This window comes from Aulonocara sp. 'chitande type north' Nkhata Bay, linkage group LG2 (genome assembly GCF_057382095.1).
Source record: "Aulonocara sp. 'chitande type north' Nkhata Bay isolate Kocher_YH1m ecotype deep benthic linkage group LG2, A_spYH_male_GT1.1, whole genome shotgun sequence".
In the NCBI taxonomy this organism is placed as follows: domain Eukaryota; kingdom Metazoa; phylum Chordata; class Actinopteri; order Cichliformes; family Cichlidae; genus Aulonocara; species Aulonocara sp. 'chitande type north' Nkhata Bay.
The window spans coordinates 12427401-12499489 of NC_141345.1; the positions used below are offsets into that span (position 1 = coordinate 12427401).

Sequence of the window (72089 nt, forward strand, 5' to 3'; positions counted from 1 at the left end):
ACCCCTGGCATCGTTGCCCACCTCTCAATTTTAAATACACATAGACATTGAGGGCTAGCAGGAGGGACCATGCGCTTACCTGCTGCTCTCTGGCAGGTAGCTCCAAGCCCTCCTGGGTTTTAAATGCACCTTAAAATACACATGCATCAACACTACAATGAGCGGGTGGAGGGAGGTTTGGAGTCTTCTCTCACCCCCATTCTCTGCGACCTGCTGGCGCAGGGGGGCTAGGAGGAGGAGTTGGCCGTCCGACTGCGGTCTGGAATGTGGAGCCTTCCTGCTGCTGCGGAGTCGGGGCGGTCTGCCTCCCCCCACCGCAGGGAAAAGGGAAACACCACCTGGGTCTGGGTGCAGTTCCCCCCTCCAGGGGCGGGGGCACCTAGACCCGGTTTGTAGAGTACGCTTGGGGAGTGTGATCGTGTGTACAACGTCTCTTTATGTCTGTCTCCACGTTGGTTGAGTGTGGAGTAAGTGCATATGAGAGCATGAGGGTGGGAATGGATGTTTGTATCTGTGTGTGCCTGTATGTCTGTGTCTATATGTCAGGTTGGGTGTCAGGCGCCACCTCTCTGGGGACATCTCAGGCCCTCCAAGGTTTGGAGGCCTATCTCCCCCTACCACCACTTCCCCTGCCAGTGGCGGACCCCCTCAGACATCGGTGCGTTGGTGGTTCTTTGTGTCCGGGGATGGGCGTCCAGGTACACACCGGCTCACTCCTTGGCGGCTGCTTATCGGGGCCTGGAGCCTGGGGCTCGCTCGGGCCACTTCGGAGGTGGGGTGCCCCCGGCCTCTCGGCCTGGGGCTCGGTCACTCAGGCGCAGCTGGCTGCCGGCGGAGCTCACAGGCGCGTCACTGCAACTCCCCCTGGCTTCTGCTCCGCGGCTGCTGAGTGAGCCCTCATCTGGGACTCTCCTCAGCTCTTTCCGGGACAGTGGCGCAGCTGCCCCTCTGTTGGTCTTCCTTGGTCTCTTGTGTTCTGGGGGCCTCTGGATGTCTGGAGTTTTGATCTCCTCCACACCTGCTTCATGCCCTGGAGGACGGGGCTGTGGCCCCCCCCACACCCTCTAGCAGATTATTACATGAAGGAACCTTTTAAAAAACAAAAAACAAGCGCGTCCATGCTCACAGGTGTACACACGGGTGATCACACCCACAAACTACACCCTTTTTGGCTCCTACCTCAAAGCAAACTGTGTTCTGTTGATCTTATGTGCTGCACAATAATGTTTAACATTTAGTATTTACTGTCATATTCCCATATATCATTGTGATGTTGTTTATTCTATTACTCTTGTTCTCTACTGCTTGCTTTCTTTTTTCTTTCTCAGCAGGTGACTCAGGTGATTGATATATGCATTTTTTTTTCTCTGCCCGTTCTGTTGGTTTTTGTCTTTTGCCCTTCTCCTCCGTCCCTCTTCTCAGCTGTTTCTCTTTCCCTCTTTCTTTCTCCCCTTCTTTCCCCCAGTCAAGTCTGTCCCGTATTCAGTAAGTGAAAATAAAATAAACAATAGAAGGTGAATCAAATGGACCATTACGGCAAGGCTGGGATGGTCAGTTTGGTAAAGTAAATCTGTTGGGCATCTTTCTTTGCCTTTAGACAACAATTCTGAGGGCAAAAGAGCCAAACGGGACAGGCCAAAAAAAAAAAAAAAAGAGAGTGATGAGTATGAGGACGTTCTCTGTGCTACAGAGGCAGACACACATGCTTCAACTACAAAGAACATGACAAAGTGAGAGGCACTCAACTCTTTGCAGGCATGCTGATGGGCAAAGAGATTGTAAATTTTCAGATTGACTGTGGTGCCAGTTGTAATGTAATGCCAATCCACATGCTAAGCCCGAACACACAGTTGGAGGACACACAGACAGTGTTGATGATGTACAACAAAAGTAAGATAAAGCCGTTGGGAAAATGCAAAGTTAAGCTACGTAACCCAAGAAATCAGAAACTGTATCGGTTGGAGTTTCAAGTGGTTGACAAAGACTGTAAAGTACCACTGCTGGGCAAGAGAGCCAGCGAAGCCATGAAACTCATAAAAGTACACTATGAAAACATCTTGAAACTGGACAGCATCGTTACTTCAGAGCACCCAACAGCCAATGAGTGGAACATGGATCAGATTAAAACAGAGTATGCCGATGTCTTCACGGGAGATGGCTGTTTGGAGGGAGAGTTAAGGCTCGAGGTGGATGAAACTGTGAAACCAGTGCAGTTACCAAAACGGCGTGTCCCTATTGCAATGATAAAGCCGTTAAAAAAGGAGCTTCAAGATCTTCAGCGCAGAGGGATCATTACACCAGTAGAATGCAGCACAGACTGGATCAGTGGGATGGTTGTGGTCCAAAAGCAGAGTGGGGATTTAAGAGTGTGCATAGATCCAAAACCCTTAAACAAAGCCCTACAACGGAGCCACTTCCCATTGCCCACCATTGAGGACATTTTGCCAGATCTGTCAAAGGCTAAAGTGTTCTCTGTCTGCGATGTGAAGAGTGGATTCTGGCACGTGAAACTGGAGGAGGAGTCGAGCTACCTAACAACATTTTCGACTCCATTTGGACGCTACAGATGGCTGAGGATGCCAATGGGGATAAGCCCAGCTCCGGAAGTGTTCCAGAGGAAGCTCACACAAGCTTTGGATGGACTGGCAGGGATCTACATCATTGCAGATGATGTGCTGATCACGGGTCAGGGGGACACAGATGCTGAAGCAGTACGTGACCATGACGAGAAGTTGAGACAGTTTTTGACCCGTTGCAGGCAGAAAAACATTAAGTTGAACGCAGACAAGTTCAAACTTAAACAGAAGGAGACTACGTACATTGGACATCAGCTGACATGCAACGGTCTGAAAATAGACCCAGAGAAGGTTAGGGCTATAGAAAAAATGCCCAGACCTACAGACGTGAAGGCAGTACAGAGACTGTTAGGTATGGTGAACTACTTAGCAAAGTTTTGCCCACATCTGTCTGACCATTGCGACTTACTGAGACAACTGACACACAAAGACAGTGAGTGGAACTGGACAACTCGACATGAAGACGCATTCCAGAGACTGAAAGAGACTATAGCAGAGGCTCCAGTCCTGAAATACTACTGCCCAGAGGAGGAGCTGACAGTACAATGTGACGCTTCTGACAAAGGGTTAGGTGCAGCACTCATGCAGACGGGTAAGCCTGTGGCTTTTGCGAGTAGAGCACTTACACGTACAGAGCAGGGTTATGCCCAGATCGAAAAGGAGCTTTTGGCTGTAGTTTTCAGCATGGAGAAGTTTCATCAGTACAGATATGGTCGTAAAGTGGTGGTACACAGTGATCACAAACCCTTAGAGACCATAGTAAGAAAACCACTGCTGAGCGCACCCAAACGGTTGCAAAGGATGCTTATGCGCATTCAGAAATATGACATAGATGTGGTGTATGTGCCAGGCAAAGACATGTTATTAGCAGACACATTGAGCAGGGCATATCTTCCAGAGTGCTCACCACAGGGCTCCATTGAGGAGGAAATAGAGAGCATTAACATGGTCACTCATGCACCCATCTCACCTGACAGACTAAACAGCATAAGGACTGCTACACAAGACGACAAAGCACTACAGATCCTCATAGATACAATTCACAGAGGTTGGCCGACAGACAAAAGAGACACTGACGGTGACATCAGACCATACTTCTCATTCCAGGATGAACTGAGTAGTCAGGATGGACTTGTGTTTAGAGGTGAACGTGTTGTTGTCCCGACTACCATGAGACAGGAGATCATAACTAGACTACACTCGACACACCTAGGTGTAGAAGGTTGTCTAAGGAGAGCCAGAGAGTGTGTGTATTGGCCAGGCATGAACGAACAAATTAAGACTTATGTGACTAAGTGTGGCATCTGCAGGTCAGTTGACTACAGACAGCAGAAAGAGACCTTGGTCCCACATGAGATCCCGACTAGACCATGGGCTAAGGTGGGCTCAGACCTGTTTATGTTTGACAACAAGGACTACCTTATCACCGTGGACTACTATTCAAACTTCTGGGAAATTGACTATCTCCCGGACACTAAGTCCACCACAGTGATTAGAAAGCTGAAGGCTCACTTTGCCAGACAGGGCATCCCGGACATTGTTGTTTCAGATAATGGACCACAGTATACGTCCGGTGAGTTTCTGAGATTTAGTCGACTGTGGGGTTTCCAGCATAAAACATCTTCGCCAGGTTACCCTCAGAGTAACGGGAAGGCTGAATCAGCAGTGAAGACAGCAAAGAGGCTGCTGCTGAAGGCAAAAATGGCGGGGCAAGACCCGTATCTTGCGATTCTGGACCATCGCAACACACCATCACAAGGCCTGGAGACCAGCCCAGCTCAGAGGCTGCTCAGCAGGAGGACACAGACGCTTTTGCCAACCAGGACAAGCCTGCTAAGGCCAAAAGTCATTCCAGCCCGGCGGGAGTTGGAGATGAAACAGAAGCGCCAAAAACTGTGCTATGACCGATCAGCACGAGACATGGACTCTTTGAAGCTAGGGGACAGTGTCAGAGTTCAGCCTTTTGACCGCCATTCCACTTGGAGCAGGGGAGTGGTGATTGGGACTGTTGACCCGAGGTCCTATGAGGTTCAGTTGGACTCTGGAAGTGTCCTGAGGAGGAATCGGAGGCACCTGAGACATGCAGGCGTGATGGATCAGGAAAATGGCATAACAGTCCACCGGGGCACTGACCAGCTCAGTCACAGCTCCTGCAGACACTCAAGACTGACGAGGTATCAGGGGGTGTCAGGACAAGGTCAGGCCGCAAAGTGGTTCCACCACTTAGGTACAAAGACTATGTTACATAATGAGGATTTATTGTTTATTGTTTGAGGGGAAGAGTTGTGTATTCTGTGGATATTGATGTTCACTACAGCTTACAGAAATGTACATGTTTGAATAAGTGGAATGCTTTTGTATTCTTTGAGTGTTTCATATTGTTTGCTCCCTCAGTGAGAAGAAGGACAAAAAAAAAAAAAAAAAAAGAGAGAAAGGATGTAATAATGTGAATTATTGTTTACAAGATGGTTTGTTCCACAATAGAGTGTGTTGCTGCACGGACGTTTTAGAGTGTCACACGAGTAAGGATTGTTAGGCTGTATGTTGCTGTTGTACATGGCAGAGGACCAATCTGAGTCGCATGACTTGTTAATAAAACTTACTACCCCGTTGGGTAGGAAATAGATATTCTGGAGTCTGTCGTGAATGAGACCAGAATATAACAGGAGCGGGCACGCTCTGTTTTGCGTAACTATTTGTAAATCCCGGTAGCACTGCAACCACGTAAGCTAGCGCAATAATTTTTTTTGCATATGAAACCGGAGGAGTTGTACTTACATCTTATGCCATCAGCTTGTCCTAAGTCACAGTTTCCTTCCACATATGCAAAAACTTCATAAAAAGCACTTGCAGCAACAAAAACATAATATTCCAGAAACACGCTTTGCCGATCCGATCAGCTGTTTGTAACACTTCCTACGTCCATAAGCGGGAACTATCGCATGTCCGCCATGACCTGCCCGAAACCGGAAGTGACATCATTTTGCGGAAATGTAGTTTTTTACCATCAGGGCCTTCTGAGCCTATACTGGTGTTTTTAAAAGTTATGTTTGACTTTATGACTTTCTGTGTCGTTTCTGGGATGCTTAGGACTCATATTGCACTGCTGGAAATAGTTTATTTTGATGCATATGCTGTTTTTTGCAAATTTGCATTATAATATTTATTTTCGTTTTTCCTGCAGTATATAAAAATTGGTGTATTTCAAAAATAAAACTATGAAGACACTTAAAATAAATTTCCTGTGGTGGGAAACTAGTTTGTGCAACTTTTTTGTATTTACAGTTTTGAGGGATAAGCCTCTTAAATTTCTCTAACTAGAAATATATGTTAAAAAAACAAAAATGATTTAAAAAATTTTTGTAGTTTATTGCACTTTATTGCAATTTATGTAATTACTATGCACTTAATGCAGACATATTATTAAAATTTGGGCTATAATGGTTGTATTGATGTATATCAACTTGAAATGCTCCCAAAAATGGCACTACAGCATGTAAAAATATAATATAAGCTCTGGCAGACTTGGTTCTATGGTAGGTCTTAAAGGGTTAATGTTTCAAAAGCCTCTTCAAAAATGCACTGTATTTTCATTTTCTATCTGTTACACACGAAGACTGAGACCAGCCAGATTCAGAAGACTGTGAGCTGCCTAAAGCCGCAACCAAACAGCTTTCCAAACAATGATCTGGACCTGAAACATCCAGAGCCTGAAAGGGTAAATATAATCCAGTGTACCACTTAATGAACTAATAATTTAATCTATCATCATTCTTTATGGATGCTGTGTGTGTGTGTTTGGCAGTCACCTGGGTGAGATGTGATTTACATGGACCGTGGCTTGTAGGTCCTTTTCATTGTTTCAAAGTGCAAGTCTGGATAACATCTGAGTGTGTGTGTGTGTGTGTTAACCACCCAAATGTGACTTAGGAGGACCACACTGTTATTGGGAGACTCCGTCAAAGTTTGCTTCATGGTGACATCACTCTGGTTTTAGGAGGGGTCTTCTTGTATTTTTTGACAGTTTGACCTACAGCATGCAGAACTGACTGCATGTGCTTTGTTTCTATGTTGAAATGGTTTGAAACTCAGGCTTGAACATTAAGATAGATAGTACTATACAACTTCTTAACTTGTTTTAGGCACTTTTTACTGCTGTAGTGCATGGGTTCTCTCTGGCTGTGTACTCTGGCTTCTTCCCACAGTCCAAAGATGTAGCTTATGGGGTTAGGTTAACTGGTGATTCAAAACTGCCCTTTGGTGTGAATGCAAATGCTTGTCCTTCCATGTTAGACTGGTGATCTGTCCAGGTTGTACTGCCCTATGGTAGCTGGTATAGGCCCCAAACCTGCTACCCCACAATCCTGATAAGGATAAGTGGAAGAGGATGGATGATTGCAAAGGAATCAGTTGTTAATTATTGTAGGCAGTATTTTTTTCAGAAGAAAACATTTCTTGAGTGAAAAGCCCCCCCCCCCCCACACACACATGCAAAATAAAAACAGAAGCTCAGGCCTTCCCAGTACAGTTGCAAGAAGAGCACTTGGTCTAATCTTTGTGCCATCTTTTCTTTGTTGCAGGATCTTGATGAAGAAATGCCTCAGCAAGGCTCAGAAGCCATGCATTCTTCTTCAGTGCAAGATTTTGAAGAGGTAACATTGACCTAGGACAGATTTTAATGAATGTTTCTCATGCACGATGTGTACCTTACGCTATTTGTTATTATCGCTATTTAATGTTTCAAAAGCGTCTTCAAAAATGCACTGTATTTTCATTTTCTATCTGTTACACATGAAGACTGAGACCAGCCAGATTCAGAAGACTGTGAGCTGCCTAAAGCCGCAACCAAACAGCTTTCCAAACAATGATCTGGACCTGAAACATCCAGAGCCTGAAAGGGTAAATATAATCCAGTGTACCACTTAATGAACTAATAATTTAATCTATCATCATTCTTTATGGATGCTGTGTGTGTGTGTTTGGCAGTCACCTGGGTGAGATGTGATTTACATGGACCGTGGCTTGTAGGTCCTTTTCATTGTTTCAAAGTGCAAGTCTGGATAACATCTGAGTGTGTGTGTGAGTGCGTCTATGTGGTATGGATTGACATTTGACCTGCGCTGTACCTGGGCTCCGGGGACATTTCGACTTTTTGCTGTGTATTCATGTGTCCCCCTAAAACATGACTTGTAAATGCATTTTTAAGTGTCTAAATAATAATTTTTTCTACTTCTTATGAGGTCATTATTTATCTTTTGACCTGTATTTGCTTAAACTGTAGTGTAAATTCATTTATTAAACTATAATTAAAAGATTTTCTGATTTTCTTAAAAGTCCACCTATACCCCTCACCTGATTTTTGTGTATTCCAGTGTATTGCACAGCGACGTTTCGAGTTAGAGTGGATGTGTGTAGGTACTGCAATTTAATACACATTTTCAATACACACGGCCGGAAGTCATTGTGATTGGTAGGCTATATATATAGGCGGTACCTACAGGAAACGGCGCCACAACTTTCGCGCGCGTGCCCTTTAACAAGTGTATGTCGACGGCAATACGAAGACGGATTAAAAACACAAAGGTAAGCCTTTTTTAATGTAAAATGCACCATGACTTTAATACTATATGAAATTATAGGTGCACAGGCCTATATTAAACTGGTTTAATTTATGCTTTATGGACTGTTAGTGAGTCTTTGAAGAAGTAAAACGGCCCCAGCGTTTGTCATTGAGTAAATAAAATAGGGCTGACGACTAACCGCGTCAACGCGATAAAGCGGGCTAACCCGTGTTAGGATTTACTCGGTGTTAAAGCATTATTGTGGCTTAAACGTGTTAATGCCGACATCGCGACTAACGCGATTAACAATTAAACCAGCGCAGTCTGAGTCAAAATCCCTGATGTCGCTGTTAGCTAATTTCGGGCAGTTTGTCCAATGTCTGTCATTCTGCTGACAGCCCTAAAATAAAAGCAAGGGTATAAGTGTATTTAGTCGTGTATTTATTTATATGCCTGAAGAAAAAACTTCTTACAGTTTTGATGCCTAAGCTTTCTCAGTACTTGTATCACTCTCTGCAGTCGCCATTACAGAAATGTCACATGTCGCCATTTTGAGTACTAGGCCTTTAACATTTTAAAAGAAGGCATAAATTAGCACTATGAATAAGTCAGCTGTGTTTATGCTGTAAACTACACTACTGCTAGTTCTGCTACTACTGATGATGATGACAATGATGACGATAATCGTAATACTTTATATGCTTTGGTAATACAGCCAATCGTACAGGAGAACATGCGAAGGAGACGCATTCCTCCACGGGAGGATGCAGTCTGTCATGTTTCTGCTGGAAGGGACAAACTGGGACTTGATATCCACTACATAAATGCCTTCAAAGGTAAGTTGGTCTTTAGTTTGGATTAGATTTGGAGTTTGTCACTTTGTCTTTTGTCACTCACTTGGTATGCCTCTGCAATTCAGGTCGGGGCATTTTCACGACTGTTCCATTCCAAAAAGGAGACTTTCTTTTGGAATACAGAGGTAAACTCATAACAAAAGAAGAATGTGAGCGGAGACACAGAGTTTATCATGACAGCCTGAAGGTGTTCATGTTTGAATTCAAGTTTGATGGAAAACTCTGGTGGTGCGTATTATATCAGTGTAGTTTGATTAAGATTAAATGACACATTGCTTTTGATTTATGAAAAAAAAAAGCTTCCTAACTAACTAGTTAAGCTAATACTTTTTTGCCTAACCCCACAGTGTGGATGCATCTCAAGAAGATGGGTCATTAGGCAGACTTGTCAACGACAACCACATCAGTCCAAGTGCTAAGATGAAAATATTAAATATCAATGGAAAGCCCCATCTATGCTTATTTGCAAGCAGAGACATAAGTCCAGGCGAAGAAATAGACTATAATTATGGTGACTCGGATTGGCTCTGGAGATGCAAGGTATTTCTACAATTGTACTTTTTGGAACTGATAAATTGCATACCCTAAGCCATTTTTACATTTGTACCTACTCAAATTGGCTTAACGTGACTTAGGGCATCTAGTTTTTCACTGAAATTGAGTATCACCTACTGTGCCTGGGGTAACTATAGCAATGCAGCCGAGCATCCAGTGATATAAATGCCACAGCAAGCATGGACGTCAAGGTGACAAAATGCCTGCTGCTCAGTCTATACTTTAGTGTTCAATTCAGGGATCACGCTGTTAATTTTGGTCGCTATTTCAAACATTTCAGAGTTTCAAAAATGATGGCTTGGATTTTCACGAAGGAGGCGCACTCATAACTTATCGAGTGACACCATTGACCAGCCACCTGGTGGCATTCAGTCTATGTCAAATTTTCTGATCACTTTGGATCACTTGGAACCTTGGTGCAGTAGTTACTGAAAAACTACATGGTACTATAACCTACTGGAAAAACAGGGGTAGGTACTAATGGAAAACAGGCAATTGTGATGGCTGCCACATCAAAGCCCTCTAAAAGCACTAAAAAAATATCAGCAGGTATGCAGAAATAAAAAATGGCTTTCGGTTTCTAAATTTTAACAGTGATTGATGTTTAATGTGATTCTACACAGCAAAATCTCCAGTGTTAAATTAACACTGGAGAGTGTCTATAAGGGTCCACACCTCTGAGTGTTAAATACAACACTGTTGAGTGTTAAATTAACACTTTTGACAGTGTTATATGTTTAAAAGTAACCTAGTCAGTTTTGAAGATTAACAATGGCTAACACTGAGCAGTGCTGATTTTCTAACACTGGAAAATAACTCAAAATGTTAGAAATATTCCAGTGTTAGAAAATCAGCACTGCTCAGTGTTAGTCTTTGTTAATCTTCAAAACTGACTAGGTTACTTTTAAACATATAACACTGTCAAAAGTGTTAATTCAACACTCAACAGTGTTGTGTGGACCCATATAGACACTCTCTAGTGTTAATTTAACACTGGAGATTTTGCTGTGTAGCCTCTTTAGTTAGATTCATTTTAAATTTTGTCCCTTGAAGATAAATGGGCCCTAGTGACAGTTCGTTGCTGCTACAGGTGATTGTTTTACTCCTTTAGCAATGGCTTAAAAAATAAAGAAATCACACTGACTATTTGTCTCTTAATCATAGGGCCTTAAATTCTCTATACATGACAGTGAATATTTTAAAGACAATAGCTTGAAACTTATCTTTCTCATACAGTTTATTTAATGTTTCAAAAGCCTCTTCAAAAATGCACTGTATATTCATTTTCTATCTGTTACACACGAAGACGGAGACCAGCCAGATTCAGAAGACTGTGAGCTGCCTAAAGCCGCAACCAAACAGCTTTCCAAACAATGATCTGGACCTGAAACATCCAGAGCCTGAAAGGGTAAATATAATCCAGTGTACCACTTAATGAACTAATAATTTAATCTATCATCATTCTTTATGGATGCTGTGTGTGTGTGTGTTTGGCAGTCACCTGGGTGTGATGTGATTTACATGGACCGTGGCTTGTAGGTCCTTTTCATTGTTTCAAAGTGCAAGTCTGGATAACATCTGAGTGTGTGTGTGTGTGTGTGTGTTAACCACCCAAATGTGACTTAGGAGGACCACACTGTTATTGGGGGACTCTGTCAAAGTTTGCTTCATGGTGACATCACTCTGGTTTTAGGAGGGGTCTTCTCGTATGTCTTGACAGTTTGACCTACAGCATGCAGAGCTGACTGCATGTGCTTTGTTTCTATGTTGAAATTTTTTGAAACTCAGGCTTGAACATTAAGATAGATAGTACTATACAACTTCTTAACTTGTTTTAGGCACTTTTTACTGCTGTAATGCATGGGCTCTCTCTGGCTGTGTACTCTGGCTTCTTCCCACAGTCCAAAGATGTAGCTTATGGGGTTAGGTTAACTGGTGATTCAAAACTGCCCTTTGGTGTGAATGCAAATGCTTGTCCTTCCATGTTAGACTGGCGATCTGTCCAGGTTGTACTGCCCTATGGTAGCTGGTATAGGCCCCAAAACTGCTACCCCACAATCCTGATAAGGATAAGTGGAAGAGGATGGATGATTGCAAAGGAATCAGTTGTTAACTATTGTAGCCAGTATTTTTTTCAGAAGAAAACATTTCTTGAGTGGAAAGCCCCCCCCCCCCCCCCCCCCCCCCACACACACACACACACACACACACATGCAAATTAAAGACAGAAGCACAGGCCTGCCCAGTACAGTTGCAAGAAGAGCACTTGGTCTAATCTTTGTGCCATCTTTTCTTTGTTGCAGGATCTTGATGAAGAAATGCCTCAGCAAGGCTCAGAAGCCATGCATTCTTCTTCAGTGCAAGATTTTGAAGAGGTAACATTGACCTAGGACAGATTTTAATGAATGTTTCTCATGCACGATGTGTACCTTACGCTATTTGCCGATAGTGAAATGGTCTATTCATCCTCTTGAGTGATGCATTTTTAGTAACTGTCAGATTACTGTTCTTTTGTCTTCATTCTCTATCTGTTACACACGAAGACTGAGACCAGCCAGATTCAGAAGACTGTGAGCTGCCTAAAGCCGCAACCAAACAGCTTTCCAAACAATGATCTGGACCTGAAACATCCAGAGCCTGAAAGGGTAAATATAATCCAGTGTACCACTTAATGAACTAATAATTTAATCTATCATCATTCTTTATGGATGCTGTGTGTGTGTGTGTTTGGCAGTCACCTGGGTGTGATGTGATTTACATGGACCGTGGCTTGTAGGTCCTTTTCATTGTTTCAAAGTGCAAGTCTGGATAACATCTGTGTGTGTGTGTGTGTGTGTGTGTTAACCACCCAAATGTGACTTAGGAGGACCACACTGTTATTGGGGGACTCCGTCAAAGTTTGCTTCATGGTGACATCACTCTGGTTTTAGGAGGGGTCTTCTCGTATGTCTTGACAGTTTGACCTACAGCATGCAGAGCTGACTGCATGTGCTTTGTTTCTATGTTGAAATTTTTTGAAACTCAGGCTTGAACATTAAGATAGATAGTACTATACAACTTCTTAACTTGTTTTAGGCACTTTTTACTGCTGTAATGCATGGGCTCTCTCTGGCTGTGTACTCTGGCTTCTTCCCACAGTCCAAAGATGTAGCTTATGGGGTTAGGTTAACTGGTGATTCAAAACTGCCCTTTGGTGTGAATGCAAATGCTTGTCCTTCCATGTTAGACTGGCGATCTGTCCAGGTTGTACTGCCCTATGGTAGCTGGTATAGGCCCCAAAACTGCTACCCCACAATCCTGATAAGGATAAGTGGAAGAGGATGGATGATTGCAAAGGAATCAGTTGTTAATTATTGTAGCCAGTATTTTTTTCAGAAGAAAACATTTGAGTGGAAAGCCCCCCCCCCCCCCCCCCCCCCCCCCCACACACACACACACACACACATGCAAATTAAAGACAGAAGCACAGGACTGCCCAGTACAGTTGCAAGAAGAGCACTTGGTCTAATCTTTGTGCCATCTTTTCTTTGTTGCAGGATCTTGATGAAGAAATGCCTCAGCAAGGCTCAGAAGCCATGCATTCTTCTTCAGTGCAAGATTTTGAAGAGGTAACATTGACCTAGGACAGATTTTAATGAATGTTTCTCATGCACGATGTGTACCTTACGCTATTTGCCGATAGTGAAATGGTCTATTCATCCTCTTGAGTGATGCATTTTTAGTAACTGTCAGATTACTGTTCTTTTGTCTTCATTCTCTATCTGTTACACACGAAGACTGAGACCAGCCAGATTCAGAAGACTGTGAGCTGCCTAAAGCCGCAACCAAACAGCTTTCCAAACAATGATCTGGACCTGAAACATCCAGAGCCTGAAAGGGTAAATATAATCCAGTGTACCACTTAATGAACTAATAATTTAATCTATCATCATTCTTTATGGATGCTGTGTGTGTGTGTGTTTGGCAGTCACCTGGGTGTGATGTGATTTACATGGACCGTGGCTTGTAGGTCCTTTTCATTGTTTCAAAGTGCAAGTCTGGATAACATCTGAGTGTGTGTGTGTGTGTGTGTGTTAACCACCCAAATGTGACTTAGGAGGACCACACTGTTATTGGGGGACTCCGTCAAAGTTTGCTTCATGGTGACATCACTCTGGTTTTAGGAGGGGTCTTCTCGTATGTCTTGACAGTTTGACCTACAGCATGCAGAGCTGACTGCATGTGCTTTGTTTCTATGTTGAAATTTTTTGAAACTCAGGCTTGAACATTAAGATAGATAGTACTATACAACTTCTTAACTTGTTTTAGGCACTTTTTACTGCTGTAATGCATGGGCTCTCTCTGGCTGTGTACTCTGGCTTCTTCCCACAGTCCAAAGATGTAGCTTATGGGGTTAGGTTAACTGGTGATTCAAAACTGCCCTTTGGTGTGAATGCAAATGCTTGTCCTTCCATGTTAGACTGGCGATCTGTCCAGGTTGTACTGCCCTATGGTAGCTGGTATAGGCCCCAAAACTGCTACCCCACAATCCTGATAAGGATAAGTGGAAGAGGATGGATGATTGCAAAGGAATCAGTTGTTAATTATTGTAGCCAGTATTTTTTTCAGAAGAAAACATTTGAGTGGAAAGCCCCCCCCCCCCCCCCCCCCACACACACACACACACACACATGCAAATTAAAGACAGAAGCACAGGACTGCCCAGTACAGTTGCAAGAAGAGCACTTGGTCTAATCTTTGTGCCATCTTTTCTTTGTTGCAGGATCTTGATGAAGAAATGCCTCAGCAAGGCTCAGAAGCCATGCATTCTTCTTCAGTGCAAGATTTTGAAGAGGTAACATTGACCTAGGACAGATTTTAATGAATGTTTCTCATGCACGATGTGTACCTTACGCTATTTGCCGATAGTGAAATGGTCTATTCATCCTCTTGAGTGATGCATTTTTAGTAACTGTCAGATTACTGTTCTTTTGTCTTCATTCTCTATCTGTTACACACGAAGACTGAGACCAGCCAGATTCAGAAGACTGTGAGCTGCCTAAAGCCGCAACCAAACAGCTTTCCAAACAATGATCTGGACCTGAAACATCCAGAGCCTGAAAGGGTAAATATAATCCAGTGTACCACTTAATGAACTAATAATTTAATCTATCATCATTCTTTATGGATGCTGTGTGTGTGTGTGTTTGGCAGTCACCTGGGTGTGATGTGATTTACATGGACCGTGGCTTGTAGGTCCTTTTCATTGTTTCAAAGTGCAAGTCTGGATAACATCTGAGTGTGTGTGTGTGTGTGTTAACCACCCAAATGTGACTTAGGAGGACCACACTGTTATTGGGGGACTCCGTCAAAGTTTGCTTCATGGTGACATCACTCTGGTTTTAGGAGGGGTCTTCTCGTATGTCTTGACAGTTTGACCTACAGCATGCAGAGCTGACTGCATGTGCTTTGTTTCTATGTTGAAATTTTTTGAAACTCAGGCTTGAACATTAAGATAGTACTATACAACTTCTTAACTTGTTTTAGGCACTTTTTACTGCTGTAATGCATGGGCTCTCTCTGGCTGTGTACTCTGGCTTCTTCCCACAGTCCAAAGATGTAGCTTATGGGGTTAGGTTAACTGGTGATTCAAAACTGCCCTTTGGTGTGAATGCAAATGCTTGTCCTTCCATGTTAGACTGGCGATCTGTCCAGGTTGTACTGCCCTATGGTAGCTGGTATAGGCCCCAAAACTGCTACCCCACAATCCTGATAAGGATAAGTGGAAGAGGATGGATGATTGCAAAGGAATCAGTTGTTAATTATTGTAGCCAGTATTTTTTTCAGAAGAAAACATTTCTTGAGTGGAAAGCCCCCCCCCCCCCACACACACACACACACACATGCAAATTAAAGACAGAAGCACAGGACTGCCCAGTACAGTTGCAAGAAGAGCACTTGGTCTAATCTTTGTGCCATCTTTTCTTTGTTGCAGGATCTTGATGAAGAAATGCCTCAGCAAGGCTCAGAAGCCATGCATTCTTCTTCAGTGCAAGATTTTGAAGAGGTAACATTGACCTAGGACAGATTTTAATGAATGTTTCTCATGCACGATGTGTACCTTACGCTATTTGCCGATAGTGAAATGGTCTATTCATCCTCTTGAGTGATGCATTTTTAGTAACTGTCAGATTACTGTTCTTTTGTCTTCATTCTCTATCTGTTACACACGAAGACTGAGACCAGCCAGATTCAGAAGACTGTGAGCTGCCTAAAGCCACAACCAAACAGCTTTCCAAACAATGATCTGGACCTGAAACATCCAGAGCCTGAAAGGGTAAATATAATCCAGTGTACCACTTAATGAACTAATAATTTAATCTATCATCATTCTTTATGGATGCTGTGTGTGTGTGTGTTTGGCAGTCACCTGGGTGTGATGTGATTTACATGGACCGTGGCTTGTAGGTCCTTTTCATTGTTTCAAAGTGCAAGTCTGGATAACATCTGAGTGTGTGTGTGTGTGTGTTAACCACCCAAATGTGACTTAGGAGGACCACACTGTTATTGGGGGACTCCGTCAAAGTTTGCTTCATGGTGACATCACTCTGGTTTTAGGAGGGGTCTTCTCGTATGTCTTGACAGTTTGACCTACAGCATGCAGAGCTGACTGCATGTGCTTTGTTTCTATGTTGAAATTTTTTGAAACTCAGGCTTGAACATTAAGATAGATAGTACTATACAACTTCTTAACTTGTTTTAGGCACTTTTTACTGCTGTAATGCATGGGCTCTCTCTGGCTGTGTACTCTGGCTTCTTCCCACAGTCCAAAGATGTAGCTTATGGGGTTAGGTTAACTGGTGATTCAAAACTGCCCTTTGGTGTGAATGCAAATGCTTGTCCTTCCATGTTAGACTGGCGATCTGTCCAGGTTGTACTGCCCTATGGTAGCTGGTATAGGCCCCAAAACTGCTACCCCACAATCCTGATAAGGATAAGTGGAAGAGGATGGATGATTGCAAAGGAATCAGTTGTTAATTATTGTAGCCAGTATTTTTTTCAGAAGAAAACATTTCTTGAGTGGAAAGCCCCCCCCCCCACACACACACACACACACACACACACACACATGCAAATTAAAGACAGAAGCACAGGCCTGCCCAGTACAGTTGCAAGAAGAGCACTTGGTCTAATCTTTGTGCCATCTTTTCTTTGTTGCAGGATCTTGATGAAGAAATGCCTCAGCAAGGCTCAGAAGCCATGCATTCTTCTTCAGTGCAAGATTTTGAAGAGGTAACATTGACCTAGGACAGATTTTAATGAATGTTTCTCATGCACGATGTGTACCTTACGCTATTTGCCGATAGTGAAATGGTCTATTCATCCTCTTGAGTGATGCATTTTTAGTAACTGTCAGATTACTGTTCTTTTGTCTTCATTCTCTATCTGTTACACACGAAGACTGAGACCAGCCAGATTCAGAAGACTGTGAGCTGCCTAAAGCCGCAACCAAACAGCTTTCCAAACAATGATCTGGACCTGAAACATCCAGAGCCTGAAAGGGTAAATATAATCCAGTGTACCACTTAATGAACTAATAATTTAATCTATCATCATTCTTTATGGATGCTGTGTGTGTGTGTGTGTTTGGCAGTCACCTGGGTGTGATGTGATTTACATGGACCGTGGCTTGTAGGTCCTTTTCATTGTTTCAAAGTGCAAGTCTGGATAACATCTGAGTGTGTGTGTGTGTGTGTGTGTTAACCACCCAAATGTGACTTAGGAGGACCACACTGTTATTGGGGGACTCCGTCAAAGTTTGCTTCATGGTGACATCACTCTGGTTTTAGGAGGGGTCTTCTCATATGTCTTGACAGTTTGACCTACAGCATGCAGAGCTGACTGCATGTGCTTTGTTTCTATGTTGAAATTTTTTGAAACTCAGGCTTGAACATTAAGATAGATAGTACTATACAACTTCTTAACTTGTTTTAGGCACTTTTTACTGCTGTAATGCATGGGCTCTCTCTGGCTGTGTACTCTGGCTTCTTCCCACAGTCCAAAGATGTAGCTTATGGGGTTAGGTTAACTGGTGATTCAAAACTGCCCTTTGGTGTGAATGCAAATGCTTGTCCTTCCATGTTAGACTGGCGATCTGTCCAGGTTGTACTGCCCTATGGTAGCTGGTATAGGCCCCAAAACTGCTACCCCACAATCCTGATAAGGATAAGTGGAAGAGGATGGATGATTGCAAAGGAATCAGTTGTTAACTATTGTAGCCAGTATTTTTTTCAGAAGAAAACATTTCTTGAGTGGAAAGCCCCCCCCCCCCCCCCCCCCCCCCCACACACACACACACACACACACATGCAAATTAAAGACAGAAGCACAGGCCTGCCCAGTACAGTTGCAAGAAGAGCACTTGGTCTAATCTTTGTGCCATCTTTTCTTTGTTGCAGGATCTTGATGAAGAAATGCCTCAGCAAGGCTCAGAAGCCATGCATTCTTCTTCAGTGCAAGATTTTGAAGAGGTAACATTGACCTAGGACAGATTTTAATGAATGTTTCTCATGCACGATGTGTACCTTACGCTATTTGCCGATAGTGAAATGGTCTATTCATCCTCTTGAGTGATGCATTTTTAGTAACTGTCAGATTACTGTTCTTTTGTCTTCATTCTCTATCTGTTACACACGAAGACTGAGACCAGCCAGATTCAGAAGACTGTGAGCTGCCTAAAGCCGCAACCAAACAGCTTTCCAAACAATGATCTGGACCTGAAACATCCAGAGCCTGAAAGGGTAAATATAATCCAGTGTACCACTTAATGAACTAATAATTTAATCTATCATCATTCTTTATGGATGCTGTGTGTGTGTGTGTTTGGCAGTCACCTGGGTGTGATGTGATTTACATGGACTGTGGCTTGTAGGTCCTTTTCATTGTTTCAAAGTGCAAGTCTGGATAACATCTGAGTGTGTGTGTGTGTGTGTGTTAACCACCCAAATGTGACTTAGGAGGACCACACTGTTATTGGGGGACTCCGTCAAAGTTTGCTTCATGGTGACATCACTCTGGTTTTAGGAGGGGTCTTCTCGTATGTCTTGACAGTTTGACCTACAGCATGCAGAGCTGACTGCATGTGCTTTGTTTCTATGTTGAAATTTTTTGAAACTCAGGCTTGAACATTAAGATAGATAGTACTATACAACTTCTTAACTTGTTTTAGGCACTTTTTACTGCTGTAATGCATGGGCTCTCTCTGGCTGTGTACTCTGGCTTCTTCCCACAGTCCAAAGATGTAGCTTATGGGGTTAGGTTAACTGGTGATTCAAAACTGCCCTTTGGTGTGAATGCAAATGCTTGTCCTTCCATGTTAGACTGGCGATCTGTCCAGGTTGTACTGCCCTATGGTAGCTGGTATAGGCCCCAAAACTGCTACCCCACAATCCTGATAAGGATAAGTGGAAGAGGATGGATGATTGCAAAGGAATCAGTTGTTAACTATTGTAGCCAGTATTTTTTTCAGAAGAAAACATTTCTTGAGTGGAAAGCCCCCCCCCCCCCCCCCCCCCCCACACACACACACACACACACATGCAAATTAAAGACAGAAGCACAGGCCTGCCCAGTACAGTTGCAAGAAGAGCACTTGGTCTAATCTTTGTGCCATCTTTTCTTTGTTGCAGGATCTTGATGAAGAAATGCCTCAGCAAGGCTCAGAAGCCATGCATTCTTCTTCAGTGCAAGATTTTGAAGAGGTAACATTGACCTAGGACAGATTTTAATGAATGTTTCTCATGCACGATGTGTACCTTACGCTATTTGCCGATAGTGAAATGGTCTATTCATCCTCTTGAGTGATGCATTTTTAGTAACTGTCAGATTACTGTTCTTTTGTCTTCATTCTCTATCTGTTACACACGAAGACTGAGACCAGCCAGATTCAGAAGACTGTGAGCTGCCTAAAGCCGCAACCAAACAGCTTTCCAAACAATGATCTGGACCTGAAACATCCAGAGCCTGAAAGGGTAAATATAATCCAGTGTACCACTTAATGAACTAATAATTTAATCTATCATCATTCTTTATGGATGCTGTGTGTGTGTGTGTGTTTGGCAGTCACCTGGGTGTGATGTGATTTACATGGACCGTGGCTTGTAGGTCCTTTTCATTGTTTCAAAGTGCAAGTCTGGATAACATCTGAGTGTGTGTGTGTGTGTGTGTTAACCACCCAAATGTGACTTAGGAGGACCACACTGTTATTGGGGGACTCCGTCAAAGTTTGCTTCATGGTGACATCACTCTGGTTTTAGGAGGGGTCTTCTCGTATGTCTTGACAGTTTGACCTACAGCATGCAGAGCTGACTGCATGTGCTTTGTTTCTATGTTGAAATTTTTTGAAACTCAGGCTTGAACATTAAGATAGTACTATACAACTTCTTAACTTGTTTTAGGCACTTTTTACTGCTGTAATGCATGGGCTCTCTCTGGCTGTGTACTCTGGCTTCTTCCCACAGTCCAAAGATGTAGCTTATGGGGTTAGGTTAACTGGTGATTCAAAACTGCCCTTTGGTGTGAATGCAAATGCTTGTCCTTCCATGTTAGACTGGCGATCTGTCCAGGTTGTACTGCCCTATGGTAGCTGGTATAGGCCCCAAAACTGCTACCCCACAATCCTGATAAGGATAAGTGGAAGAGGATGGATGATTGCAAAGGAATCAGTTGTTAATTATTGTAGCCAGTATTTTTTTCAGAAGAAAACATTTCTTGAGTGGAAAGCCCCCCCCCCCCCCACACACACACACACACATGCAAATTAAAGACAGAAGCACAGGACTGCCCAGTACAGTTGCAAGAAGAGCACTTGGTCTAATCTTTGTGCCATCTTTTCTTTGTTGCAGGATCTTGATGAAGAAATGCCTCAGCAAGGCTCAGAAGCCATGCATTCTTCTTCAGTGCAAGATTTTGAAGAGGTAACATTGACCTAGGACAGATTTTAATGAATGTTTCTCATGCACGATGTGTACCTTACGCTATTTGCCGATAGTGAAATGGTCTATTCATCCTCTTGAGTGATGCATTTTTAGTAACTGTCAGATTACTGTTCTTTTGTCTTCATTCTCTATCTGTTACACACGAAGACTGAGACCAGCCAGATTCAGAAGACTGTGAGCTGCCTAAAGCCACAACCAAACAGCTTTCCAAACAATGATCTGGACCTGAAACATCCAGAGCCTGAAAGGGTAAATATAATCCAGTGTACCACTTAATGAACTAATAATTTAATCTATCATCATTCTTTATGGATGCTGTGTGTGTGTGTGTTTGGCAGTCACCTGGGTGTGATGTGATTTACATGGACCGTGGCTTGTAGGTCCTTTTCATTGTTTCAAAGTGCAAGTCTGGATAACATCTGAGTGTGTGTGTGTGTGTGTGTTAACCACCCAAATGTGACTTAGGAGGACCACACTGTTATTGGGGGACTCCGTCAAAGTTTGCTTCATGGTGACATCACTCTGGTTTTAGGAGGGGTCTTCTCGTATGTCTTGACAGTTTGACCTACAGCATGCAGAGCTGACTGCATGTGCTTTGTTTCTATGTTGAAATTTTTTGAAACTCAGGCTTGAACATTAAGATAGATAGTACTATACAACTTCTTAACTTGTTTTAGGCACTTTTTACTGCTGTAATGCATGGGCTCTCTCTGGCTGTGTACTCTGGCTTCTTCCCACAGTCCAAAGATGTAGCTTATGGGGTTAGGTTAACTGGTGATTCAAAACTGCCCTTTGGTGTGAATGCAAATGCTTGTCCTTCCATGTTAGACTGGCGATCTGTCCAGGTTGTACTGCCCTATGGTAGCTGGTATAGGCCCCAAAACTGCTACCCCACAATCCTGATAAGGATAAGTGGAAGAGGATGGATGATTGCAAAGGAATCAGTTGTTAATTATTGTAGCCAGTATTTTTTTCAGAAGAAAACATTTCTTGAGTGGAAAGCCCCCCCCCACACACACACACACATGCAAATTAAAGACAGAAGCACAGGCCTGCCCAGTACAGTTGCAAGAAGAGCACTTGGTCTAATCTTTGTGCCATCTTTTCTTTGTTGCAGGATCTTGATGAAGAAATGCCTCAGCAAGGCTCAGAAGCCATGCATTCTTCTTCAGTGCAAGATTTTGAAGAGGTAACATTGACCTAGGACAGATTTTAATGAATGTTTCTCATGCACGATGTGTACCTTACGCTATTTGCCGATAGTGAAATGGTCTATTCATCCTCTTGAGTGATGCATTTTTAGTAACTGTCAGATTACTGTTCTTTTGTCTTCATTCTCTATCTGTTACACACGAAGACTGAGACCAGCCAGATTCAGAAGACTGTGAGCTGCCTAAAGCCGCAACCAAACAGCTTTCCAAACAATGATCTGGACCTGAAACATCCAGAGCCTGAAAGGGTAAATATAATCCAGTGTACCACTTAATGAACTAATAATTTAATCTATCATCATTCTTTATGGATGCTGTGTGTGTGTGTGTTTGGCAGTCACCTGGGTGTGATGTGATTTACATGGACTGTGGCTTGTAGGTCCTTTTCATTGTTTCAAAGTGCAAGTCTGGATAACATCTGAGTGTGTGTGTGTGTGTGTGTTAACCACCCAAATGTGACTTAGGAGGACCACACTGTTATTGGGGGACTCCGTCAAAGTTTGCTTCATGGTGACATCACTCTGGTTTTAGGAGGGGTCTTCTCGTATGTCTTGACAGTTTGACCTACAGCATGCAGAGCTGACTGCATGTGCTTTGTTTCTATGTTGAAATTTTTTGAAACTCAGGCTTGAACATTAAGATAGATAGTACTATACAACTTCTTAACTTGTTTTAGGCACTTTTTACTGCTGTAATGCATGGGCTCTCTCTGGCTGTGTACTCTGGCTTCTTCCCACAGTCCAAAGATGTAGCTTATGGGGTTAGGTTAACTGGTGATTCAAAACTGCCCTTTGGTGTGAATGCAAATGCTTGTCCTTCCATGTTAGACTGGCGATCTGTCCAGGTTGTACTGCCCTATGGTAGCTGGTATAGGCCCCAAAACTGCTACCCCACAATCCTGATAAGGATAAGTGGAAGAGGATGGATGATTGCAAAGGAATCAGTTGTTAACTATTGTAGCCAGTATTTTTTTCAGAAGAAAACATTTCTTGAGTGGAAAGCCCCCCCCCCCCCCCCCCCCCCCCACACACACACACACACATGCAAATTAAAGACAGAAGCACAGGCCTGCCCAGTACAGTTGCAAGAAGAGCACTTGGTCTAATCTTTGTGCCATCTTTTCTTTGTTGCAGGATCTTGATGAAGAAATGCCTCAGCAAGGCTCAGAAGCCATGCATTCTTCTTCAGTGCAAGATTTTGAAGAGGTAACATTGACCTAGGACAGATTTTAATGAATGTTTCTCATGCACGATGTGTACCTTACGCTATTTGCCGATAGTGAAATGGTCTATTCATCCTCTTGAGTGATGCATTTTTAGTAACTGTCAGATTACTGTTCTTTTGTCTTCATTCTCTATCTGTTACACACGAAGACTGAGACCAGCCAGATTCAGAAGACTGTGAGCTGCCTAAAGCCGCAACCAAACAGCTTTCCAAACAATGATCTGGACCTGAAACATCCAGAGCCTGAAAGGGTAAATATAATCCAGTGTACCACTTAATGAACTAATAATTTAATCTATCATCATTCTTTATGGATGCTGTGTGTGTGTGTGTGTTTGGCAGTCACCTGGGTGTGATGTGATTTACATGGACCGTGGCTTGTAGGTCCTTTTCATTGTTTCAAAGTGCAAGTCTGGATAACATCTGAGTGTGTGTGTGTGTGTGTGTGTTAACCACCCAAATGTGACTTAGGAGGACCACACTGTTATTGGGGGACTCCGTCAAAGTTTGCTTCATGGTGACATCACTCTGGTTTTAGGAGGGGTCTTCTCGTATGTCTTGACAGTTTGACCTACAGCATGCAGAGCTGACTGCATGTGCTTTGTTTCTATGTTGAAATTTTTTGAAACTCAGGCTTGAACATTAAGATAGATAGTACTATACAACTTCTTAACTTGTTTTAGGCACTTTTTACTGCTGTAATGCATGGGCTCTCTCTGGCTGTGTACTCTGGCTTCTTCCCACAGTCCAAAGATGTAGCTTATGGGGTTAGGTTAACTGGTGATTCAAAACTGCCCTTTGGTGTGAATGCAAATGCTTGTCCTTCCATGTTAGACTGGCGATCTGTCCAGGTTGTACTGCCCTATGGTAGCTGGTATAGGCCCCAAAACTGCTACCCCACAATCCTGATAAGGATAAGTGGAAGAGGATGGATGATTGCAAAGGAATCAGTTGTTAATTATTGTAGCCAGTATTTTTTTCAGAAGAAAACATTTCTTGAGTGGAAAGCCCCCCCCCCCCCCCCCCCCCACACACACACACACACACACACACACACATGCAAATTAAAGACAGAAGCACAGGACTGCCCAGTACAGTTGCAAGAAGAGCACTTGGTCTAATCTTTGTGCCATCTTTTCTTTGTTGCAGGATCTTGATGAAGAAATGCCTCAGCAAGGCTCAGAAGCCATGCATTCTTCTTCAGTGCAAGATTTTGAAGAGGTAACATTGACCTAGGACAGATTTTAATGAATGTTTCTCATGCACGATGTGTACCTTACGCTATTTGCCGATAGTGAAATGGTTTATTCATCCTCTTGAGTGATGCATTTTTAGTAACTGTCAGATTACTGTTCTTTTGTCTTCATTCTCTATCTGTTACACACGAAGACTGAGACCAGCCAGATTCAGAAGACTGTGAGCTGCCTAAAGCCGCAACCAAACAGCTTTCCAAACAATGATCTGGACCTGAAACATCCAGATCCTGAAAGGGTAAATATAATCCAGTGTACCACTTAATGAACTAATAATTTAATCTATCATCATTCTTTATGGATGCTGTGTGTGTGTTTGTGTTTGGCAGTCACCTGGGTGTGATGTGATTTACATGGACTGTGGCTTGTAGGTCCTTTTCATTGTTTCAAAGTGCAAGTCTGGATAACATCTGAGTGTGTGTGTGTGTGTGTGTGTTAACCACCCAAATGTGACTTAGGAGGACCACACTGTTATTGGGGGACTCCGTCAAAGTTTGCTTCATGGTGACATCACTCTGGTTTTAGGAGGGGTCTTCTCGTATGTCTTGACAGTTTGACCTACAGCATGCAGAGCTGACTGCATGTGCTTTGTTTCTATGTTGAAATTTTTTGAAACTCAGGCTTGAACATTAAGATAGATAGTACTATACAACTTCTTAACTTGTTTTAGGCACTTTTTACTGCTGTAATGCATGGGCTCTCTCTGGCTGTGTACTCTGGCTTCTTCCCACAGTCCAAAGATGTAGCTTATGGGGTTAGGTTAACTGGTGATTCAAAACTGCCCTTTGGTGTGAATGCAAATGCTTGTCCTTCCATGTTAGACTGGCGATCTGTCCAGGTTGTACTGCCCTATGGTAGCTGGTATAGGCCCCAAAACTGCTACCCCACAATCCTGATAAGGATAAGTGGAAGAGGATGGATGATTGCAAAGGAATCAGTTGTTAATTATTGTAGCCAGTATTTTTTTCAGAAGAAAACATTTCTTGAGTGGAAAGCCCCCCCCCCCCCCCCCCACACACACACACACACACACACATGCAAATTAAAGACAGAAGCACAGGACTGCCCAGTACAGTTGCAAGAAGAGCACTTGGTCTAATCTTTGTGCCATCTTTTCTTTGTTGCAGGATCTTGATGAAGAAATGCCTCAGCAAGGCTCAGAAGCCATGCATTCTTCTTCAGTGCAAGATTTTGAAGAGGTAACATTGACCTAGGACAGATTTTAATGAATGTTTCTCATGCACGATGTGTACCTTACGCTATTTGCCGATAGTGAAATGGTCTATTCATCCTCTTGAGTGATGCATTTTTAGTAACTGTCAGATTACTGTTCTTTTGTCTTCATTCTCTATCTGTTACACACGAAGACTGAGACCAGCCAGATTCAGAAGACTGTGAGCTGCCTAAAGCCGCAACCAAACAGCTTTCCAAACAATGATCTGGACCTGAAACATCCAGAGCCTGAAAGGGTAAATATAATCCAGTGTACCACTTAATGAACTAATAATTTAATCTATCATCATTCTTTATGGATGCTGTGTGTGTGTGTGTTTGGCAGTCACCTGGGTGTGATGTGATTTACATGGACCGTGGCTTGTAGGTCCTTTTCATTGTTTCAAAGTGCAAGTCTGGATAACATCTGAGTGTGTGTGTGTGTGTGTGTGTGTGTGTGTTAACCACCCAAATGTGACTTAGGAGGACCACACTGTTATTGGGGGACTCCGTCAAAGTTTGCTTCATGGTGACATCACTCTGGTTTTAGGAGGGGTCTTCTCGTATGTCTTGACAGTTTGACCTACAGCATGCAGAGCTGACTGCATGTGCTTTGTTTCTATGTTGAAATTTTTTGAAACTCAGGCTTGAACATTAAGATAGATAGTACTATACAACTTCTTAACTTGTTTTAGGCACTTTTTACTGCTGTAATGCATGGGCTCTCTCTGGCTGTGTACTCTGGCTTCTTCCCACAGTCCAAAGATGTAGCTTATGGGGTTAGGTTAACTGGTGATTCAAAACTGCCCTTTGGTGTGAATGCAAATGCTTGTCCTTCCATGTTAGACTGGCGATCTGTCCAGGTTGTACTGCCCTATGGTAGCTGGTATAGGCCCCAAAACTGCTACCCCACAATCCTGATAAGGATAAGTGGAAGAGGATGGATGATTGCAAAGGAATCAGTTGTTAATTATTGTAGCCAGTATTTTTTTCAGAAGAAAACATTTCTTGAGTGGAAAGCCCCCCCCCCCCCCACACACACACACACACATGCAAATTAAAGACAGAAGCACAGGACTGCCCAGTACAGTTGCAAGAAGAGCACTTGGTCTAATCTTTGTGCCATCTTTTCTTTGTTGCAGGATCTTGATGAAGAAATGCCTCAGCAAGGCTCAGAAGCCATGCATTCTTCTTCAGTGCAAGATTTTGAAGAGGTAACATTGACCTAGGACAGATTTTAATGAATGTTTCTCATGCACGATGTGTACCTTACGCTATTTGCCGATAGTGAAATGGTCTATTCATCCTCTTGAGTGATGCATTTTTAGTAACTGTCAGATTACTGTTCTTTTGTCTTCATTCTCTATCTGTTACACACGAAGACTGAGACCAGCCAGATTCAGAAGACTGTGAGCTGCCTAAAGCCGCAACCAAACAGCTTTCCAAACAATGATCTGGACCTGAAACATCCAGAGCCTGAAAGGGTAAATATAATCCAGTGTACCACTTAATGAACTAATAATTTAATCTATCATCATTCTTTATGGATGCTGTGTGTGTGTTTGTGTTTGGCAGTCACCTGGGTGTGATGTGATTTACATGGACTGTGGCTTGTAGGTCCTTTTCATTGTTTCAAAGTGCAAGTCTGGATAACATCTGAGTGTGTGTGTGTGTGTTAACCACCCAAATGTGACTTAGGAGGACCACACTGTTATTGGGGGACTCCGTCAAAGTTTGCTTCATGGTGACATCACTCTGGTTTTAGGAGGGGTCTTCTCGTATGTCTTGACAGTTTGACCTACAGCATGCAGAACTGACTGCATGTGCTTTGTTTCTATGTTGAAATTTTTTGAAACTCAGGCTTGAACATTAAGATAGATAGTACTATACAACTTCTTAACTTCTTTTAGGCACTTTTTACTGCTTTAGTGCATGGGCTCTCTCTGGCTGTGTACTCTGGCTTCTTCCCACAGTCCAAAGATGTAGCTTATGGGGTTAGGTTAACTGGTGATTCAAAACTGCCCTTTGGTGTGAATGCAAATGCTTGTCCTTCCATGTTAGACTGGTGATCTGTCCAGGTTGTACTGCCCTATGGTAGCTGGTATAGGCCCCAAAACTGCTACCCCACAATCCTGATAAGGATAAGTGGAAGAGGGTGGATGATTGCAAAGGAATCAGTTGTTAACTATTGTAGCCAGTATTTTTTTCAGAAGAAAACATTTCTTGAGTGAAAAGCCCCCCCCCCCCCCCCCCCCCCCCACACACACACACACACACACACACATGCAAATTAAAGACAGAAGCACAGGCCTGCCCAGTACAGTTGCAAGAAGAGCACTTGGTCTAATCTTTGTGCCATCTTTTCTTTGTTGCAGGATCTTGATGAAGAAATGCCTCAGCAAGGCTCAGAAGCCATGCATTCTTCTTCAGTGCAAGATTTTGAAGAGGTAACATTGACCTAGGACAGATTTTAATGAATGTTTCTCATGCACGATGTGTACCTTACGCTATTTGCCGATAGTGAAATGGTCTATTCATCCTCTTGAGTGATGCATTTTTAGTAACTGTCAGATTACTGTTCTTTTGTCTTCATTCTCTATCTGTTACACACGAAGACTGAGACCAGCCAGATTCAGAAGACTGTGAGCTGCCTAAAGCCGCAACCAAACAGCTTTCCAAACAATGATCTGGACCTGAAACATCCAGAGCCTGAAAGGGTAAATATAATCCAGTGTACCACTTAATGAACTAATAATTTAATCTATCATCATTCTTTATGGATGCTGTGTGTGTGTGTGTGTTTGGCAGTCACCTGGGTGTGATGTGATTTACATGGACGAAGTTTATTAGTTGATATCTGCAACTGAATTGAAAACACACCTTTCCAACTGTCCAAAACAAATAAATGTTGCAATATTTTGCTAACAGTGTCACAATCATCGTCTGGTGTGCACAACAATATCATCTTTGGACAAGTGCATTCAGTGTGTGGGACCGGTTTCCTCCCTCAAGTGGCTTGGCTTTAAGTGCAAAGGTGAGACATTTAGTGAATAGGTACAGTGTATAGTAAAAAGCATTAATAGAGTTCAACAAGTTAAGACGTGCTGAAATGAACACTGCTCCCTTTTTAATTAATGGGTGGTCACGTCTAATTAAAGAAATGCAGTATTACCTCATTGGTGCAGGACCTTGTAAAAATGGTATACTTGGGATTGTCCTCAATTCCCCATTCCATAACATAAACTGCTCAAAATAATAAAGGGAACACTTAAACAATGCGATGTTACTCCAAGTCAGTCACACTTCTGTGAAATCAAACTGTTCACTTAGGAAGTAACACTGACAACCAGTTTCACATGCTGTTTTGCAAATAGAGTAGACAACAAGTGGAAATTATAGTCAATTCACCATAATAAAGGACTGGTTCTGCAGGTGGTGACCACAGACCACTTCTCAGCACCTATGCTTTCTGGCTGATGTTATGGTCACTTTTGAATGCTGGCGGTGATTTCATTTTAGTGGTAGCATGAGACAGTCTACAACCCACACAAGGGGCTCAGGTAGTGCAGCTCATCTAGCGTAGCACATCAATGTGAGCTGTGGCAAGAAGGTTTGCTGTGTCTGTTAGTGTAGTGTCCAGAGCATGGAGGTGCTACCTGGATGTGGAGTAGGCCATAGGAGGGCAACAACCCAGCAGCAGGACCGCTACCTCCACCTTTGTGCAAGGAGGAACAAGAGGAGCCCTGCAAAATGACCTCAAACAGGCCACAAATGTGCATCTGTCTGCTCAAATGGTCAGAAACTGACTTCATGAGGGTGGCTTGAGGGTCCAGCATCCACAGGTGGGGATTGAGCTTGCAGTCCAACACCATGCAGGATGTTTGGCATTTGCCAGAAAACACAAAGTTTGGCAACTTCAGCACGGGCACCCTATGCTCCTCACAGCTGAAAGGAGGTTCAAACTGAGCACGTGACAGTCTGGAGATGCCGTGGGGAATGTTCTGCTGCCTGCAACATCCTCCAGCATGATCATATTGGCAGTGGGTCAGTAATGGTGAGGGGTGGCATTTCTGTGCCTGCCAGAGAGCCTGACTGTCATTGGGTAACAAGATGAGGTCCTCGGACCCTTTGTGAGACCACATGCTGGTGCATTTGGCCCTGGGGTCCACCTAATGCGAGACGACACTGGGCCTCATGTGGCTGGAGTATGTCAGCAGTTCCTCCATGACAAAGGCATTGATGCTATGGACTGGCCCGCCTGTTCCCCAGACCTGAATCCAATTGAGCACATCTGGGACATCATGTCTCACTCCATCCACCACAAACTGTCCAGGGGTTGGCAGATGCTTTAGTCCAGGTCTTGGAGGAGATCCTTCAGGAGACCATCCGCCACCTCATCCCGAGCATGCCCAGGCATTGTAGGGAAGTCGTACAGGCATCTGGAGGCCACACACATTCAACTACACACTTTCATGCCACTCAACTACCTAAAGAACAAAGTATTTAATAAGAATAATTCCTTCATTCACATCTGGGATGTCCTTTTTTGGGGGGGGGAGGGGGATTAGCAGTGTATGTGTAGTCATTAAAATATCCTTAATGTGAACAGTTTTTTTTTTTTTTTTTTTTTTTCAGCATTTGACATTACTGCAATGCTTTGACAAAAAACTACTTCACTTAAATAGAACTGCAAAGCTAAATTAAGTCTATCAAAATGTGTTTCAGTTTGTTTAGGGGTCTGGCACAAATCTTGCCTTGCAAAATTGGCAAATCAGAATTGCCACCAGTCAACACAGGTGTGTATCCCATTCATATTTGGCTTGACTTTTTTTCAGTTTATTTTTTACCTGTCTAAAGTATTGATCAATTAAAAAAACTTTTGTTCTTACATTCCAGAAAGAAGAAATTTCTGAATATTCAGGGGAGGATGGATTGCCACATTCAGTTCTGGATCAAATATCAAGCGATGATGATGGCAACCACAGCATATCAGAAGAAGAATATGTGCCAGATTCAGAGTCATATGATGAAGATTCAGATGAAGACATCTCATTATTGCCAAGCACATCAAAAGGTCTGCTATGCCAAGATGACATCTCCAAAGCGCATGAACAATCAGATTCAACGAATTTAATCCACAACTTGACAAAGGACAAGCCACAAGATAAAAGTGAGCTTTGCGAAACTGAATCAGAAAAAATGACTTTAAGTAAAAGAAATTACTGCTATTTTTGTGGCAAACCACAAGCTAAAATTTCCCGCCACCTGAAAACGCACAAAACGGCTCCTGATGTTGTGCATGCATTTTCCCTGCCTAGAGACTCAAACGAGCGTAAAAGTCTGTTAGAGAAATTGAGAAATAAGGGAAATTTTAAGCATAATGCTGCAGTTTTGCATGGTGGAGTGGGACCACTGAAAGTGAAGAGAAGACCCAAGATTAAAGCAGTAGAGGGAAAGTTTGCTCATTGCTTTTATTGTCAAGGGATGTATGTTCGCAAGGATCTTTGGAGACATGTCCGCAGATGTCCTAACAAACCAAAAGATGACACGGATAAAGAACCTGGAAGAACCAAAGTACTCGGCCTGGCTTTAACTCTGGAGTCTCAGTGTTATCCGCAGGTGTCAAGTGGAGTCTGGAAGGTTCTTGCTGTTATGAAACAAGATGAGATTGCCTCAGCTGTGCGAAATGACTTTACTGTTATTCAGTTTGCCCAGTCCCTCTACAATAAACATGGACAAGACCCTACAAAGTATGATTATATACGACAGAAGCTTCGTGAAGCGGGACGTTTGTTGTTGTGTCTGCGCACAGAATTCTCAGTGCATAACATGGAAGAAGCTATTAAGCCTGCTAATTTCCAGAGAGTTGTGCAAGCAGTAAAGAAAGTTTCAGGTTTTGATGAAGAGACACTGTCATACAAAACTCCAAGCCTTGCGCTGAAACTGGGACATACACTGCATAAAATGTCTGACATTATCCATTGTCGTGCCCTCATGACAGAGGATGAAGCCCTAATCAAGTCCACTGATGCGTTCAAGAAGTTGTATGTCTCCAAATGGTCTGAGATGGTGTCTCACCGTGCCTTGAACACATTGAGTGAGGCAAAGTTTAACAAGCCATCAACATTGCCCTTTACAGAAGATGTTCGGATTCTCCATCACTACCTTCAAAAATCTGCAGAAAGTGCCTTTTGCAGCTTGGAGAACGAAGCCACAGCTCAGAATTATGCCCAACTTGCACAAGTTACACTCTCACAAATCATTGTGTTCAACCGAAGACGTTCTGGAGAGGTTTCAAAGATGCGCCTCAAAAGTTTTCTTGAAAGAGACAAAACAGCACTCCACACAGATGTTGCCATGGGGCTCTCAGAAATGGAACAGAGACTCTGTAACTATTTCTGTAGAATAGAAATAATGGGAAAAAGGGACAGAAATGTTCCAGTTCTGCTAACACCAAGCATGCTGGATGCTCTGTCACTACTGGTTAGTAGGAGGCCTGACTGTGGTATTTGTGCCACTAATATCTACCTCTTTGCAAGACCCCGATCAATGAGTCATTACAGAGGAATGGACTCCTTGCGTGTTCATGCACACCAGTGTGGAGCAAAGCAGCCTGAGTATCTAAGATCGACACAGCTCAGAAAACATGTTGCCACACTCTCACAAGTCCTTAATTTGAAAAACAACGAACTTGATCAGGTTGCAGATTTCCTGGGTCATGATATCCGCGTTCACCGCGAATTCTACAGATTACCAGTTCCCACAACACAGCTGGCCAAGATTTCCAAACTGCTTTTAACACTGGAAAAAGGACAACTTTCCCAGATCCAGGGGAAATCACTGGATGAGATCAAAATAGAAGGTTTGTATTGAAAGGAGCAAATATTAGGGCAGTAGTTGAATATTATGCTTTATCAACAGAATTAAAACCTAAAAGCACAGACCATTCTGTTAAATGTCCATGATTTAAGGTTCTTGAAGTCTATTGTTTCATCACTTTGCAACATTTGGCAAACTGCAGAGTGGTGGCCTTAAATAGTAAAACTATGTACTATAATTTCCAGTATTTGTTCTGTATTTTGTCATATCTCGTTGTTAATGTGAGGTTTTTGGGGGGTTTGTGTTTGGTTTTTTGGGGGGGTTTTCCCACAATTTCTCAGATGAAATTGCATTAAGTGATGCTGAAACAAAGGACAGTGAGAGTGAATCAGATGATGATGACACAGCACTCACAATGTTGGCGTGTGGCACCAGTGAGCCTGTACATGCAGTAGCTGATTCCACAAACACAGCGCAGCTCCAAGACACTGTAGATTGTGGTAAGTTACCACTAGCTTGGTTTCTGTGGATAAAATGTTTGTTACAAATATTAAAACTTAATCAAATTGTGTAATCAGCAGATGAAGGACCACTCACAATGCCTGCAGCAAGTGAGACTGCTGCTCCCTCTGAAGGTAAGGGGTGCAGTTGGTTCTCTAAGCTTATTATTGTTTCATCACTTTGCAACATATGGCAAACTGCAGAGTGGTGGCAAAAAGTCACTTGGATGAGTGACAAAATGTTTCTCCCACTGAAAACGCTACGTCCAGATTAACAGAATCAACGTTTTGGGATTTACTTACCTGGATGATTGAGCATGCATCAAGAGACTTTTATTCAACTTTTTATTCAGTCTTTTATTCACAGCGGAACACTAAATGTCTCATTTTAGAAATTTGATAAATTTTCAAAGAGAATTTTAGCTCGTTTTGATATTGATGGTAGCAACACATTTCAGAAGTTAGTACAGGGTAGCATCCATTCTTTTAACCACCAAATGTTTTTTGTTTTTTTTGTTTGGTTTTTTGTTTGTTTTAACTACTACTACTTTATATATCTTCCAGAGAAAAATGCTGCTCAATCCCACAATTCCCGAAGAGCTCCCAAAAACATGTGGTCCAAGGCTGAGGTTGCTGCAGTGATGAGGCATTTTAAAGACCACATAAACGAAGGGAAACTAGCCACCAAAAATGAATGCAGTCATTGCAAATTGGTAGAAGATCCGGTGTTGGCAGGAAGAACAGTTCAAAACATAAGAGATTTTGTAAGAAACAGAGGATTAACTGCAAAAAGGCAGAAAAAAATGAACTAAAATAACTGTTTAGAGAGCTGTGGTTTTACATCTTGGTCAGATTGCCAATTGTTGTTAACACTGATGTTCTGTTTAAAGAAAAAAAAGTTCTTGTTAAATACAGAAGTAGTTTGTATTTCATAATTTTTACATTTAATTTATTTAGGGTTTTTTTTGACGGGTTATATTTAAAATAAAAAATTATAAATGCATATTTTCTCCCCTTAATATTTACCTTTAAACTATTAAAATTCATTTTAAATGTTTTTAATTTTTCTGTTTTCTATATTTTTATATTTCTGTGGGAAGCGTGGGCATTTTTGTCCATAGATTTCTTTTTTTATTTATGGTTAAAATTAATGTTCAGATCCAAGAACACTAATAAAATGATGTTCCAGTAATCCTGTGTCCTGTCAGATGTGTATTCATGGTAATGATGAGCTATTTACATATTACATCATTGTCCCTTTAAAGACCCAATATTGTTTTTTTTGGACCTCATAAAACACATTGTTGTCAAGTGGACAATGTCTCCAGAAAACACAATAGAGTCTGGTTGGTGTGTATCAGTGTATCTAGACTTCTATAGGGAGTGTATGAGGTCTGAAGTGACCCAAATTTTTTTCAGATTTTTTCGAACACTTTAACCTCGCTCCCTTGGCTCTAAGTCCTTTCAAAAGGGTAGTCCACTTAAACCACCACCGGGCGGATTGACGTAGTATAGTCCCGCCATACCACATAGACCCGTATGTGTGTGTGTGTGTGTGTGTGTGTGTGTTAACCACCCAAATGTGACTTAGGAGGACCACACTGTTATTGGGAGACTCCGTTGTGATATTATTCTGTTATCATATGTTACCTTATATATGTAATCAAAGTAGTTGAATTAGAATACTGCTGTAGATCATATTATACCCTTTAATGTAGAGTGTGTGAGCTGTATGTAGTTTAGTTCTCATTATACTTTTGAGTTAACAGAACATATTCACATATTAGTTCATTAGATAAATGTGCATCACTCTGTATCCTTGATCTGCTGGGAATGTGTTACACTGTTTTCTTGACATGTTCTATTGTTGAATCATGAAGAGAAGGTTGTAAGCAGGAGACTCTGTGTCTAAGACAGGGGAGATAGACAGACCACATTCCATACCCCCACCTTACAGAAAGCAGAGAAACAACTGCCGAGGTCATAACTTAGGCACTGTAACAGAGAAAGAATGTGATGTTTTGGCTTTTACGACTAGATGGGGGCCACTAGAGACTATAAAAAGCTGAGCAACCCGTCACCATTTTGAGACTTGCTGTGACCCTCTTCAGGCATGTCTCCCCATCATGATGGTCCTTATGCTCTTAAGTGTTGAATTGTATGGAAATAAATGATTGTTGATTGAGCATAAATACACCGAGTATTGTCCTTCCTTCAGCCCAAAGATTCAAAGAATTGGGAGATTTCAACAACTTGGTGCCGTGTGACCCGGATCTTTGGCGTGCTGAGGAGGTGCAGATTTGGCCTTTGGTGAGATCGTGAGGCGAGGTGAACAGAGGACCGGTCCAAATATAAAAAGGTAAGCACAGCCTGTTGTATTATAAATACCAAATGTGCATATTGGGCTTTCCAAATTAATCTGTTCGCTGAGTCACATGTATTTTCACATTAAATTTGTCGGTGTCTGGTTTTTTGGCGCAAGATACTAACAACATAAGTTGAGGCTGAATTCCAGTGTGTTAAATAAACTGCTTCTACCGAGATACTAATAACATACTACGTTGGACTAGTTGCAGTAAACTGCTTCTACCGAGATACTAATAACATACTACGTTGGACTAGTTGCAGCCACTTTACCTTCCACATTTAATTTTGTCTAAGACTGGCTTCTGTAGCAATAATACATTAGAATTTCTTCTGAAGACGCGGCCATTAGTTCAGTACATTGAAGTCGAGGTTTTGAAGTTTGTTTATGGTGTCAGTTACGTCCTTGGCTCTTGCCGGCTATGAAATAGAAGTTGATTTAAGGAAAAGCAGATGCTGGCTCACGGTGCGGTTAAACGCTGGCAACGCGAGAGCGAAACACGTCCGTAGGTGTGGTTTATGATACGGCCGTGTTCCGGTGGTGCGGCCGTGAAGTGCAGTAGTGGTTGGTGCTAGTTTTAGTACATTGAATAGAGGTTTGACGGTGGTTTGTGGCGTCAGTCGAGTTTTAAGGGCTGCGGTCATAAAACAAAGTAAAATTTTACTTGCCAAGAAGTACATAGAGCAAAACCTGGTTTATGGTGTCGGGTATAACTTCAGGGGACGCAGGCATCACTTTTATGATGCGATTTTGCCCCGTTGTGGCGGTCATAAACGCAGAGAAAGGGGTATTTTGATCTATGGTTGTTGTGCATCAAAAGAATTTTAACAGTTGAGCTCAGAGGTTTCTGTGCGCTCTCTGTGGGTCTCACTGTTTTGTGTGTGTAAAGGCGCGCTCTGAGTGAGTGTGTGCGAAGCTGCGAAGCGCGCTCTGGGTGTTGTTTTGAGGGTGAGTGAGGCGCGCTCTGAGTGTGTTTTTTGTGAGTGTGAAACGTGAACACAGTGACAGTGACGGTTGATGTGTTTGAATAGGAGGACATTAGTGCGAAGAGGATGCTTTAAGATCAAAGGTTGACGCCTAGTGTACCTGTGGAAACTAATTTTGTTCAAGGTGTGGCGACCCTCCTGGTCGTGGACGCGCGGCCAGGCCCAGCGGCGTCTGGATGCCAAGGTGGCAACTTGGGAACTGAGGACTCCCGCATAGCTGCAGAATAACACTGGAACGGCCGTGTAATCACGGGTTCACATTTATTCTGGAATAGAACAAGAGAATGCTTTTACATCTAAGGTTGAGTTCTATCATAGGTGAAATATAAAAAGGTTGAATTCCTCGTTTCAGTGGTTAAAATTGTTGTGTGCCTGTCCCCTGACGAGTGTGAAATTAAATAAAGAGGGAATTTGGAGCCACATAGAGATAGACGGGCATAATTGGGTGTATTACTCTGTGGTGTAATAAAAAATAAAAAATAAAAAAGAGAGATAGTAAGAGGTGTGTAGTGGAGAATTATGGAGGAGTAGAGAGAGGAATGTGTTGGGAGACTGGCGTACAGTTTACGCTGTCAAGGTAGGCGTGTTGCCTGCTTATCTGTTTAACAGTGATGAAAATGAAATTAAATAAATCTCTTAGTGTGTTAATACAGGAAGCTGCGGACCTGGACCAACTGCTCCCACAAGCACAGCGGCCGAAGCAAAATTATAGGTAATGGGAACCACACCCAGCACGAATCAGCAGCTGTGAAACAGACAGCAGCGAGGAGAGAATTAGAGGAGAAATTAAGAGAAGTTTTAACACATAAAATTGGGGCCAACGGACTTGTGGAGGTTGGAAAGGCGTCCGGAGCATCACAACAAAAGGTGAAACAAAAACACACACAAGCAGAGAAATCTGAGAGAAAGGCTTCTTTTAAGGTAACGCCTAGTTTGAGAAAAAGTTAAAATTAACCTGCCTGCCTACAAATGCACACACACGCAATGAAGAAACAGCTTACACTCATGAACACGTGAAGATTTTCCAGCAAGGCTAAAGCAGCGAAACTTAACATACATCTGTTGTTAAAGGATAAATACATTACTGACAAATAAACTCTCTGGGTTGCAGGACAACAATTTACCTTCAAAGAAAAAGACACTGGTCTGACCAACCAGTGAAGACATGACAAATTTAGGGGTTAAAAGATTCAAATTGTGACATGTTTTCTGCTGATTGATTGATACAAGTGATTACTGAATGAAAGAAAATTTCTTTTTGGGCTTTTAAACATGATCTTAAGAATTTTAGCAAGGTGCATGTTGTCCTGTCAACTTGGTGGGTTAGGAGTTGATTATATCGGGAGAGAAAAAAACAAAAAAAGGGGGAGAGAAAGCTGACACAGGGCCTGGTCCCGGTGTTTCTCCCCTCTCGTTGTAATACAGCCAACACAACATCATTTTCCTGTTCGTTTGCTTTTGTTTTTTGTTTTTCTCTATATATATGTAATTTCAGGCTGCTTTGCCGGCCCTGAAAGCCGAGGCTGACTGGACTCCTGCTCTCCCCTATACATGACACTGACCAAATGCTGTAACAGCTGGACCCACAACAACAACCTGAAAAAGTCAACAGTGCTGCAGGAATGCGATCTCATGCAGCAGAGACGGAGAGCACTAAACCTAAGGCCCGTTTCACTACACGGGGGAAATTCCCAGACTGCGTCAGCTGACAGAGCTGTGACGAGACGCCCACCAAGCCCGAAGGAAAAGTAAGGCCGAGCAAAAGAATGCTGACCTTGATAACTCTGCATTTACACTGTGCAGGACAGTGATGGACCAACACGGAGGATCGGGCAGCAAAAAGGGCGTGACCGGGACAGGAGGAGTAACTGAGGACAGAAGGCACCTCAGAATGGACAAAAATCACAGGAGAAGATGCAGGTTTCACCTGCAGTGAGCATGGACACTGGAGAAAGGACTGCCCCAATTGGGGTCAGAACCAGGACGGACTGAACTTTGAGCAGCAGCAGCAGCAATGGTCGCAAACAAACTGAAAAGGAGGAGGGCAGGACCCCAGGGCATGCTTCAGGCCGTGGTTTACCCAGAACACCAGAACAGGAAAGTGATGAACACACACACACACACACACACACACACACACACACACACACACACACACACACACACGTCTACAAACACACAGATTCAGAATGAAGTGAAATACACACATGAACACGTGCACTCGTTGAGTGAGTGAGAAATGACACACACACATACACACACACACACACACACACATTGGAATGCTGATTCACTGAGAAGTGATCCACACACACACACACACACACACACACACACACGCTGATGCAATGAAGAATGCTTTGCTTATGCTGATATGCAAAATGCTGCACACAAACATCCCAATGCATAATTTTTATGAGGAGCCATTGATTACCATTGATTACGTAGAATGTGTTATATGTCACCCAGAGGGCATTTATGTAGATTTTAGGAATAAGGTCTAAAACGGTTTGGTTATGAAAACAATGTCTGTGCGTGATGTCTGTTTATGGCTCAAGGCCTTGACTGAATTCTTTGCTGTGCTTCACACAGCCCTGATGAGGAACAGTGGCACAGAGTGAAGATGATGAATTAATAGTGTAAGTTTAGGTTGGAGTACGGCATTTTCTGTGATTGAGATTTAATTCAAGGAGGAACTAAAGGTGTTACGGCACCTGAGCTTCTCATTCCCACACAATATTGTCCCGGCAGGAAGCAAAACGTTCCTGTGAATTTCTGGTTGATTTTTTGGTTTTGCTTAACGCTAGCTTGATGTTATCAGTGAGCTTTGGCTTGTGTTCTTTCTCGTAAGCGAGAGAGGGATAGTTTTATGCTTGGACATGTCTGCAATGGGCCCTAGTTTGTGTTATTTTAGTAGTATTTTGTTGGTTATGTCTGTTTTGTTTTTGTTACAGTGCACTGAGATAAGAAAATCTGAGAGGTGTGATCCACCGGTGGTGATATGTTGATATTTTGTGAGTTCATGATTTAACAATCAGCTCTTTAAACCAGGCCTGAAAGATTGAAATTTAAAGCGCTATGAAATATTCTTACAAAAACAGTTGCAAAGTGTGCTTCTCCATGATTGTAATTGGCTTGGGAGAAATTCACTTATATGGGACACTGATCACATGAGAAGTCCTGAGTCTAAAAGGATTGCAGCGAGTCAATCCAGAACAAAAGAACAAAGAATTGTTCCCTTTTAAAATGATGACGTCATCTTGCTGATGATGGATGCTCGAATAGGTTGCGCGGGGGACTCCATTATCAGCAACATCTGGTATGAATGTGTGTGGAGGTATGCATGTGAATGGACTGTGATGGACTGACGACTAAAAGCTTTGACTGACTTGATACTGAGACAATGACTGCACCCAATGCCAATAAACAATTCACCCAGCCGGCAAGAGAAGGGTGGATGCTTCGCTTTGTTTTGTTTTGTTTTTACAGGAGCAGGAGGATAAGAGAGACTGGAGGAGGAGACTGTAGCTTCACATAAGTATGAACTGCAGACTTAACACTTTGGTTGCTAATTCTGAGTTACTGATGTTTGCATTAAGAAAACTGTGCTATATTAGCTGTGTTTTGATTAAGGTATCATGTTATATTATTGGGAATGCCAAATGCTACAGTGGAGAAAACTATTGATATCACTCATGACTGGAATATGTTACTATTAACCATAGCAGGCCACTGTAAAAAGTCAATTAAATTTTATAGAGGAAAATCGCCAAAACTTTAACAATACCTATGAATGACTGGCCACATTCAGAATAGAGATATGCAATAATGAACATTGGTCCACGTGATTTAGGTTCTCACTTGAAATAGTAAGTATTAAAAGTAGAATATAATCGACAGGGACATGTGATAGGATGTGGGACTGCAAAAGAACAAGAGCAAAGTAAAGAAAGAAAACCTATTGTGTTTAGTTTGGATAAATTCAAATTGAAATGTACCATTATGCTCAGAGGATCAATATGAAATTCAATATATGCTAATTTTATATGAAGTACATGACTGATAACTGTTCTGTCCTGCGCTTTTGTTTCTATAAGCACCCACTTGACCACACCAACAGTTTCTCGCCACCAACAGGGGGTATTTGCAAAGAATAGGGAGGAATATCATCAAAACTGGGAAAGGTAAGCCCGAAGGGGGTGATGACACCATAACTTTCACTTATGGTCAAATTCTTAAAATTTGACCCCAAACTTGAAAATTCTTCAAACATTTAGAGACAAAGTGGATAAACATAATGTCGCAAACCACATAAGGATGGAGCATTTGAATCAATAAGATGGTGAAATAACACGCAGTAAAATGTGGATCATGTTGATTATGTTTATTCCAGTGTGCAGAGGAGTCAATTCCCTTCACAAAGTTTATAAATTCACTTGAACCAAAATTAGGAGCACCCAAAGCTGTAAGAGTTAATAGTCTCAATACCCAAGGATAAGCACAAGAGTATGACTGATATGATGGGACTGGGATTTTTCTACACTTAATTATTGCAGACACAACTAAAACTATAACTGAAACTAATCAAAACTAAACTAAACTAGCAAACAATTGGTAAAAACTGATTAAAACTGATATAAAATTGAAAATCTGAAGTCGAAGCTAAATAAAAATAAAAACTAATGAAAATTGCAAAACTATTACAACCCTGGTCCAGACTAAGATGGCGTTGGACATCTTCAGGGCAGAAAAGGGTTGGTGTGACCAAGGTGTGGTTTGGCTTGTTGTATGTACAGTTCAAAATGTTACAGCTCTGGATGGACCAGTTACCAGGGTATGGAAGGATGACAGACTTTATCACATGAGGAGAAGGGAAATTTCCGGGATTGAAGATCCTTAGGGATGACAAGGCTGGAGCAACGGTACTTGAGAGAAGAATTTCTGATACTTTCTGAGATATGATGTCACTAACCTTCTCTTTTAATTGTCTAGCTCCAATGAATTGACACATGGGAATGTGTCAAAAAGGGGGAAGTTGAGTCCAAACATCAAACAATGGTTTTATGAACATCTGATGACTTGATTTGTGTGTTTAATAATTTAGGTATGGCAAAACTTAAGCATATAATGTGTTAGACTTAGAAATGGTTCATTAATTTTTGATTTCTTTTACACACACATAGATTATGATTAGAATAAGTCCCTGGGTCAAAGAGTCCTGAACATAATATTTTAAACCAAATTTGAATCATTAGAAGAACAATGGATAACAATATTAGATTATCAAGGCTAGGGAGAGAGGTGTTTTGGTTTTCTGTCTCTTGCAGAGAAAGGAACAGACACCAGACGGGGACACAGAGATGTGAGGACCCTTCACAGCAGAGACAGATGTAGGGACTGCCGAGACAGCAACTGGGGTCAAGTGTCATGGCGTTTGGGCTCCTGGAGAAGATGGATCCCATAAACACAGCAATAACCATGAAGGGGTTGGCGAAAACCAGGAACACCAGACCAACGAGGTTCAAGAGGCTCTTGGCAAAAAGGGGGACACGGAGGTGACCCCAAAACACACAGATCCTTGTTTGAAATCGGGGCAGAATAATCCCCAGAACTGTGCAATGACTAAAGGGTGGTCTAACCCCGGAGGTCGACTAAAGAAGCTGAGAATCACCCAACTGGAAGACACTGGTAGCTGCAGCAATAAAAATAAAGGTTAAAAGCTCCTTAGACAGAGGTTCTAGTCCAAGTACATTTGAAAGGTATAAGGGGGCATTAAAAAGGGGGTGGAAAACTGGAGCACCAAAATAAAGCTGTGGGAGAATTGGGGAGTGATGGGAGTGTCATCTGTAACTGCTGTTATGGTCATAAGTCTAACTTTGCTTGCATCTGAACTGCGTGAACACAGAGGTCATCCCACATATGGTCCACCTGTTAAAGGGGGACAGAGGGCCTCAGGACCAAGAAGAACTGGACCTTGCAATGCTGGAGTGTATGTTGTAAGTGATCTCTTTGAAGAAAAGAGATCAAAGGGGGAATTGTGATATTATTCTGTTATCATATGTTACCTTATATATGTAATCAAAGTAGTTGAATTAGAATACTGCTGTAGATCATATTATACCCTTTAATGTAGAGTGTGTGAGCTGTATGTAGTTTAGTTCTCATTATACTTTTGAGTTAACAGAACATATTCACATATTAGTTCATTAGATAAATGTGCATCACTCTGTATCCTTGATCTGCTGGGAATGTGTTACACTGTTTTCTTGACATGTTCTATTGTTGAATCATGAAGAGAAGGTTGTAAGCAGGAGACTCTGAGTCTAAGACAGGGGAGATAGACAGACCACATTCCATACCCCCACCTTACAGAAAGCAGAGAAACAACTGCCGAGGTCATAACTTAGGCGCTGTAACAGAGAAAGAATGTGATGTTTTGGCTTTTACGACTAGATGGGGGCCACTAGAGACTATACAAAGCTGAGCAACCCGTCACCATTTTGAGACTTGCTGTGACCCTCTTCAGGCATGTCTCCCCATCATGATGGTCCTTATGCTCTTAAGTGTGTGTGAATGGGTGGATGACTGGATATGTAAAGCGCTTTGGGGTCCTTAGGGACTAGTAAAGCGCTATATAAATACAGGCCATTTACCATTAAGTGTTGAATTGTATGGAAATAAATGATTGTTGATTGAGCATAAATACACCGAGTATTGTCCTTCCTTCAGCCCAAAGATTCAAAGAATTGGGAGATTTCAACAATAACATCTGAGTGTGTGTGTGTTAACCACCCAAATGTGACTTAGGAGGACCACACTGTTATTGGGAGACTCCGTCAAAGTTTGCTTCATGGTAACATCACTCTGGTTTTAGGAGGGGTCTTCTTGTATTTTTTGACAGTTTGACCTACAGCATGCAGAACTGACTGCATGTGCTTTGTTTCTATGTTGAAATGGTTTGAAACTCAGGCTTGAACATTAAGATAGATAGTACTATACAACTTCTTAACTTGTTTTAGGCACTTTTTACTGCTGTAGTGCATGGGTTCTCTCTGGCTGTGTACTCTGGCTTCTTCCCACAGTCCAAAGATGTAGCTTATGGGGTTAGGTTAACTGGTGATTCAAAACTGCCCTTTGGTGTGAATGCAAATGCTTGTCCTTCCATGTTAGACTGGTGATCTGTCCAGGTTGTACTGCCCTATGGTAGCTGGTATAGGCCCCAAACCTGCTACCCCACAATCCTGATAAGGATAAGTGGAAGAGGATGGATGATTGCAAAGGAATCAGTTGTTAATTATTGTAGGCAGTATTTTTTTCAGAAGAAAACATTTCTTGAGTGAAAAGCCCCCCCCCCCCCCCCCCCCCACACACACACACACACACATATACACACACACACATATACACACACACACATGCAAAATAAAAACAGAAGCTCAGGCCTTCCCAGTACAGTTGCAAGAAGAGCACTTGGTCTAATCTTTGTGCCATCTTTTCTTTGTTGCAGGATCTTGATGAAGAAATGCCTCAGCAAGGCTCAGAAGCCATGCATTCTTCTTCAGTGCAAGATTTTGAAGAGGTAACATTGACCTAGGACAGATTTTAATGAATGTTTCTCATGCACGATGTGTACCTTACGCTATTTGTTATTATCGCTATTTAATGTTTCAAAAGCGTCTTCAAAAATGCACTGTATTTTCATTTTCTATCTGTTACACATGAAGACTGAGACCAGCCAGATTCAGAAGACTGTGAGCTGCCTAAAGCCGCAACCAAACAGCTTTCCAAACAATGATCTGGACCTGAAACATCCAGAGCCTGAAAGGGTAAATATAATCCAGTGTACCACTTAATGAACTAATAATTTAATCTATCATCATTCTTTATGGATGCTGTGTGTGTGTGTTTGGCAGTCAACTGGGTGAGATGTGATTTACATGGACCGTGGCTTGTAGGTCCTTTTCATTGTTTCAAAGTGCAAGTCTGGATAACATCTGTGTGTGTGTGTGTGTGTGTGTGTGTGTGTTAACCACCCAAATGTGACTTAGGAGGACCACACTGTTATTGGGAGACTCCGTCAAAGTTTGCTTCATGGTGACATCACTCTGGTTTTAGGAGGGGTCTTCTTGTATTTTTTGACAGTTTGACCTACAGCATGCAGAACTGACTGCATGTGCTTTGTTTCTATGTTGAAATGGTTTGAAACTCAGGCTTGAACATTAAGATAGATAGTACTATACAACTTCTTAACTTGTTTTAGGCACTTTTTACTGCTGTAGTGCATGGGTTCTCTCTGGCTGTGTACTCTGGCTTCTTCCCACAGTCCAAAGATGTAGCTTATGGGGTTAGGTTAACTGGTGATTAGGGCTGGGCCATATTATACCGTTCACGGTATAATGTTAGGCAACGATAGGAAAATGTAATATCGCGATAGAATGGGAGTAAAACGCGCATGCGCAGTGCCTTTGTTTTCATACGCACATGGCCGATTGTTGAGTGAAACAGATAAACCAGAATTGGTTTGTAAAAATGGTGCAACTTCCGTGATGTGGAACTGGTTTGGTGTTTGTCCGTCAGATACACGACAAAGCACATTTTTTTTGCAGAACATGCAAGCGGCCGTTGTTATTGTCATATTTGTCGGACTAAGATGCTCTTAAATCTGGGAGTAATCTGGGTCCTAAACTCTGTATTCTTCAGGTCAAACAACACTGCAGCATCACTGAGAGTTAAAAACTGTCTAAATTCTTTCATCTTTAATAAAACGATCAGCATTGCTGCTTTACCAGGTGTAACTATAAAGTTTAACTTCCAGGCATCCATGAAAACCAAAGTTATTACATTTAACGAGTTAGAAGTTAGCAGAAAGCTAGCGGAAGTTAGCTCGCTAGTTTTCCTGCAGTGTATAAAAATTGGTGTATTTCAAAAATAAAACTATGAAGACACTCAAAATAAATTTCCTGTGGTGGGAAACTATTTTGTGCAACTTTTTTGTATTTACAGTTTTGAGGGATAAGCCTCTTAAATTTCTCTAACTACAAATATATGTTAAAAAAGCAAAAACTATTTTCAATTTTTTTGTAGTTTATTGCACTTTTTTGCAATTTATGTAATTACTATGCACTTAATGAATACATATTATTAAAATCTGGGCTATAATGGTTGTATTGATGTATAGCAACTTGAAATGCTCCCAAAAATGGCTCCACAGCATGTAAAAATATAATATAAGCTCTGGCGGACTTGGTTCTATGGTAGGTCTTAAAGGGTTAATGGAGTTCAACAAGTTAAGACTAGCTGAAATCAACACTGCTCCCTTTTTAATTAATGGGTGGTCACGTCTAATTAAAGAAATGTAGTATTACCTCATTGGTGCAGGACCTTGTAAAAATGGTATACTTGGGATTGTCCTCAATTCCCCATTCCATAACATAAACTGCTCAAAATAATAAAGGGAACACTTAAACAATGCGATGTTACTCCAAGTCAGTCACACTTCTGTTATATCAAACTGTTCACTTAGGAAGTAACACTGACAACCAGTTTCACATGCTGTTTTGCAAATAGAGTAGACAACAAGTGGAAATTATAGTCAATTCACCATAATAAAGGACTGGTTCTGCAGGTGGTGACCACAGACCACTTCTCAGCACTTATTCTTTCTGGCTGATGTTATGGTCACTTTTGAATGCTAGCGGTGATTTCATTTTAGTGGTAGCATGAGACAGTCTACAACCCACACAAGTGGCTCAGGTAGTGCAGCTCATCTAGCGTAGCACATCAATGTGAGCTGTGGCAAGAAGGTTTGCTGTGTCTGTTAGTGTAGTGTCCAGAGCATGGAGGTGCTACCTGGATGTTGAGTAGGCCATAGGAGGGCAACAACCCAGCAGCAGGCCTTAAATAGTAAAACTATGTACTATAATTTCCAATATTTGCTCTGTTTTTTGTCATATCTCGTTGTTAATGTGAGGTTTTTGGGGGGGTTGTGTTTGTGTTTGTTCCCCCCCCCCTCCCACACAATTTCTCAGATGAAATTGCATTAAGTGATGCTGAAACAAAGGACAGTGAGAGTGAATCAGATGATGATGACACAGCACTCACAATGTCGGCGTGTGGCACCAGTGAGCCTGTACATGCAGTAGCTGATTCCACAAACACAGCGCAGCTCCAAGACACTGTAGATTGTGGTAAGTTACCACTAGCTTGGTTTCTGTGGATAAAATGTTTGTACAAATATTAAAACTTAATCAAATTGTGTAATCAGCAGATGAAGGACCACTCACAATGCCTGCAGCAAGTGAGACTGCTGCTCCCTCTGAAGGTAAGGGGTGCAGTTGGTTCTCTAAGCTTATTATTGTTTCATCACTTTGCAACATATGGCAAACTGCAGAGTGGTGGCAAAAAGTCCCTTGGATGAGTGACAAAATGTTTCTCCCACTGAAAACGCTACGTCCAGATTAACAGAATCAACGTTTTGGGATTTACTTACCTGGATGATTGAGCATGCATCAAGAGACTTTTATTCAACTTTTTATTCAGTCTTTTATTCACAGTGGAACGCTAAATGTTGTCTCATTTTAGAAATTTGATAAATTTTCAAAGAGAATTTTAGCTCGTTTTGATATTGATGGTAGCAACACATTTCAGAAGTTAGTACAGGGTAGCATCCATTCTTTTAGCAAGCAAATGTTTTTTGTTTTTTTTGTTTGTTTTTTTGTTTGTTTTAACTACTACTACTTTATATATCTTCCAGAGAAAAATGCTGCTCAATCCCACAATTCCCGAAGAGCTCCCAAAAACATGTGGTCCAAGGCTGAGGTTGCTGCAGTGATGAGGCATTTTAAAGACCACATAAACGAAGGGAAACTAGCCACCAAAAATGAATGCAGTCATTGCAAATTGGTAGAAGATCCGGTGTTGGCAGGAAGAACAGTTCAAAACATAAGAGATTTTGTAAGAAACAGAGGATTAACTGCAAAAAGGCAGAAAAAAATGAACTAAAATAACTGTTTAGCCAGATGTGGTTTTACATCTTGGTCAGATTGCCAATTGTTGTTAACACTGATGTTCTGTTTAAAGAAAAAAAAAAGTTCTTGTTAAATGTTTGTATTTCATAATTTTTACATTTAATTTATTTAGGGTTTTTTTTTGACGGGTTATATTTAAAATAAAAAAATTATAAATGCATATTTTCTCCCCTTAATATTTACCTTTAAACTATTAAAATTCATTTTAAATGTTTTTAATTTTTCTGTTTTCTATATTTTTATATTTCTGTGGGAAGCGTGGGCATTTTTGTCCATAGATTTCTTTTTTTATTTATGGTTAAAATTAATGTTCAGATCCAAGAACACTAATAAAATGATGTTCCAGTAATCCTGTGTCTTGTCAGATGTGTATTCATGGTAATGATGAGCTATTTAAATATTACATCATTGTCCCTTTAAAGACCCAATATTGGGTTTTTTTGGACCTCATAAAACACATTGTTGTCAAGTGGACAATGTCTCCAGAAAACACAATAGAGTCTGGTTGGTGTGTATCAGTGTATCTAGACTTCTATAGGGAGTGTATGAGGTCTGAAGTGACCCAAATTTTTTTCAGATTTTTTCGAACACTTTAACCTCGCTCCCTTGGCTCTAAGTCCTTTGAAAAGGGTAGTCCACTTAAACCACCACCGGGCGGATTGACGTAGGATAGTCCCTCCATACCACATAGACCCGTATGTGTGTGTGTGTGTGTGTGTGTGTGTGTGTGTGTGTGTGTGTGTGTGTGTGTGTGTGTGTGTGTGTGTGTGTGTGACAGAGAGAGAGAGAGAGAGAGCCTTTTTATGGGATGATCTTATTGTAAGATTCAAATTCAATATATTTAGACTGGTTGACTGAATTGGATCTTGTGTGTGTGTCTCTCTGTGCATGTGTGTCCATATGTGTACATATTTGTGATTGTGTGGCTGTTATATATTTTTTTTGCCGATTTTTTTCATTTAACAAGTATATTTGAGGGACCCTCAGCATGTTCAGCATTTTTTCAGCTGTCCATTTTGCTTTTCCAATTTTTCTGTTTAAGTTATTACTATTGTGCTAAATCATACTATTTCTGCTATTTTATAAGATTTGTGCTAAATATAGTATTTCTGCTAAATCATAGTACAGTATTTTTGCTTTTTATAGGATTTTTATAGGATAAAAAGATAATATAGTAATATAGTATAGTATGCTTAATATAGTATTTCTGCTTATTATAGGATTTGTGCTTAATATAGTATTTCTGCTAAATGTAGTATTTATGCTTAATCATAGTATTTCTATATATTTCTGCCAGGTCCCCAGGCAGCCAATCCTCTGTGAGGCCTGAGACATTCAAATTTACATATCAGGGCCTGCACGGCTTCCCAGCCAGCCAATCATATCTTAGGGATGAGACATTCAAATTTACAAATCAGGGCCTGGACGGCTTCCCAGCCAGCCAATCATATATGTGGGCTGAGGCATTCAAATTTTCATATTGGGGCCTTCGTGGCTTCTAAGCCAACAAGTCATCGATGTCATATATCTCTAAAAATTCATATTTTAATGATAAATTGTCAACACTTGACGATTCCCCCATCTCTTCTGAACAAAACGGTGTAAGAATGACCGTTCTGGCCAATACAGTTAGGAAATTATGGTCATTTGTTTGAGGGGAGTCCTCACTATGAGAAATAGACTGCAAAAATCCTGTGTCTCTCTGTGCTGGCGGGAAAAAGTACACAGCCTCTGTGGATTCAAATTCAGCAGCTCCCAGGCTGCTTGACTGAAAACATGCTTCTCTCTCCCTGTGTGTGTGTGTGTGTGTGTGTGTGTGTGTGTGTGTGTGTGTGTGAGAGAGAGAGAGAGCGAGAGAGAGAGAGAGAGAGAGAGAGAGAGAGAGAGAGAGAGAGACCCTCTTTAGGGCAGCATCTCATTGTTGGAAAAAATATAATATGTTCAGACTGGTTGACTGGCATCTCTCTCTCTGTGCATTTGTGTATACATATTTGATTTAGTGTGTATCTGTTGGCTGTTCCTTCTTGTTTTTTAAATTTATTTTTATTTCTTTACTTTTTTTCCACAGGTGAACAACAATTAGTTTTGAGGGAACTTAACCATGTTCCTTTTTTTTAAGCTTGTCATTTTACTTTTCCAGTATTTTCACTTAAGTTATTACTATTCTGCTCAATCATAGTATTTGTTCTAAATCATTGTTATTATGCTATATTGTAGTATTTCTGCTAGATCATACTATTTCTACTATATTATATTTTTCTTTCTAAATATAGCATTTCTGCTATATAATTGTATTTCTGCTATGTTATAATATTTGTGCTAAACCAGAGTATTTGTGCTGAAACATAGTATTTCTGCCAAATGATAGTATTTCTGTCAAAATATAGTATTTGTGCTAAAACATAGTATTGATTTAAAATTACAATATTCATAGTTCATCACAGTGTCTCTGGTAAATGACAGTATTTCTGCTCTGTTATACTATTTTTCTAAATCATAGTGTTTCTGTAATGCTTAAGTATTTTTGGCTAAATATATTCTTTCTGTTATCTTATACTATTTCTCCTAAATTCTTGTATTTTTGAGAAGTTATCGTGTTTCTGGTAAGTTACAATATTTCTGCTAAGTTCTGCTATGCTATTGTATTTCTGTCAAGTATTATGTTTCCTCTAAGATATTGCAGTTCTGCTAAGTTATTCCCTTTTAGCAAAGTTCCTTTGCTTCTGCAAAGTTTTTACAATTTCTGCAACTTTTCAGCTTTTTCAGCTAGTTTTTGCAGGCAGCTTCAGCTTTAAAGCATCCACACTGCATTTTCGCAGGAAATGCAAATTTTTCTAGTTATTCTCAATCTTCCGCCTAAAATTTCGCCGCGTAAGTCACCCCGCAGTTTTGAGACAAGCTTCATATATGTTATATCATTTTGTGCGGCTGGTTCTGGATCGGTGTGCTATGACTTTTGGTGTTTATGACTTCTATAGTTTTATAAATATTAATATTTTTGTGCAAATTTTCCCGCGCTTTTCTGCCGCACAGTTTTGACACAAGGGTTACATATGTTATATCATTTTGTGCGGCTGGATCTGGACTAGTATGCTATGACTTTTGGTGTTTATGACTATAGTTTTTTAAATATTTAGATTTTAGTGCACATTTAGGCCCTTTTCTAGGCCCATGAGAAAGATTCATCCTTTGGCCCCATAGAAACAGACTTCATTTGTGGTGTGTTGGCTCCATCTTTTGGTCCCACTGAAACAAATTTCAAACTTCATTTGTGGTGTGTTGCCTCTCTCTAGTGGTATGCCGGGAGTGGTACGGCCTGTCTACCCGTATTTGCATTACCGTAATGATGACAATATCAACGGCGCGCACAGCGTCGCTGCTTTCAGGAACCATTGGAATTTTGAAGGTTGCGCGAACCATTGAATAGTTATGGTAACCGCAAGGGTGTATGCTTGGTGGAACACTCCATATCCCACAATTCATAGCACGCCTCTACAGAGTCAAACAATGGCGGCCACCACTTTGTTTTATATGTCTTTTATTAGTGTTTCTACGTCACAAAATAAACTTTTAAGATATTTTCAGGCGAGAATGTAGGTAGGTGTGTAAACTTCAAATATCTGCTCGTTTTATCAAGACATCCCATATTAGCAACCGTTCTCTTACGTGTTGCTGCTAGCTTATTTATGGTGTTTCTTACACTGTTTTATTTATATACTGTTCTTTGGTTTCTTGTGTTTTTATTTATTTAGGATTTTTTCCCAGTGCTTGATTTTTCCTCACTGATAGCACTTCTTCATGTAAGTTTTTAATGTTTTATATGGTGGGCTCAGTAGTGATATTTTTGTCTCTGCGTGTAGGTGTGTAAGAGAGAGTGAAAAAGAGCAACTGTGCTGGGGCTTTTTTTACTATTGGTTATTATTGTTCTGTAAAGCACTCTGACCTGCAAAGCTGTATGAAAGGTGAAGGACAAATAAACTTTTGATTGAGTGGTGGATACCCAAGAAAGTAAATGCTCTCAGCTGTTTAAGATCAATTTCACTTGTAGTCACTTATGCCACCTTAAAAATTTAATTGAGTTTCTTTTACATGCCGCAAATCACAACAACAGCTACCTCAAGGTGATAAATCTTTATATATGCCTGCCCTATGTTGATATGGTTCCAAAAGCATTTTACGTTGTAGGTAGGACCACCATATAAATGTAAGCTTATGTATAAATGTAAGCTCATCTATCTATCATCTATCAAATTGGATTTAGGCTATCCAAGATACAAATAACAGCATTTAAGGTTTGCATCTTGACCTTTCATTTTTAGTAACCATTTAGGAAAAGGTCTGCCATTACAACACCTCTTTCATCCTTTACAGTGGTAATCAAACACACTGATATCACATTGGTCTATTTGTCTCTCCTTTTGTGTTTTGTGTTGTGTTCTTATTAGTTTCCCTCATTAGTCCAGAATAACTCTTAAGCGGAGACTGTGAATGGAGGAGCTAACTACAAAGAACTCACTAATCTTAGCTGCTCTTAGTTGTTGATTCCTTATGTTTCCAGCTCAGTAAGAAAACATTAAAAAAAAAGAGCAGACAATAGCCAGAAAACAGCAGTGACTCCTCATTGTTTTTTACAACTTGATTGTTGATAACATACCAAGATACAGTACATTGCTCTGTTTTTCTGTTGCTCTTGTCTTTCAGGTGTCAAGCCTCCACCTATTAGCCAATTCAAAGATAACTGTCATGTGTCTATTGGCTGATCTGGGCACAGTAGGCCCAGCTGTTGAAAGTGCACTACAAACTACAAAGAAGCTCGTTATTCATTTTTAATTCTACAGAGCTAAAGGACCAAACAGCAAAAAGTTAAACAAGTAGCCCACGTTGCCAAATGATTATTGCTCTTGGTGACAGTATACTCAGATATGAGTCAAAACTCAGCGTAGCATCTATGGACTAACAACACACTATAATTCCAGACACTTCCATAGCCCAGGAATATAGATATTCCATCTTTTCTCATTTCCTATCAAACCCCCATCATTTTGTTTATGTATGCCAACAAACTGTGGGTTCTGCATAGGGTTGTAATTAGGAGTCAGAGTTATGGTAATCAATGCAATCACAATATGGACTTTTGGATCTGGAAATTGTTATATAAAGTCAGAGGAGAAAATGGCAATTGAGTTAAAGTTAAAGATTCAAGTATGACACTTGAATCTTTAACTCATTCTGTGATGGACAAAGAATTCTGCTGCTGTAGCATAATTGTCATTTACAATGCTTATAAACTAGGTGTGTGTAGAATATTCTTCTCCAAAATAATGACTGCATGACTTTAGAAAAAGCAGTTTACATTCTTGTAACCAATCCTCTGTACTACTGTAAAATGAATTGTATAACTCCAAGTGTGTCTTGTCAAGTTTTAGCCAAATCTAATGAAGTATTTCAGATGGTAAATGAAAATCCACTGCACCCCCCTAATCAATAACCCAACCAAGTCTAGACCAAGTTCTTTTTCATTAACTTGCCAACTGCATTTATGTCACACAATAATAATAGGTCTTTCCTCTCACACACATTTTTGTGAATAAAGAGAATAAATAATGAGAGGGTTTAAAAAGTAAAAGTCAAAAAAGAGGGAACCAGTGCAAAATAGACAGAAGCTGTACGTCTCTAGCATAAGAAATGCCGATTTGGAAAGAAAAAAGTGTATCTAAAGCATCACAAATCACTGTCCATTAAATTTACTATAAACTAGTATGTGATTCAGAGATAGAATCTGCACATATGAATAAAAAGTATATCACTAGAAATTGTTGACTTTTCTAGATATTTAAACTTTATTCAGTCAAAGTGCATGCTTACAAATTCAGATTGCACAAGCCTGCAAGGAAGACGCACCAAAAAACCATCTGTACCTTCAGTGCTAAACTATAGAGCAAAAGCAAAGACCTTATGGAATGTGCTTTAGACAAAAGAATCAAGGATAGGCCTTTTTGACTACAGTATATGTGGATATAATCAATCCATTATAATCAATCCTTGTGCAAACTATGTAGCATGCTGGTGGAAATGCTATGATTTTGGGTTCCTCTACTGTCTTATGGATTCTGAGGCTTTCAGTCATTTATCAAACTTTGAGTTCTGCATCACAGCAAAGACTGGCTGAATAATATCAGCGATGGTTGTCTGTTTAAGCTGAACTTAATGTGACATTTTAAATGGGTAACAATCACAAGCACCATATACCAATGTATGGCCCAAAACTTAGAAATGAAAGCGTAGGCCTAGATTTTAATTTTACAGCAGTCATTCCCAAAGTCAAGAGTGGTGTGGCCCATTTATAATTCAGAAAATCCCTTTGGGGCCCACTCAGTCTTAAATTCAATTCAGTTTTATTTATATAGCGCCAAATCACAACAACAGTTGCCTCAAGGAGCTTTATCTTGTAATGTAAGGACCCTACAATAATACCGAGAAAACCCAAACAATCATATGGCCCCCTATGAGGAAGCACTTTGGCAATGGTGGGAAGGAAAAGCTCCCTTTTAATAGGAAGAAATCTCTGGCAGAACGAAGCTCAGCATAACTAAGGGGGGATTCAGGGTCACCTGATTCAGCACTAACTATAAGTTTTATCAAAAAGATTTTGCACATTTTAAACACAATCTCAAATGTAGAAATAATTTCATTGTACATGTTCCATGACAATAAAGGGCCATTCTATTCTGTTCTATTTTGTTCTGTTCTATTCTAGAAAGGGGTTTGTCTCCTGAATTCAAACTGGGAGCGGGTTCCACAGAAAATGGGCCTGAAGGCTCTGCCTCCCATTAAAAAAAAATACAAAATAAACGGATCCTTGAAACATTTCTTTAAAAAACAACACGGTCTGTTGGCCATAAATTGTCAATGCTACCCAGAAAAATGTTAAATCCAGTGTGTCACCCACCTGGAACTGGGACACAAACTTCTATACAAGAGTGGTCAGAGTAATTGTCACAATACCGTGCTTTTGTTCTGGACTTATTTTTGTATAGTTTAAGAGAATGACGTTGGGCTCCAGAATATGTTATTTTCTAGGCTATCGTAAGTTTTGGGTTTGAGCTTCTGTCCTTTGTTTTTTTTCCTCGTTTCTGAACATGTCACCTTTCAGGGCCTCTGTGTTGGTATTTAGAATTCTTGATTTCTGGTCAGTTCATGTCTGTCACTGTCCCAGTGTTGAGCCAGTGTGTCTCAGCCTGGGTCTCAGTGTCTGTTTCTTCCTGTATAGTCTCCCATCCTGTGTGCATCATGTTCAGTTTTGCTCCCTTTGCATCATTGGTCCGGATTTGTGTCAGCTGTGCTCCCAAGTCTGTTCACTTGTTTGGCCTTTTGTGTATTTAATGTCTGCATCTTCCTCTGTTGGCTATCGCAGTCTCCTTCATGGTATGTGAACTTTTGGCTTTCTGTGAGCCTTGAATGAGTTTAGGTCCTGTTTTGTTGCTTCACTTGTTCCAACAAATAAAGCTGGGGTGTTTAAACAGTCATATGAGTCCTGCATCTGGGTCCTCCCTCTGCCTGCCACATGCCTGCTTCTTGACAGTAATAGCCAATATCACAAACTAACCAGCTCCTACCAGTTTTAATTAACTTATTATATCAATAAACAGATGTATAGATGATTCTATGGCAGAGACTGAATTTAAGAAACTGTTGTTTTAAATTGTTGTATTACCAGTCTTGGACATTTTCTGCCTATGTGTTAATCACACTGTCATAAAACCTCTGGAATCTCTGGTGTGGCATATTGTTTTGTATATACAGTTTGTTCACTGCTAATTAGTCTGTGCCGAGACTTCTTTGCTCAGCCGCCTGATGTACTAATGGGTGGATGGTGTGTGATTTGTGTGTACATTTGTGTGCAGATACAGAAATCTGTGTGTATATACTCCGCTCACAATGTGTGTGTGTAATAAGATTTCTAATTTTTTAAATAAATCTTTAAGTGTAGGAGACATTAATGTTTGGAAAGCCTTGCTCAAATCAATGAAAATCCAAGTCATGAGTTACAAGTCGCCCAGCTTTTTTTTGGGGGGGGGGGGGGGGGGGTTGTTACACGTGACTTTTGCTGCAGATCTGTGCAGTGATTTTGATTTGTGTGGAGAGATTTGTCTGTAACTGGGGGCTCATTAACCCAGAGCTCATGCTCATAGGCTTAAGCTTTCGCACATTCTCAGTACATACCACCAGGTGGCGGATTACTCAGTCTTCAAGCATTGTATTACTCTGGTGGTTGTGCTGATACAAGGTAGGGTCAGATGGTCAGATCACAGTGGCTTCACCATATGCTTGCTGTATGTGTTTATGTTTGTTCAGTAGTTGTGATAAGCAGAGATGGGCAGTAATGCGTTACTTGTAACGCGTTACTGTAATCTGATTACTTTTTTCAGGTAACGAGTAAAGTAAGGGATTACTATTGCAAAAACTGTAATTAGATTACCGTTACTTTCCTGTAGGAACGCTGCGTTACTGCGTTACTAAAACCGTGATTTTTTTGCGAGAATGTCTCATGATAGTGACGTAAGCGAGTGCGACGTTTGTGACAACAGCTGTGTGCAGATCAACAGTGGACCATATATCGAGTGCAGGGAAAAAATATGAGCGTGCAGCATTTAAAGCTTGGAAGTACTGACCTTATTTTGAATTTGATTCCATAAAAAATGACAAAAACATTAGTGGCCGTTGTGCGTGGGAAGAAAACTTCTTTTTACAGCGAAATAAAACCCCTAAACTTCCTGCACCAGGGCAAACCTCCGCCTACGCCACTCCTGCTTTACAGGTGAAAATAGAGCAACAGGACCGCTAGTCTTTGATGTTATTTATTTTCTGCTGTGTTTTACTTGCATCTATTTGAAAGAGTGAGTGTAAACACAATATATATATATATATATATATATATATATATATATATATAATGTGCTGGAATGTGCAGAAAATGTTAAACAAATTTCTTCCAGTCAGAGAATGTTGCATATAATTAAATTTTTGCTTGATGCATAAAGTTAAAAGGTTAAAACTAATAAGACAAGTTTTAAAAAGAGACTCTTCCAGTTGATTACATTTCGTATGATGGATTATGCAGAAAAAGTAGAATTGGGCTGAAAGATCTATCACTTTATCACCTATTCAGGTTGTAAATCGTGTTTTTAAAAAGTAACTAAGTAATTAATTACTTTAGAAAATAAGTAATCAGTAAAGTAACGGGATTACTTTTTTGGGGAAGTAATTGGTAATTAGTTACTGATTATTTTTTTCAAGTAACTTGACCAACACTGGTAATAAGTAGCTACTATTGGAGCTCCGTCAAAATATAAAATGTATGAAGTAACTGGGAAACCAGCAAACTTTCACATCTGCTGGGACAGAGGTGCTAGCTGAAGCATTTAGCTAAAAACAAACTCCCTGTATATGAGTCAGTGGATTTGATCTCTAACTAGAAGCCAGAGTGACGTGCCTGAAGCTGACAGTGTAAGCGTACTGCAGCATATTGAAGATCATTTAAATTAGCTTTGAGCCTGAACACCTAGGGCTCATCGTTTAGCTGGAACAGCACCACTTCTTTCTTGGCTCTCGGTGAAGGCGGTCGCACTTTTTCTCCTCTCCTCCTTCCCCTTATCTTCCCTGCTTAGCCTCTTGTGTCCTTGTCTTGTCTCATGTGCATTACTTTCCCTGGAACAGTCTCTCACTGTCGTTCTCTAAAACCTAAAAGAGAATTATGGATTTGATCAACTGGTCTCTGAATGCTATTGACACCCTCTTCTCAACGAGAAGTCTGGGCTCGGGAGAGCCTGAGTGCCCTGGAGGGACTTTCCCTGCCGGATACACGATGGATGGGTGGCAGACCTGGAGGATCTTGTGCCTGGCGGGACTGTCTATCGAGGACGCTGAAGACATCTACCTATTCGGAACCATGATAACAGGGTTCTTGCTGATTGGAGCTGGCTTGGCCCTGACCTATCGGAGAAATAAGAGAGCGTATGATTGGATACATCAGAGAGGGGCCTGCTCACAATGACACCCTTGAGCGAAAGTTGGAACACATCGCAGAACGGCTCACTGCAGCTGTGGGGTCTCAGAATCAAAAGAATGACAACACCACGGAACAGAAGTTTGATACCATCATGGGGAGGCTCGCGGCTCTCCAACGGGAGATCGAGAGACCAGTGTCAGAGTGCTAAATTCGGAGCTGCTCGCATAAAGGAGAAATCAACAATATTCAACATATGGACACCACGGCGCCAGCTGCTCAGGCCCAAGGCTGGAGCCCACCAAAACAACTCCCTGATAACGACTGTGTGATGACTATTCTTCCCATCCCATGCAAGGCCACCTAGGTTGGCTGGCGGACTGTTTACTTAGCCTGATAGGGCGAAGGACACTGTCTCAGCTGAACTCTGGACACGCACACACATACACTTACACTGATAAGCATGCACTCATCCCCCTCCCTTTCCAAACGCCTTCGATGCTTGTTTCCTGCGGGGGAAGACGGCGGGTTAATGGACATTAATGTGCTCTCTTTGCAGAGGAGTTTTTTTTGTTTCCTGTTCTCATGCTGTCCTCCCATAGGTGCCCAGCGTGAGAAGAGGTCTCTTTTTTTCCTCTTGTACTTTTTCCCATTGTTGTGTAATTTTTCAGTGTTTTTCTCTGCAACGCTGCCGATCTCCGACTGTATTCCCATGTGATGTCTTTGTTGTGTGTGTAAGTCGGGGGGGGGGTCCTATTCCTCTGCGGGGCAACCTGCATATGGCCAATAAAGCATTCATTCAATTCAATTCAATTCAATGATTAAATAAACGTGCAGTTTACCTGGAACTACAGCAGGAAAGTAGCTTCTGCTAATTCCCTCCAACCCCAATACTGTACCTCAATTTCAATTCATTCATTCAAAAGCCAGATCACAACAACAGTTGCCTCAATCAGAATGAAAACACTTTATTAATCCCTGAGGAAATTATGTGGTCACAGTTGCTCCAAGACAGTAAGATCACTAACTGACTAAACTGAATAAAATAACCCAAAGTTTTTATTTGATTTTTTTTATTTAAGTTAAGAAATATAATTAAATAGCTCTAAAATATACAGACAGCTCAATTATATTATTATAAGGCACTTTATATTGTAAGGTGAAGCCCTTACAATAATAATAACTACAGTAATTTTGCACCTTTTTAAAAGGTCCGTTTTTGTGTATCAATGTGCAAAATTGTGACCAACGGTTTAAGCATAGTTTCCATGCAGTACAAACCACAAGTATACAACTGCAGCACCTCAGCTGTGTACTTTTAAAAGGTGCAACAGAGTACTTATTTTCCACATGAAAATGATCACTGGATGCTGATTTAATTTGATCCATTACTCTCCTCAAAATCTATGATTTGGCTTTCATTTCTATTCTGCTGAATGGCCCCACTGTACATTAAAAAACGTATTTAGTTGCTTTAACTGAAGGAGCTGATAGTCACACATTAATTTACTTTTTAGTTTGGGCTCCATTTCAAAAGTTTGCTCAAAAATTCATTTGACAGTTGGATGGCAACATGGCTAAGGGCAAAGACAGGCAAAGAAGGAAGGAGAAAAATCCAAGCACAAGAATGACATGAGGAAGAAGGAAACAGATTGAGGATGAGAGCAAAACAGCACTGAGGGTCAGAGAAATAAAAGGACATAGGGAAAAGGCAAAAGATGAAAGAGAGGAAAACTGAGGCAAGGATTTGCAGATTCATTCCAGTGTGGAAGAAAAGTATATAATCACGCAGGAAGGGAATTCATCCCTGAGCTGCCTAATAAGGTCCCCTGTTAAAAGACATGCCACTATGTGAAGAGAGGAAGATAAAGATGAATGGCATGCTGAATACAAGAGCAGCCACAGAGGACTGATGCTAGCAGGATTAGGACATGGAGGAAATATCTGACAGAGGTAAATGAGGTTTAAGCTCCAACAAAGTTAATTCACTGGTTTATTTGGCTTCAATGAGAAGATGCCACTTTGTTAGTTAAAGGATCAAGGATGACAGAATACATACTATACATACTATACTATTTTTAAGTATAACTTTAATATAAATGCCACAGCAGCAGTTTTGAATTGATAGAAGCTCTTCGAGAGATTCCATAAAGTTACTGACAGTAATAGCTGTGAGCTTTTTCTAAAATATAGTAGAGAGTTCTACATTATAAATAACATCCTGCTTTCCACTTATGAACAGTGCTAAAGGTTTACTGCTCTGTAAGTTTTTGAGCAAAATGCTAATATCACACTACCTAGCAGCATGTTGGAAAAGTCCTCTGCATGTTCAGCAGCCTATGACCATTGCTACATTTGAATAGTGAATGATTCAACTCCATGTCACACTCAAAAATACATTTCTAGAATAGAGTAGAAGCTTTCTATGCAAACACATTTTTTAAACTGTCTTGTCTGGCAGCTTTCAGAAGAATTCGCACCAAACACATTTTGCTTTTCCAAGATGAGCTCTATAAATTCTCTGCAGGCTCCTCGTGTCCGTGTGTTTCTTTTATCTGTTTATTTATTCATTTCTATTAGTGTTATTGTAGTTATTACAGTATATGTGTAGTATGACTATGCCTAAGCTGAGAGGCAGAGAAAAAAGGAAGGGGGGAAAAATTGGAGAAAATAAAATGAAATGATGAAGCATGATGTACCACTTCTGCACCTGTAACAGAAAAATATGAAAATGGACAGATACATAAATCAACAATCTTCTTATGGTGTGAGTGTATGTGTGTGTCTTTGTCATGAATGTACTTGATAATGAGGGTGAGAAGCTCCAGTACCAGAAGTGTGGATGGTGCATGGTTCAAAATCAAAACCCAAGAAGTAAAAGCCTTCACTGTTCTCATCAACTTAGTGGATAGAAGATCACCAGGGAATAGCCAAAGTATAATAGTTTGCCATTTCTAGATTGTGCTGCATGCATTGAGGAGGATGGAAGCATTAACATTAAAGAAAACCACACACACAGATCAGCACCTACTCTTCGACTCCCACCACCCTCTGGAACACAAGCTTGGAATGATCAGCAGCCTGCACCACCAGGCAGAAAATGTTTCCTTCTAAGGCAGAAGGGAAAGAAAAGGGAACACAAACATGTAAAGAAAACTCTTAAAACAATTGGGCTTTCATCAAATCAGCAAAGATGCACAGTAAAGGTCAGACTGAATGACAAATATCAGAATAGTCATCACTTATGTAGGAGGTTTGTCAGGGAAACTCAGGATAATTTTCTCCAAGTATGATGTCGCAGTCCAGTTTAAACCCAGCCACACACAGACAAAAGCTGGTTCATCCTAAGGACTCCTAAACACAAACTAAACAACATACTGCATGCAGCGCAATGCATTGAGGAGTGCTCTGACCTCTACTTTCTAGAAACCAAACAGCCACTCCATAAACGCATGGCACAACAAGAAGACTCAGCTGCGTATCTGGATCTAAAGGACTGCAGATGCACAGCTGATCAGTGGAGCACACTGGTAAAGTGAATGATGTTAATTATACCACTGGTGGTATAATGAAGTTATTTTGTTGTGGCTTAATTAAATATTAGTTGAGCTACTGGATCATCCTTCAGCAGAGTAACATTTTAAGTGGTTTAAATGTTTTAAGTTGGACTGATGTAAGTCGCCGTTAAAATTCTGTTGAAAATGGTAAAATCTAGTAAAACACTTTTTCTGTCAGATTCTGGCTTTGGGAAGAGTGAAAGCTGTTCTAAAAGAGCGCAGAGAGACACTTTTAAAGCTTTGAAAACAACACACACACAGCATTATGCACATATTCTAGATTAATCACTCACATCATAAAATGAGGCTGACTCAATATCCAGCCTGCTTCTGCTCTGGCTCTGCCAAATGTGTTCTATTTGTGTGTGTGTGTGTGTGTGTGTGTGTGTGTGTGTGTGTGTGTGTGTGTGTGTGTGTGTGTGTGTGTGTGTGTGTGTGTGTGTTTTCTTAGATCTGTGTGAAACTGGATTATACTGTCAGTATCAATCAAAAAATAACCCATCTTCCTGCCTGCATATATGCCACGACATTTGTCCACAGCAATATGGTCATGTGTGTGTGCATGCATGTGTGTGTGCATGCGTGTTTGTGTGTGAGTTCCTCTTGTCAGTGGTGAATGCCAGTAATAGCCCATGGCCTCTCTGCTCAGTGACATTTTACAAAGGTGAAGCAGAGGAGTGATGACTGACAGAAAAGAGGCAGAAGATAGATATACACAGTTCTTCCCTGAAAAGAAACAGCACACTTCAAAAACACTGAATAGAATGGAAGCTGGTCCCATTCATCATTAACACTTTTCTGTTGTTTATCAGCCAGATTAGCAGAAATGATACACTTGTGGGGCTGGTCATTAATATTCACAGCAGATGATGAAAGAGGCTCACTGATTAATTTTCCATAGATCTGCACTAGGCAATTAAGCCCATTAAGAGCTTATCAAAGTAAAAAAATTCTTCTTATGCAAATGTTCAATGGCACAAAGCTTATAATAATTATTTTTTTATGCTTACCTCCAAGCTTTTACTTTTTTTAACCATGAATTTATTGTGCCATTCATTCACACGATTTTAATTAACCATATTTTGAACAGCAGGGGGCAAGTGATTGTAGTCTAGTGGCCAATGTGCTGTGTAAAATGTAAATAAACATAGAATGCAATGACATACACTGTTAACAGAAATAAAGAGACCAAAGTCCTTTAGTGTGTCTTGTGCTGACTGCCAGGTCCTGTGGAGCCAGACTGGCGTTTGTCATAGTGAACTGTGAAAGGGTCTGGGAAAGCCATGGTGAACGTTATGCTGCTTGTAACATTTTTCAGCATGACCGGTTTGGTGGTGGGTCAGTGATGGTCTGAGGAGGTATATCCATGGAGGAATGCATGTACCTCTACAGGCACAATGTCAAATCCTATCCTGGTGAAGTGGGATGGTAGAGTGGTGCATGACAATCCCCTTGCCCATGTGTTGAGAGTATGCAGACAGTTCCTAGAGGATGAAGGAACTGATACCATTGACTGCTCCCCACACTAGTGGTGGAGGCAGGGCTTGTGCCTATTCCAGCTGTCACAAGCCAAGATGCAAGGCACAAACCATAAAGGTATAAACCATAAAGTCGAGCCGAGCGTCCAAAGACAGACAGGCAACATTTCAGCCAACGTTTTGTAACTCATCCAAGTGACATCTTTAGTCACAGCTGACTGTAGGTTGAGGGATACCTGCAGTCAGTTGAGTCATTTGAATGCATGACTAAATGTTTCTCCCACTGAAAACGCTACATCCAGATGAACAAAATTAAATTTTTGAAATTCCCTTCCCTGGATAATTGAGCATGCATTAAGACAGAGCAAGTGTGGGGCATTGTAGGGGGGGCACGGTGTGAAAAGGGGGGGACACTGCTAGCATGGGCTCCCACACAAACGCAAAGCAGGAGATGAAGCATCACTGAATATGTTTCCAAACCAACTTCATTCTAAGCCAAAGACTAGAAAATATGGTTTCACCTGCACAAGTGCGGAGGTAGATCTCCCCTGCATAATTGATTTTCCCTTCATCGGGAGCACGCGTTGGGATCTTCAAATCACAGACAAACAGTGTCCCACAGCCTTGATTTTTAGTTCATAAACACTTCTTGTAATGACTAACTACTCCTGACATTTTGGAGATGTTAGCTCTTTATACAGTAAAGTTACAGTGGGATACAAATAATATCAGGCTGATCCTGCCACAATTTGTTCCCTCGGTTCAAATCACGGACTAACAGTATCCTACAGTTGTTTATGTTTTTAAACCCATTTCGCACAGAGAGGCATGTTTTGAAAAATGTATCGATAGCAATGTTGAATATTATTACACAGGAAAAAAACAACTACACGTAAAATAATTACACCGTGACGCCTCTGCCTTTCTAAATGGAGGGACAGTAACTGCGTGTTTATATGTCAAATCAAATCAAATCAAATCACTTTTATTGTCACATCACATGTGCACGCACACTGGCACAGCACATGCGAGTGAAATTCTTGTGTGCGAGCCCCACAAGCAACAGAGATGTGCAAACACAACAACACAAACGAGCAAAATACAAGAATGGCCAACCTGAAACTAATAAATATATGTACAATATATAATAGTGTATGCATTTCTGGATGTGTATACTAAATATTTTCCTACGTGTGTGTGTGTGTGTGTGTGTGTGTGTGTGTAGTAAAAAAATAAAATAAAAAAAAAAATAAAAAAATAATAATAATAATAAAATATATAAAATATACAGAGTTGAATATGTGCAAAACAAGTGGCATTTATATACAGTGTGGAGTGAAAATGTTGAAGTTCCAGTAGTGAAGCTGAGGTGTCTATGACGTGTTCAGCAGTCTGATGGCCTGATGGAAAAAGCTGACTCTCAGTCTGCTGGTACGGGACCGGATGCTGCAGAACCTCCTTCCTGATGGAAGCAGTCTGAACAGTTTATGGCTGGGGTGACTGGAGTCCTTGATGATCCTCCCCGCTTTCCTCAGGCAGCGCTTCCTGTAGATGTCTTGGAGGGAGGGAAGCTCACCTCCAATTATCCGTTCAGAGCACCGCACTACTCGCTGGAGAGCTTTGCAGTTGTAGGCGGTGCTGTTGCCATACCAGGTGGTGATGCATCCAGTGAGGATGCTCTCAATGGCACAGTGATAGAAGGTCCTGAGGATGCGGGGGCTCATGCCGAATCTTTTCAGTCTCCTGAGAAAGAAGAGGCGCTGCTGCGCCTTCTTCACTGTTTTGTTTGTGTGTACTGACCACGTAAGATCCTCAGCCAGATGTACTCCAAGGAACCGGAAGCTGCTCACTCTCTCCACAGCAGCGCCGTTGATGGTGATGGGGTGTGTACTTCTCTGCACCTCCGGAAGTCCACTATCAACTCCTTTGTCTTTGCGACGTTGAGGGTGAGATGGTTGTCTTGACACCAGTGGGTCAGGGCGCTGACCTCCTCCCTGTAAGCCGTCTCATCACCGTTGGTGATAAGACCCACCACTGTAGTGTCGTCCGCAAACTTCACAATGATGTTGGAGCTGTTAGTGGCTGTGCAGTCGTAGGTGTAGAGTGAGTACAGGAGAGGGCTCAGTACACACCCCTGTGGAGCACCAGTGTTCAGTGTGATGGGGGATGAGGTGATGCTGCCTAGTCTGACCACCTGGCGTCTGTCAGACAGGAAGCTAAGGATCCAGCTGCAGAGGGAGCTGCTCAGTCCTAGATCCTGCAGTTTCCTGTCCAGCTTCGAGGGAACGATGGTATTGAATGCTGAGCTGTAATCTACAAACAGCATCCTCACATACGTGTCTCTCTTCTCCAGGTGTGACAGGGCAGTGTAAGTGTGTAAAACCTGAAGACAGATTAACAGTAACAGTATTTTGTCTCTATCTGCCATTCTGCAATTCATCTCATGTAAACAATAACGTGCGCATAGCATGACGTGAAAAAAGGCACATACCTTTGACGTTGCGTAACGAACTCTGTATTCCTCGTCCACACGTAAACACAAAAAAGGAGTTTTAAAAAATCTCCATTTTCAGTGATTTGAAACGCCGTTTACGTGTGGACGAAAGGTCCAAATGCATAGAAACAGCTGCGTTTTCAAAAATACCCGTGTAGATGTGGACATAGCACAAAAGACTTACAGTGGGGCAAAAAAGTATGTAGTCAGCCACCGATTGTGCAAGTTCCCCCACTTAAAATGATGACAGAGGTCAGTAATTTGCACCAGAGGTACACTTCAACTGTGAGAGACAGAATGTGAAAAAAAAATCCATGAATCCACATGGTAGGATTTGTAAAGAATTTATTCGTAAATTAGGGTGGAAAATAAGTATTTGGTCACCTCAAACAAGGAAAATCTCTGGCTCTCACAGACCTGTAACGTCTTCTGTAAGAAGCTTTTCTGTCCCCCACTCGTTATCTGTATGAACTTGTTTGAACTCATCATCTGTATAAAAGACACCTGTCCACAGCCTCAAACAGTCAGACTCCAAACTCCGCCATGGCCAAGACCAAAGAGCTTTCGAAGGACACCAGGAAAAATATTGTAGACCTGCACCAGACTGGGAAGAGTGAATCTACAATAGGCAAGCAGCTTGGTGTGAAAAAATCAACTGTGGGAGCAATCATCAGAAAATGGAAGACATACAAGACCACTGATAATCTCCCTCGATCTGGGGCTCCACGCAAGATCTCATCCCGTGGGGTCAAAATGATCATGAGAACGGTGAGCAAAGATCCCAGAACCACACGGGGGGACCTGGTGAATGACCTGCAGAGAGCTGGGACCAAAGTAACAAAGGTCACCATCAGTAACACACTACAACGGCAGGGAATCAAATCCCGCAGTGCCAGACGTGTTCCGCTGCTGAAGCCAGTGCATGTCCAGGCCCGTCTGAAGTTTGCCAGAGAGCACATGGATGATACAGCAGAGGATTGGGAGAATGTCATGTGGTCAGATGAAACCAAAGTAGAACTTTTTGGTATAAACTCAACTCGTCGTGTTTGGAGGAAGAAGAATACTGAGTTGCATCCCAAGAACACCATACCTACTGTGAAGCATGGGGGTGGAAACATCATGCTATGGGGCTGTTTTTCTGCCAAGGGGACAGGACGACTGATCCGTGTTAAGGACAGAATGAATGGGGTCATGTATCGTGAGATTTTGAGCCAAAACCTCCTTCCATCAGTGAGAACTTTGAAGATGAAACGAGGCTGGGTCTTCCAACATGACAATGATCCAAAACACACCGCCCGGGCAACAAAGGAGTGGCTCCGTAAGAAGCATTTGAAAGTCCTGGAGTGGCCTAGCCAGTCTCCAGACCTCAACCCCATAGAAAATCTGTGGCGGGAGTTGAAAGTCCGTGTTGCTCGGCGACAGCCCCAAAACATCACTGCTCTCGAGAAGATCTGCATGGAGGAATGGGCCAAAATACCAGCTACTGTGTGTGCAAACCTGGTAAAGACCTATAGTAAACGTTTGACCTCTGTTATTGCCAACAAAGGTTATGTTACAAAGTATTGAGTTGTATTTTTGTTATTGACCAAATACTTATTTTCCACCCTGATTTACGAATAAATTCTTTACAAATCCTACCATGTGGATTCATGGATTTTTTTTTTCACATTCTGTCTCTCACAGTTGAAGTGTACCTCTGGTGCAAATTACTGACCTCTGTCATCATTTTAGGTGGGGAACTTGCACAATCGGTGGCTGACTAAATACTTTTTTGCCCCACTGTAGCAGTTTATTTTATGACTTCCTTTAATTTATAGCAGCTTACTTGCTGCAATATTTGCTTAATTGTTTACTAAATGTTTGAGTTGTGAAATAAGCCACAATGGAGCAAAATATGGGTGTGTGTGCGGTTGGAGGATGTGTTTGTGCGTGCGCACGTGTAGGGGGGGGGGGGGGGGGGCTGGGGGAATTTTTCTTGTTAAAACAAAGGGGGTTTAGGAAAAAAAGAAACTCTTGTAGCTCTTTTTCCACTTGTACCTAGTCGCTTTGGTTTGGCTTGATTCGAGCTGGTAGTTAGGGTTTTCCATTAGGTGGTAGAACCTGGAAACCTCTACCCCAAAAGCAACACTGTGATCCCCACAAAAAGCCATACACCGAGCAGCAGATACAGTGGAACCCTGACTTACGAAATTAATTTATTCACGATGGTCTTTCGTAAGTCGAACATTTTCGTAAGTCGAAGCACCCATTGCGCCTTTTGAGTGAACAATAGGCTATAGGCTAATTGCTAATTTATTTCATTAGTTTGCCGTAACACGGGCAGCAATATTGCCGTTAAGTGGGGTATTCGTAAGTTGGGGTTCCACTGTATATTACTTCAAAGTCCTCCATTCCTGTGGTGTTTGTGTCGCATACAAATGCAGTCACAGGACTTTCATCCGCATTGCTCCACAGCTCCACGCACATTAAGTGCTACTCGATGGTTTTTGAACGTTTTACATTACAAAGTCAAGTAGGTACAAATGGAAAAGGGCTATTAGACAACACATTGCATTGGGTCCAGGTGTTGCCAGTGCCACTGCTGATAACAAGCCACACCAACTCTCCACTGCCTACAAATGAGACCTGCCACACAAACAGATGGAAAGGAGACCAGGTGCTCTGATGTTGTTTTTCAGAAGTTGGGGTCGGCCCCTTAGTTCTAGTGAAAGAAACAGAAAATGCTGTCAGTGGTCACCCAGAAAGAGTGGAGACCTTCTTTCTGTGAGGCAATAGTGCTAACCACTGCACCACCGTTCTTTCTCCACTGTATTCTGTCTTTAACCCTTGTGCTCCCCTTTGGGGCAGCCCCAGACCCAGGCGGTCCCAAAGTACCCCACCCTCCGTAGAGACAGGTGAATGAAAATGAAAAAAAAACCCAGAACGATCATTTGGGGTCAAAGAGTGCCCCAGAGCGATTCTAATGGGTTCGTCAGGGGATCGGGAAAGAAAACGTAGCACTTGGGGGCCACGCACAGAAGCTGCTGCGGCAGTGTGGGGGTCATTGATACCCCAGTACATAAAAATGAAGCATAATCACAATAATGATAATAATGCTAATAATAATAATAAGAAGAAGAAGAAGAAGAAGAATACAACACACAGACGCTTCTGAGTTTTATTTTATTTGTAATTACATTCACGATACAACTGAGGCAATCTGGAAGGCCATACCTTTTAGGGACATGCGCAATAGGGAGGGTGCGTTTTTAAAATGCCCCCCGGGGCTGTATTTCTGATTACAATATCAACAAACTGTCCGTGTTTCAGGTGCTCGGTGCTGTACAGCGCCTTCGGTGGCTGTGAATACATGATCAGGAGACGTTGAATGGAAGGAATGAAACACGGCGTGAGGAGTCTTTTCCTGATGCTGTAATAATGTTCAGCGTAAAAGTCACCCTCCAAGTGTCACAGCGGGATGGAACGGACACACGCGCAGGCTCTGAGTTGGGAAACACAAGAATCTTTATTACAGCACACCAGGTGGTCTATTTACAGAGGTGAGGGGGAAGCTGGGCTCCGGGAGTCCACACACAAAGGGAAAAGACGCTGAAAGTCCACACGCACTCCGTCCACTCCTCACGCTCCTCTCCACACTCCACAGAAAACACGATGACGTACTCCACTCCTCGCACACTCAATCACTCAGGAAACACAGGGGTTGGTCCAGGGAATGCGGGTCGGCAACGGTCCAGCGACGAGAAACAAAGAGCTGCCGTCTTATAAAGGAGCTGGAACACTCTCGTAACGAGCCACAGGTGAGTGATGGTGACCAGGTGCGTGGACCAAGGGCAGAAGCCCACGGGTGAGCTCCGCCCTGACAGAGGGAGGAGGGAAAGAGAGGAAGGGAGAGAGCAGGAACAAAATGAAAAACATATGTAGCCATACTGAGCCGACCGGGTAGGCACAGGGACCCTGACACCAAGACTCGCAGACACTCGTGTTGTCTCTGGCAGGGGTGATTGGTCTTGCACCCGTTGCATGCTTCGGTGCGGTACTCGTTGATCACTAGGTCGAGTAGATGATACACCTACGCAGTTTTCACGGTATCGACGAATAAAGAAGACGCCCAACCGTCAAGCTCGGCGTCTTTAACTGAGAATATCCAAGAGCTCCACCGAGCCCCATGAGAACATAAGATGTAAAGTACGCTCCTGTGCCAAATAATCCCAGGGAAGCGAGGGGGAAGCATTTACACCGCTCCTTCAATTCGATCCTCTCCTCTTCTTCCCTTTTTCTTTGTTCTTCCTCCTTTCTCCTCTTCAGCCTTTCTCCTTCGAGTTTCTTCTGGGCCGCCTTTACATCTCGTTGGTGTAGTGGTTTCCTCCATTGAAATCCACCATTTCATCTATTTCATCCAAAAGACAGCCCCAGAGTGTCGATCACAGTGATATTTCTTCCGTCTTCGCCCTCTGCCTCTTTTCTGAGAACGCCGTCGGTGACATACTCAGGCGAAACGTCTTCTTTGAAAGTGTTCGCATTCCCCAGGATGGTGTTTCCGGATGCACTCTTTCCTGATCCTGTTTTACCGACCAGAAGGAGTCTCAGTTCTTCACGGGTCGCAGAGCCTGCGGGGTTGGGGAAATGATAGTAACATTTGAATCATTCTAGAAAAAATAAAAAATAAAACACTATGTTACACTAGGCTATTCTTTTGTTATCTTTGTATTGATGTTAACAGCAAGCAGTTTGTCCACATAAAGCGAGTACCACAAGCAGCACACAACCCTGGGATTGCACTTTACCTTTGTATCGATGTTGACAGCGAGCAGCTTGCTCACATAACGCCAGTAGCACAAGCAGCACACATCCCTGGATCCGGCCTTTGGTCGCCAACATTTTCAGTAAGCTAAGAAAAGAAGAAAGAAAAAAGAGGTGAAATTAAGGCACATTCAAGGAAAGTATTTCAGATCAGATTAGCAAGTTAAACCACACTGAAAATACACGTTGAATAAACCATGGCCCCAAACTGGTCGGTTGTCCCATGTGTTTCCCCCGTAGCTGCTCCGGGCGCACACACAATGAGCCCTGGTTTCATGACACAGGCATAGCAACAACCTCCTTCTACTCCTCACTGCCTCCTGTATGTGTGTGTGTGTGTGTGTGTGTGTGTAGGCGGTACTGGGTTCCTCACAGACGGTGGTGTTCGCGAAACCCACCCTCCCCAAAGCTAAGGGCTCGCCAGCGAGGCGCGTGAGAGCGAGGAAAATGTTTTAAAAAAGGGAAAGGAGGATGAATTCAATTCAATTCAATTCAATTTTATTTATATAGCGCCAAATCACAACATAAGTCGCCTCAAGGCGCTTCATAGATACAGAGAAAAAACCCCAACAATCATATGACCCCCTATGAGCAAGCACTTTGGCAACAGTGGGAAGGGAAAACTCCCTTTTAACAGGAAGAAACCTCTGGCAGAACCAGGCTCAGGGAGGGGCGGCCATCTGCTGCGACCAGTTGGGGTGAGAGAAGGAAGACAGGATAAAAGACATGCTGTGGAAGAGAGACAGAGGTTAATAACAGATATGATTCAATGCAGAGAGGTCTGTTAGCACATAGTGAGTGAGAAAGGTGACTGGAAAGGAAAAACTCAATGCATCATGTGAATCCCCCGGCAGCCTATGTCTATTGCAGCATAACTAAGGGAGGATTCAGGGTCACCTGGTCCAGCCCTAACTATATGCTTTAGCAAAAAGGAAAGTTTTAAGCCTAATCTTAAAAGTAGAGATAGTGTCTGTCTCCCGAATCCAAACTGGAAGCTGGTTCCACAGAAGAGGGGCCTGAAAACTGAAGGCTCTCCCTCCCATTCTACTTTTAAATACTCTAGGAACAACAAGTAGGCCTGCAGAGCAAGAGCGAAGTGCTCTAATAGGGTGATATGGTACTACAAGGTCATTGAGAAAAGATGGGGCCTGATTATTTAAGACCTTGTATGTGAGGAGCAGGATTTTGAATTCAATTCTGGATTTAACAGGAAGCCAATGAAGGGAAGCCAAAACAGGAGAAATATGCTCTCTCTTTCTAGTCCCTGTCAGGACTCTTGCTGCAGCATTTTGGATTAGCTGAAGGCTTTTCAGTGAGTTTTTTGGACATCCTGATAATAATGAATTACAGTAGTCCAGCCTGGAAGTAATAAATGCATGAACTAGTTTTTCAGCGTCACTCTGAGACAGGATATTTCTAATTTTAGAGATGTTGCGCAAATGGAAGAACGCAGTCTTACATATTTGTTTAATATGTGCATTGAAGGACATGTCCTGGTCAAAAATGACTCCAAGGTTCCTCACAGTGTTACTGGAGGCCAAGGTAATGCCATCCAGAGTAAGAATCTGGTTAGATACCATATTTCTAGGCTTTTCAGGGCCGAGTACAATAACCTCAGTTTTATCTGAATTAAGAAGCAGAAAGTTAGCGGCCATCCAGGTCTTTATGTCTTTAAGACATTCCTGCAGTTTAACTAATTGGTGTGTGTTATCTGGCTTCATGGACAGATAGAGCTGGGTGTCATCTGCATAGCAGTGAAAATGTATGCTATGTCTTCTAATGATACTGCCTAAGGGAAGCATGTATAATGTAAACAGAATTGGTCCTAGCACTGAACCCTGTGGAACTCCATAATTAACCTCAGTGTGTGAAGAGGACTCTCCATTTACATGAACAAACTGGAGTCTATTAGATAGATATGATACAAACCACTGCAGTGCAGTACCTGTAATACCTACAGCATGTTCTAATCGCTCTAATAGGATATTATGGTCAACAGTATCGAATGCTGCACTAAGGTCTAGCAGGACAAGCACAGAGATGAGTCCACTGTCAGAGGCCATAAGAAGATCATTTGCAACCTTCACTAAAGCTGTTTCTGTGCTGTGCTGAGCTCTGAAACCTGACTGAAACTCTTCAAATAAACCATTCCTCTGCAGATGATCTGTTAGCTGTTTGACAACTACTCTTTCAAGGATTTTTGATATGAAAGCAAGGTTGGAGATTGGCCTATAATTAGCTAAGACTGCTGGGTCTAGAGATGGCTTTTTGAGTAAAGGTTTAACTACAGCTAGCTTGAAGGCCTGTGGTACATAGCCGATCATTAGAGATAGGTTGATCATATTTAAGATCGAAGCATTAATTAATGGCAGGACTTCTTTGAGCAGTTTTGTAGGAATGGGGTCTAAAAGACACGTTGATGGCTTGGAGGAAGTAATTATTGAAGTTAACTCAGAAAGATCAATTGGAGAAAAAGAGTCTAACTTAACATCAATGGTACTAAGAGTAGCTGTAGATAATATTACATCTGTGGGATGATTACTGGTAATTTTTTCTCTAATGATAAAAATTTTATTTGTGAAGAAGTTCATGAAGTCATTACTAGTTAACGTTAAAGGGATTGTTGGCTCAAAAG

The 72089-nt window shown here is 41.7% G+C and overlaps 1 protein-coding gene and 1 long non-coding RNA gene across 2 annotated transcripts; both read left to right on the forward strand.

Annotated features, from left to right (window-relative positions):
• Nucleotides 1-7662: 7662 nt before the first annotated feature.
• LOC147337465 (uncharacterized) lies at nucleotides 7663-33933 on the forward strand. The gene is made up of 29 exons (XM_086305092.1): nucleotides 7663-8159; nucleotides 8853-8973; nucleotides 9057-9219; nucleotides 9339-9531; nucleotides 10853-10954; nucleotides 11850-11921; nucleotides 12090-12191; nucleotides 13083-13154; nucleotides 13323-13424; nucleotides 14309-14380; nucleotides 14549-14650; nucleotides 15521-15592; nucleotides 15761-15862; nucleotides 16747-16818; nucleotides 16987-17088; nucleotides 17985-18056; nucleotides 18225-18326; nucleotides 19215-19286; nucleotides 19455-19556; nucleotides 20430-20501; nucleotides 20670-20771; nucleotides 21640-21711; nucleotides 21880-21981; nucleotides 22867-22938; nucleotides 23107-23208; nucleotides 28351-28456; nucleotides 32583-32741; nucleotides 32820-32876; nucleotides 33306-33933. Exons 1-29 carry the CDS (start codon nucleotides 8121-8123, stop codon nucleotides 33551-33553), a joined length of 2928 nt encoding a protein of 975 aa, XP_086161218.1. The 5' UTR covers nucleotides 7663-8120; the 3' UTR covers nucleotides 33554-33933.
• A 12191-nt stretch (nucleotides 33934-46124) lies between these two features.
• LOC147337466 (uncharacterized) lies at nucleotides 46125-47468 on the forward strand. The gene is made up of 3 exons (XR_015124792.1): nucleotides 46125-46279; nucleotides 46357-46413; nucleotides 46846-47468. It is a non-coding gene; the product is annotated as an uncharacterized LOC147337466 (long non-coding RNA).
• The last annotated feature ends 24621 nt before the right edge of the window (nucleotides 47469-72089 follow it).

Bases quoted from the DNA above. Each gene is read 5' to 3' on its own strand.
- LOC147337465 (XM_086305092.1), top strand. From the start codon at position 8,121: ATGTCGACGGCAATACGAAGACGGATTAAAAACACAAAG. The intron at 22,939-23,106 runs GTAACATTGACC...TTACACACGAAG, and splicing joins CAGTGCAAGATTTTGAAGAG to ACTGAGACCAGCCAGATTCA. The intron at 28,457-32,582 runs GTGAGACATTTA...ACAATTTCTCAG, and splicing joins GCTTGGCTTTAAGTGCAAAG to ATGAAATTGCATTAAGTGAT.